At 33.3% G+C, this 69,416-nt stretch overlaps 2 protein-coding genes and 2 long non-coding RNA genes across 4 annotated transcripts in view; 2 read left to right on the top strand and 2 right to left on the bottom strand.

Moving 5' to 3' along the window:
- Positions 1-12,875: 12,875 nt before the first annotated feature.
- LOC120339635 (uncharacterized) lies at positions 12,876-34,144 on the bottom strand. The gene is made up of 7 exons (XR_013478807.1): positions 34,074-34,144; positions 33,321-33,382; positions 32,400-32,520; positions 25,198-25,318; positions 18,508-18,546; positions 17,610-17,715; positions 12,876-13,702 (listed from the first exon to the last, which is right to left on the bottom strand). It is a non-coding gene; the product is annotated as an uncharacterized LOC120339635 (long non-coding RNA).
- A 7,435-nt stretch (positions 34,145-41,579) lies between these two features.
- Positions 41,580-47,685, bottom strand: LOC144429577 (uncharacterized). The gene is made up of 5 exons (XR_013478874.1): positions 47,523-47,685; positions 46,322-46,451; positions 42,631-42,758; positions 41,829-41,950; positions 41,580-41,706 (listed from the first exon to the last, which is right to left on the bottom strand). It is a non-coding gene; the product is annotated as an uncharacterized LOC144429577 (long non-coding RNA).
- Positions 47,686-53,874: 6,189 nt separating this feature from the next.
- Positions 53,875-60,632, top strand: LOC144429693 (uncharacterized). Its single transcript, XM_078117862.1, has 9 exons — positions 53,875-54,027; positions 54,836-54,967; positions 55,445-55,571; positions 56,237-56,365; positions 56,904-57,031; positions 57,578-57,702; positions 58,223-58,330; positions 59,025-59,160; positions 59,243-60,632. Exons 1-9 carry the CDS (start codon positions 53,942-53,944, stop codon positions 59,352-59,354), a joined length of 1,083 nt encoding a protein of 360 aa, XP_077973988.1. The 5' UTR covers positions 53,875-53,941; the 3' UTR covers positions 59,355-60,632.
- A 4,764-nt stretch (positions 60,633-65,396) lies between these two features.
- LOC120334243 (uncharacterized) overlaps positions 65,397-69,416 on the top strand; it is a 19,966-nt gene continuing 15,946 nt past the window's right edge. The window contains exon 1 of the mRNA XM_078117806.1: positions 65,397-65,550. Within this exon, the coding sequence (XP_077973932.1) occupies positions 65,440-65,550 (111 nt within the window). The 5' untranslated portion in view covers positions 65,397-65,439. The remainder of the gene's footprint in view (positions 65,551-69,416) is intronic.

Below are 69,416 nucleotides of genomic sequence, written 5' to 3'. Positions count from 1 at the left end.
GCTTTATTAATAAATATTAAATGCCAGCAATAAACATAATACTTGGTGCATTATTGTATCAGTAATAATATAATTAGAAAAATATTATATCGAATTAAAATCAAAATGAACAATAAATGGAAAAAGTCAGCCTGCTTAATGGAACAAATGTAACATATTTACCGGTATTTGTCTCTGGTTTCGTCTTCTTTCAATTTCTTCAGTGCCTTCAAAATTCTGTGCCTAAGAAGCTAAGAAAATATTAACAACATCAAATCCTAATAAAATTTGTAAAAATATTTACATTCAATTTGTAGATTTTCCTTGTTTCAGTCTTTTCCTGATTTCTTCATTGTTTCCTTGTATAAGTCTTTTCTTTACTTCTTCATAATTCTGTGCCTGAGAAGCTAGATTACCATTAAAAAAATCTAAGCCTAATAAAATTCGAAAAATATTTACATGTAATTTGTAGATTTTTCTTCTATTCGTCTTTTCTTGATTTTTCCAGTGTCTTCATAGTTGTGTGCCTGAGAAGCTAGAATAACATTAAAAATATCTAAGCCTATTAAAAACCCTATTATTCCTAATGGAGGGATTGGGACTGATCTATCTATAACAAATGAAATATTAAAAACAAAAAAGCTATGGCGAGCCCTGTTAATACTTTTCTTCCTTTGTTGGTGTCACGATATCGTTTCCAGTTGAAAATATCTCAAAAATAGAAGAGAAAATATTGAATATAACAAATAAGATAGGTAAGTATGGATACAGCATATTACTAAAAAAAGCTTTATTGAATAAATATTGAATGCCAGCAATAAACGTAATACTTGGTGCATTATTGTATCAGTAATAATATAATCAGAAAAATATTATATCGAATTAAAATGGAAATAAACACTAAATGGAAATAGTAAGTCTGCCTAATGAAACAAATGTAACATATTTACGGTATTTGTCTCTGGCTCCGTCTTCTTCCAATTTCTTCAGTACCTTTAAAATTCTCTGCCTAAGAAGCTAAAATATTATTAACAATATCTAAGCCTAATAAAATTTGTAAAAATATTTACATTCAATTTGTAGATTTTCCTTGTTTCAGTTCTTTCCTAATTTCTTCAGTGTTTCCTTGTATCAGTCTTTTTTCTTACTTCTTCATAATTCTGTGCCTGAGAAGCTAGAATACCATTAAAAATATCTAAGCCTCATAATATTCGAAAAATATTCACATGTAATTTGTAGATTTTCCTTCTATTCGTCTTTTCTTGATTTTTCCAGTGTCTTCATAGTTGTGTGCCTGAGAAGCTAGAATAACATTAAAAATGTCTAAGCCTATTAAAAACCCTATTATTCCTAATGGAGGGATTGGGACTAATCTATCTATAACAAATAAAATACTAAAAACAAAAAATCCATGGCGAGCCCTGTTAATACTTTTCTTCTTTTGTTGGTGTCACGATATCGTTTCCAGTTGAAAATATCTCAAAAATAGAAGAGAAAATATTGATTATACCAAATAAGATAGGCAAGTATGGATACAGCATACTACTAAAAAGCTTTATTAATAAATATTAAATGCCAGCAATAAACATAATACTTGGTGCATTATTGTATCAGTAATAATATAATTAGAAAAATATTATATCGAATTAAAATCAAAATGAACAATAAATGGAAAAAGTCAGCCTGCCTAATGGAACAAATGTAACATATTTACCGGTATTTGTCTCTGGTTTCGTCTTCTTTCAATTTCTTCAGTGCCTTCAAAATTCTGTGCCTAAGAAGCTAAGAAAATATTAACAACATCAAATCCTAATAAAATTTGTAAAAATATTTACATTCAATTTGTAGATTTTCCTTGTTTCAGTCTTTTCCTGATTTCTTCATTGTTTCCTTGTATAAGTCTTTTCTTTACTTCTTCATAATTCTGTGCCTGAGAAGCTAGATTACCATTAAAAAGATCTAAGCCTAATAAAATTCGAAAAATATTTACATGTAATTTGTAGATTTTCCTTCTATTCGTCTTTTCTTGATTTTTCCAGTGTCTTCATAGTTGTGTGCCTGAGAAGCTAGAATAACATTAAAAATATCTAAGCCTATTAAAAACCCTATTATTCCTAATGGAGGGATTGGGACTGATCTATCTATAACAAATGGAATATTAAAAACAAAAAAGCTATGGCGAGCCCTGTTGATACTTTTTTTCCTTTGTTTGTGTCACGATATCGTTTCCAGTTGAAAATATCTCAAAAATAGAAGAGAAAATATTGAATATAACAAATAAGATAGGTAAGTATGGATACAGCATATTACTAAAAAAAGATTTATTAATAAATATTGAATGCCAGCAATAAACATAATACTTGGTGCATTATTGTATCAGTAATATTATAATCAGAAAAATATTATATCGAATTAAAATGGAAATGAACACTAAATGGAAATAGTAAGTCTGCCTAATGAAACAAATGTAACATATTTACCGGTATTTGTCTCTGGCTCCGTCTTCTTTCAATTTCTTCAGTACCTTTAAAATTCTGTGCCTGAGAAGCTAAAATATTATTAACAATATCTAAGCCTAATAAAATTTGTAAAAATATTTACATTCAATTTGTAGATTTTCCTTGTTTCAGTTCTTTCCTAATTTCTTCATTGTTTCCTTGTATCAGTCTCTTTTCTTACTTCTTCATAATTTTGTGCCTGAGAAGCTAGAATACCATTAAAAATATCTAAGCCTCATAATATTCGAAAAATATTTAAATGTAATTTGTAGATTTTCCTTCTATTCGTCTTTTCTTGATTTTTCCAGTGTCTTCATAGTTGTGTGCCTGAGAAGCTAGAATAACATTAAAAATATCTAAGCCTATTAAAAACCCTATTATTCCTAATGGAGGGATTGGGACTAATCTATCTATAACAAATAAAATATTAAAAACAAAAAATCCATGACGAGCCCTGTTAATACTTTTCTTCTTTTGTTGGTGTCACGATATCGTTTCCAGTTGAAAATATCTCAAAAATAGAAGAGAAAATAATGATTATAACAAATAAGATAGGCAAGTATGGATACAGCATACTACTAAAAAGCTTTATTAATAAATATTAAATGCCAGCAAGAAACATAATACTGGTGCATTATTGTATCAGTAATAATATAATTAGAAAAATATTCTATCGAATTAAAATCAAAATGAACAATAAATGGAAAAAGTCAGCCTGCTTAATGGAACAAATGTAACATATTTACCGGTATTTGTCTCTGGTTTCGTCTTCTTTCAATTTCTTCAGTGCCTTCAAAATTCTGTGCCTAAGAAGCTAAGAAAATATTAACAACATCAAATCCTAATAAAATTTGTAAAAATATTTACATTCAATTTGTAGATTTTCCTTGTTTCAGTCTTTTCCTGATTTCTTCATTGTTTCCTTGTATAAGTCTTTTCTTTACTTCTTCATAATTCTGTGCCTGAGAAGCTAGATTACCATTAAAAAAATCTAAGCCTAATAAAATTCGAAAAATATTTACATGTAATTTGTAGATTTTCCTTCTATTCGTCTTTTCTTGATTTTTCCAGTGTCTTCTTAGTTGTGTGCCTGAGAAGCTAGAATAACATTAAAAATATCTAAGCCTATTAAAAACCCTATTATTCCTAATGGAGGGATTGGGACTAATCTATCTATAACAAATAAAATATTAAAATCAAAAAAGCCATAGCGAGCCCTGTTAATACTTTTCTTCTTTTGTTGGTGTCACGATATCGTTTCCAGTTGAAAATATCTCAAAAATAGAAGAGAAAATATTGATTATAATAAATAAGATAGGTAAGTATGGATACAGCATATTACTAAAAATAGCTTTATTGAATAAATATTGAATGCCAGCAATAAACGTAATACTTGGTGCATTATTGTATCAGTAATAATATAATCAGAAAAATATTATATCGAATTAAAATGGAAATGAACACTAAATGGAAATAGTAAGTCTGCCTAATGAAACAAATGTAACATATTTACCGGTATTTGTCTCTGGCTCCGTCTTCTTTCAATTTCTTCAGTACCTTTAAAATTCTGTGCCTGAGAAGCTAAAATATTATTAACAATATCTAAGCCTAATAAAATTTGTAAAAATATTTACATTCAATTTGTAGATTTTCCTTGTTTCAGTTCTTTCCTAATTTCTTCATTGTTTCCTTGTATCAGTCTCTTTTCTTACTTCTTCATAATTTTGTGCCTGAGAAGCTAGAATACCATTAAAAATATCTAAGCCTCATAATATTCGAAAAATATTTAAATGTAATTTGTAGATTTTCCTTCTATTCGTCTTTTCTTGATTTTTCCAGTGTCTTCATAGTTGTGTGCCTGAGAAGCTAGAATAACATTAAAAATATCTAAGCCTATTAAAAACCCTATTATTCCTAATGGAGGGATTGGGACTAATCTATCTATAACAAATAAAATATTAAAAACAAAAAATCCATGACGAGCCCTGTTAATACTTTTCTTCTTTTGTTGGTGTCACGATATCGTTTCCAGTTGAAAATATCTCAAAAATAGAAGAGAAAATAATGATTATAACAAATAAGATAGGCAAGTATGGATACAGCATACTACTAAAAAGCTTTATTAATAAATATTAAATGCCAGCAAGAAACATAATACTGGTGCATTATTGTATCAGTAATAATATAATTAGAAAAATATTCTATCGAATTAAAATCAAAATGAACAATAAATGGAAAAAGTCAGCCTGCTTAATGGAACAAATGTAACATATTTACCGGTATTTGTCTCTGGTTTCGTCTTCTTTCAATTTCTTCAGTGCCTTCAAAATTCTGTGCCTAAGAAGCTAAGAAAATATTAACAACATCAAATCCTAATAAAATTTGTAAAAATATTTACATTCAATTTGTAGATTTTCCTTGTTTCAGTCTTTTCCTGATTTCTTCATTGTTTCCTTGTATAAGTCTTTTCTTTACTTCTTCATAATTCTGTGCCTGAGAAGCTAGATTACCATTAAAAAAATCTAAGCCTAATAAAATTCGAAAAATATTTACATGTAATTTGTAGATTTTCCTTCTATTCGTCTTTTCTTGATTTTTCCAGTGTCTTCATAGTTGTGTGCCTGAGAAGCTAGAATAACATTAAAAATATCTAAGCCTATTAAAAACCCTATTATTCCTAATGGAGGGATTGGGACTAATCTATCTATAACAAATAAAATATTAAAATCAAAAAAGCCATAGCGAGCCCTGTTAATACTTTTCTTCTTTTGTTGGTGTCACGATATCGTTTCCAGTTGAAAATATCTCAAAAATAGAAGAGAAAATATTGATTATAATAAATAAGATAGGTAAGTATGGATACAGCATATTACTAAAAAAAGCTTTATTGAATAAATATTGAATGCCAGCAATAAACGTAATACTTGGTGCATTATTGTATCAGTAATAATATAATCAGAAAAATATTATATCGAATTAAAATGGAAATAAACACTAAATGGAAATAGTAAGTCTGCCTAATGAAACAAATGTAACATATTTACCGGTATTTGTCTCTGGCTCCGTCTTCTTCCAATTTTTTCAGTACCTTTAAAATTCTCTGCCTAAGAAGCTAAAATATTATTAACAATATCTAAGCCTAATAAAATTTGTTTTTTTTTGTAATGTATGTATATTATATAATATAAATGTAAAAAATATTTACATTCAATTTGTAGATTTTCCTTGTTTCAGTTCTTTCCTAATTTCTTCAGTGTTTCCTTGTATCAGTCTTTTTTCTTACTTCTTCATAATTCTGTGCCTGAGAAGCTAGAATACCATTAAAAATATCTAAGCCTCATAATATTCGAAAAATATTTACATGTAATTTGTAGATTTTCCTTCTATTCGTCTTTTCTTGATTTTTCCAGTGTCTTCATAGTTGTGTGCCTGAGAAGCGAGAATAACATTAAAAATGTCTAAGCCTATTAAAAACCCTATTATTCCTAATGGAGGGATTGGGACTAATCTATCTATAACAAATAAAATACTAAAAACAAAAAATCCATGGCGAGCCCTGTTAATACTTTTCTTCTTTTGTTGGTGTCACGATATCGTTTCCAGTTGAAAATATCTCAAAAATAGAAGAGAAAATATTGATTATACCAAATAAGATAGGCAAGTATGGATACAGCATACTACTAAAAAGCTTTATTAATAAATATAAAATGCCAGCAATAAACATAATACTTGGTGCATTATTGTATCAGTAATAATATAATTAGAAAAATATTATATCGAATTAAAATCAAAATGAACAATAAATGGAAAAAGTCAGCCTGCCTAATGGAACAAATGTAACATATTTACCGGTATTTGTCTCTGGTTTCGTCTTCTTTCAATTTCTTCAGTGCCTTCAAAATTCTGTGCCTAAGAAGCTAAGAAAATATTAACAACATCAAATCCTAATAAAATTTGTAAAAATATTTACATTCAATTTGTAGATTTTCCTTGTTTCAGTCTTTTCCTGATTTCTTCATTGTTTCCTTGTATAAGTCTTTTCTTTACTTCTTCATAATTCTGTGCCTGAGAAGCTAGATTACCATTAAAAAGATCTAAGCCTAATAAAATTCGAAAAATATTTACATGTAATTTGTAGATTTTCCTTCTATTCGTCTTTTCTTGATTTTTCCAGTGTCTTCATAGTTGTGTGCCTGAGAAGCTAGAATAACATTAAAAATATCTAAGCCTATTAAAAACCCTATTATTCCTAATGGAGGGATTGGGACTGATCTATCTATAACAAATGGAATATTAAAAACAAAAAAGCTATGGCGAGCCCTGTTGATACTTTTTTTCCTTTGTTTGTGTCACGATATCGTTTCCAGTTGAAAATATCTCAAAAATAGAAGAGAAAATATTGAATATAACAAATAAGATAGGTAAGTATGGATACAGCATATTACTAAAAAAAGCTTTATTAATAAATATTGAATGCCAGCAATAAACATAATACTTGGTGCATTATTGTATCAGTAATATTATAATCAGAAAAATATTATATCGAATTAAAATGGAAATGAACACTCAATGGAAATAATAAGTCTGCCTAATGAAACAAATGTAACATATTTACCGGTATTTGTCTCTGGCTCCGTCTTCTTTCAATTTCTTCAGTACCTTTAAAATTCTGTGCCTGAGAAGCTAAAATATTATTAACAATATCTAAGCCTAATAAAATTTGTAAAAATATTTACATTCAATTTGTAGATTTTCCTTGTTTCAGTTCTTTCCTAATTTCTTCATTGTTTCCTTGTATCAGTCTCTTTTCTTACTTCTTCATAATTTTGTGCCTGAGAAGCTAGAATACCATTAAAAATATCTAAGCCTCATAATATTCGAAAAATATTTAAATGTAATTTGTAGATTTTCCTTCTATTCGTCTTTTCTTGATTTTTCCAGTGTCTTCATAGTTGTGTGCCTGAGAAGCTAGAATAACATTAAAAATATCTAAGCCTATTAAAAACCCTATTATTCCTAATGGAGGGATTGGGACTAATCTATCTATAACAAATAAAATATTAAAAACAAAAAATCCATGACAAGCCCTGTTAATACTTTTCTTCTTTTGTTGGTGTCACGATATCGTTTCCAGTTGAAAATATCTCAAAAATAGAAGAGAAAATAATGATTATAACAAATAAGATAGGCAAGTATGGATACAGCATACTACTAAAAAGCTTTATTAATAAATATTAAATGCCAGCAAGAAACATAATACTGGTGCATTATTGTATCAGTAATAATATAATTAGAAAAATATTCTATCGAATTAAAATCAAAATGAGCACTAAATGGAAAAAGTCAGCCTGCCTAATGGAACAAATGTAACATATTTACCGGTTTTTTAGATTTGTCTCTGGTTTCGTCTTCTTTCAATTTCTCCAGTGCCTTCGAAATTCTGTGCCTAAGAAGCTAAAAAAATATTAACAACATCAAAGCCTAATAAAATTTGTAAAATATTTACATTCAATTTGTAGATTTTCCTTGTTTCAGTCTTTTCCTAATTTCTTCATTGTTTCCTTGTATCAATCTTTTCTTTACATCTTCATAATTCTGTGCCTGAGAAGCTAGATTACCATTAAAAAGATCTAAGCCTCATAAAATTCGAAAAAATTTACATGTAATTTGTAGATTTTCCTTCTATTCGTCTTTTCTTGATTTTTCCAGTGTCTTCATAGTTGTGTGCCTGAGAAGCCAGAATAACATTAAAAATATCTAAGCCTATTAAAAACCCTACTATTCCTAATGGAGGGATTGGGACTATTCTATCTATAACAAATAAAATATTAAAAACAAAAAAGCCATGGCGAGCCCTGTTAATAATTTTCTTCTTTTGTTGGTGTCACGATATCGTTTCCAGTTGAAAATATCTCAAAAATAGAAGAGAAAATATTGATCATAACAAAGAAGATAGGTAAGTATGGATACAGCATATTACTAAAAAAAGCTTTATTAATAAATATTGAATGCCAGCAATAAACATAATACTTGGTACATTATTGTATCCGTAATAATATAATCAGAAAAATATTATATTGAATTAAAATGGAAATGAACACTAAATGGAAATAGTAAGTCTGCCTAATGAAACAAATGTAACATATTTACCGGTATTTGTCTCTGGTTCCGTCTTTTCAATTTCTTCAGTACCTTTGAAATTCTGTGCCTGAGAAGCTAAAATATTATTAACAATATCTAAGCCTAATAAAATTTGTAGAAATATTTACATTCAATTTGTAGATTTTCCTTGTTTCAGTTCTTTCCTGATTTCTTCATTGTTTCCTTGTATCAGTCTTTTTTCTTACTTCTTCATAATTCTGTGCCTGAGAAGCTAGATTACCATTAAAAAGATCTAAGCCTAATAAAATTCGAAAAATATTTACATGTAATTTGTAGATTTTCCTTTTATTCGTCTTTTCTTGATTTTTCCAGTGTCTTCATAGTTGTGTGCCTGAGAAACTAGAATAAGATTAAAAATATCTAAGCCTATTAAAAACCCTATTATTCCTAATGGAGGAATTGGGACTAATCTATCTATAACAAATGAAATATTAAAAACAAAAAATCCATGGCGAGCCCTGTTAATACTTTTCGTCTTTTGTTGGTGTCACGATATCGTTTCCAGTTGAAAATATCTCAAAATTAGAAGAGAAAATAATGATTATAACAAATAAGATAGGCAAGTATGGATACAGCATACTACTAAGAAGCTTTTTTAATAAATATCAAATGCCAGCAATAAACATAATACTTGGTGCATTATTGTATCAGTAATAATATAATTAGAAAAATATTATATCGAATTAAAATCAAAATGAACACTAAATGGAAAAGGTCAGCCTGCCTAATGAAACAAATTATTTACCGGTATTTGTCTCTGGTTCCGTCTTCTTTCAATTTCTTCAGTACCTTTAAAATTCTGTGCCTGAGAAGCTAAAATATTATTAACAATATCTAAGCCTAATAAAATTTGTAAAAATATTTACATTCAATTTGTAGATTTTCCTTGTTTCAGTTCTTTCCTAATTTCTTCTTTGTTTCCTTGTATTAGTCTTTTTTCTTACTTCTTCATAATTCTGTGCCTGAGAAGCTAGACACCATTAAAAATATCTAAGCCTCATAAAATTCGAAAAATTCGAAAAAATTGTAGATGTTCCTTCTATTCGTCTTTTCTTGATTTTTCCAGTGTCTTCATAGTTGTGTGCCTGAGGAGCTAGAATAACATTAAAAATATCTAAGCCTATTAAAAACCCTATTATTCCTAATGGAGGGATTGGGACTAATCTATCTATAACAAATAAAATATTAAAATCAAAAAAGCCATAGCGAGCCCTGTTAATACTTTTCTTCTTTTGTTGGTGTCACGATATCGTTTCCAGTTGAAAATATCTCAAAAATAGAAGAGAAAATATTGATTATAATAAATAAGATAGGTAAGTATGGATACAGCATATTACTAAAAAAAGCTTTATTGAATAAATATTGAATGCCAGCAATAAACGTAATACTTGGTGCATTATTGTATCAGTAATAATATATTCAGAAAAATATTATATCGAATTAAAATGGAAATAAACACTAAATGGAAATAGTAAGTCTGCCTAATGAAACAAATGTAACATATTTACCGGTATTTGTCTCTGGCTCCGTCTTCTTCCAATTTCTTCAGTACCTTTAAAATTCTCTGCCTGAGAAGCTAAAATATTATTAACAATATCTAAGCCTAATAAAATTTGTAAAAATATTTACATTCAATTTGTAGATTTTCCTTGTTTCAGTTCTTTCCTAATTTCTTCAGTGTTTCCTTGTATCAGTTTTTTTTCTTACTTCTTCATAATTCTGTGTCTGAGAAGCTAGAATACCATTAAAAATATCTAAGCCTCATCAAATTCGAAAAATATTAATATGTAATTTGTAGATTTTCCTTCTATTCGTCTTTTCTTGATTTTTCAGTGTCTTCATAGTTGTGTGCCTGAGAAGCTAGAATAACATTAAAAAGATTTAAGCCTATTAAAAACCCTATTATTCCTAATGGAGGGATTGGGACTAATCTATCTATAACAAATAAAATATTAAAAACAAAAAATCCATGGCGAGCCCTGTTAATACTTTTCTTCTTTTGTTGGTGTCACGATATCGTTTCCAGTTGAAAATATCTCAAAAATAGAAGAGAAAATATTGATTATAACAAATGAGATAGGCAAGTATGGATACAGCATACTACTAAAAAGCTTTATTAATAAATATTAAATGCCAGCAATAAACATAATACTGGTGCATTATTGTATCAGTAATAATATAATTAGAAAAATATTCTATCGAACTAAAATCAAAATGAACACTAAATGGAAAAAGTCAGCCTGCCTAATGGAACAAATGTAACATATTTACCGGTTTTTTAGATTTGTCTCTGGTTTCGTCTTCTTCCAATTTCTTCAGTGCCTTCGAAATTCTGTGCCTAAGAAGCTAAAAAAATATTAACAACATCAAAGCCTAATAAAATTTGTAAAATATTTACATTCAATTTGTAGATTTTCCTTGTTTCAGTCTTTTCCTAATTTCTTCATTGTTTCCTTGTATCAATCTTTTCTTTACATCTTCATAATTCTGTGCCTGAGAAGCTAGATTACCATTAAAAAGATCTAAGCCTCATAAAATTCGAAAAATATTTACATGTAATTTGTAGATTTTCCTTCTATTCGTCTTTTCTTGATTTTTCCAGTGTCTTCATAGTTGTGTGCCTGAGAAGCCAGAATAACATTAAAAATATCTAAGCCTATTAAAAACCCTACTATTCCTAATGGAGGGATTGGGACTATTCTATCTATAACAAATAAAATATTGAAAACAAAAAAGCCATGGCGAGCCCTGTTAATAATTTTCTACTTTTGTCGGTTTCACGATATCTTTTTCAGTTGAAAATATCTCAAAAATAGAAGAGAAAATATTGATCATAACAAAGAAGATAGGTAAGTATGGATACAGCATATTACTAAAAAAAGCTTTATTAATAAATATTGAATGCCAGCAATAAACATAATACTTGGTACATTATTGTATCCGTAATAATATAATCAGAAAAATATTATATCGAATTTAAATGGAAATGAACACTAAATGAAAATAGTAAGTCTGCCTAATGAAACAAATGTAACATATTTACCGGTATTTGTCTCTGGTTCCGTCTTTTCAATTTCTTCAGTACCTTTGAAATTCTGTGCCTGAGAAGCTAAAATATTATTAACAATATCTAAGCCTAATAAAATTTGTAAAAATATTTACATTCAATTTGTAGATTTTCCTTGTTTCAGTTCTTCCCTGATTTCTTCATTGTTTCCTTGTATCAGTCTTTTTTTCTTACTTCTTCATAATTCTGTGCCTGAGAAGCTAGATTACCATTAAAAAGATCTAAGCCTAATAAAATTCGAAAAATATTTACATGTAATTTGTAGATTTTCCTTCTATTCGTCTTTTCTTGATTTTTCCAGTGTCTTCATAGTTGTGTGCCTGAAAAACTAGAATAAGATTAAAAATATCTAAGCCTATTAAAAACCCTATTATTCCTAATGGAGGGATTGGGACTAATCTATCTATAACAAATGAAATATTAAAAGCAAAAAATCCATGGCGAGCCCTGTTAATACTTTTCGTCTTTTGTTGGTGTCACGATATCGTTTCCAGTAGAAAATATCTCAAAAATAGAAAAGAAAATAATGATTATAACAAATAAGATAGGCAAGTATGGATACAGCATACTACTAAAAAGCTTTATTAATAAATATTAAATGCCAGCAATAAACATAATACTTGGTGCATCATTGTATCAGTAATAATATAATTAGAAAAATATTATATCGAAATAAAATCAAAATGAACACTAAATGGAAAAAGTCAGCCTGCCTAATGAAAAAAATGTAACATATTTACCGGTATTTTAGATTTGTCTCTGGTTTTGTCTTCTTTCAATTTCTTAAGTGCCTTCAAAATTCTGTGCCTAAGAAGCTAAGAAAATATTAACAACATCAAAGCCTAATAAAATTTGTAAAAATATTTACATTCAATTTGTAGATTTTCCTTCTTTCATTTTTTTCCTAATTTCTTCATTGTTTCCTTGTATCAGTCGTTTTCTTACTTCTTCATAATTCTGGGCCTGAGAAGCTAGAATACCATTAAAAATACCTAAGCCTCATAAAATTTAAAAAATATTTACATGTAATTTGTAGATTTTCCTTCTATTCGTATTTTCTTGATTTTTCCAGTGTCTTCAAAGTTCTGTGCCTGAGAAGCTAGAATAACATTAAAAATATCTAAGCCTAATAAAATCCCTATTATTCCTAATGGCGGGGATGGGTCTAAATCTATCTACAATGAAAAAAATATTTAAAAAAAGCCATGGCAAGCCCTGTTAATACTTTTCTTCCTTTGTCGTTGTCACGATATCTTGTTTTCCTGTTGAAAATATCTCAAAAAATACAATAGAAAATAATGACTACGGCAAATAAGATAGTCAAATATGGAAACTGCATATTACAAAAAAGCTCATTAAAAATATACAATATCAGTAATAAACAATAATATAAATCACAAATCAGTAACATATAATAACAGCAATAAAAATATAAGAATAACGTAAATCGAAAGAATTATTTTAAATTTTTCATACCAGGACATCAAATACAGGATTACATTGCAGGGTGTCAAAATACAAATAACAATTGTATTTATTTTTCTGAGCTATGATTCAATTCATTAATAAATATACAATCAAGAATCCGTTTGCAATTGTTCAAATTACACAAATAGTTAATTCCTCACGGGTTGACCCATGTTAAACTTCCGCATATAATCCTTCTACATTGTGTATGGCATTTTGGTATAGCTTTAAACAACAGTCCTATTTGATATGAAGGCATTTGTGTGTGCTGCCCAATGCATTTGTTTGCTACCACATATTGGTAATCAGTGCACATGTATACGAGCTTAAAGTACGTATGGCAATGGGATACAGTCTCAAACAAAGGGTGACTTTTTCTATATCAAAGTCTTTTGTGTGGACTCAATGCATTTGTTGGCTAGCACATCTTGATTATCTTTAATAAAACTCTTCTTCATATTTGAATAATTGAGTTCTATTTTTTTTTTGAAAAACAGAAAGAGTCGTCAAGTTCCATAATTGAGGAATCCTGTAAAAATATATATACATTAAGTTATCATGTCTTTTTATAATAGAGGAAGTAAATTAAGAGCAACTTATTACGTATGATGAGACTCTACAAGACGCCTATAACGTGTTGGGCGGTGACGTTGCGCGTCATCAACTACCTTAGACCTATAATCTGCCAGTTTTCTCGATATTAACAACTCCACAACTTTGAATATGATTGAAGTCTATCACTGGCAATGAAATATCCAGTCTACATGATCAAAGTACGAAAAAACAAATAATATGTGCGAAACGCAATAATGTAGAAGCCAAAACTATAAATGTATAGGGTTGCTAAAGTTTACGACCAACCTAAGTAGGTCGACAACATACTTAATTCCGAAAGATGCAAACAATAGCAACATTAATTTATGCAATATAATTTAACCCATTTAACCAAAATATAATACAAGCCAACAATCAGTTTATTACGGCAATTGAATTAACACTACTTAAACGACAAACTTCTAATGCGAATTAACTCTTAAATAGCCGACTCGCAATGATCCGAAATACCAAAATAATAATAAACAAACAAGAATATTAGAAGACGAGACCGATATAAGATTTTGTTTACGTCAACATGACTATTTTCTTCCCACGAACTGAAGATGAAATTGCCTCAAAGAGAGTAGTTTATGAGCGGTCATTCACCAAAAGTACAATTCCCCATAACTTTCGAAATAACCCCGGGTCAAATATATATACGGAATAAAACAAAAAACTTTGTCTGTAGATGAGGAAATGAATCTTAGTAGTAGTATGTGTATCCAATTACACGCTTAAGATGGCCTAATAAGAGATGCTATTTGATATCATACGAGTTTTAATGTTTGCAGTGCAAGAGTACATTGTTTTACAACATATCATTTGATACAAAACGCATGCGGTGGATATCAATTTTAAACATTACATTAACGTCCATTACATTATACTAGAGATTCCAACATGAGAGATGTACCAATACTACTTGTCGCCGATACCGATTCGACAACAACGATAAAACGCCGATATTAATATTTTGAAGCAGAAATTGCCGACGTTTACATGCTATGTAAATATTATCTCAAGAGTGCAGTCCAAACTATAGGTAAAGTAACAGTTTGCAAGCATTATTCATGCCTCACAATTTTTCAGATTGAAAAAACATATTTCAGATAATAAGAAATTAATGTTTTGGGTTCAGATACGTTTTTTAGTTTAAATACATTGCACACTGACGCTAATAATATCGGCGTTCGGTTAGAAAATGCGTTAATGAGCCTTGTTGGCTGTAATTGTGACAAAATTATACTACTTTAAAATTTTGAAAAAATAAAAATATGGATTCTACTTGCTTTCATGTAGGTACATCCTAAAAATCTTATTTGTGGTGCGATGGTTTTGAATTCATATTTTTAAAATATGTTAACGTAACTATAAATATTAAAGAAAACGTATTTTTTTATTTTTTATTAATGTGACACGAAATGAATAAAAGCAAAGCATTCCAGTAATCTGTCGGCAAAATTTAAATTTAACCAACGCCAAAACTTTGTCTTTCCAAACACAGTTTAACACATAAAAACGTTCTGTCTCATTCTCTGTTTCCTTTCGTGTATATTTTTCAATGCACGCACAAGTTTAACCAGTGCACCGCATTTGTAGCAGAGAAATTATCTAGCCTATTGGGTGAATTTAAGCGCCTTTAGTTGACAGTTAGTTGGACGTGTTTTAATCTAAAATTATTCCAACACTCTCCAACATTAAAATTAGAAACAAGTTAAAGTAATAAAAACGCGGCTATTTGACGAACTACGTATGGTACAACGATATTACAGTGTCATGCCCTTGGGATACCAAAACAAGTTTATAAATGTCCACTTATCAGCAGTCGATCAGCTAATATAGAAGAACAAACGATTAAGCGAGGGCTTTATTAATATGACTCGGCATGTGGGCAGTGTAAATTGGATATTTTCTGGCTTGCCAGCCTGTTTAGAACTGTTTTCTATGGAACATGGAGGAACAATACTTTTGTAGTTAGTTCATTTTTCTCTCATCACCACATAGCTTAAGATTTTCGCAAAATATCATTATGTAATACAGCATTGCTCTGCAAAAGTACTCGCAAGTCCTAATGACGAACAAACTGATCAGTATCGTTACGACAAAACCAGAAAATTTTAAAAAAATTATAAAAAGTCCTCGTGTTACGTGATTTCAAATCTATCAATTTATTACGCTTTATCAGAGAATTATAAGTGACCATTTCATTTCTTTCATAAATTCGTGGAAACGTTCAGCGCTTTTTTGTTGATACGTTTGCTTTAATTTCCCCAATATTTAGCTTAACATACTTACTTTCCATCTTTACCGTTTTACTCAAGTAAAAACAATAAACATCATTTAGCATTTCCCAATGTATTTTTGTACGGATAAGACATTCATGCGACAATGACTAAGAAATAAATTATTGTTTATCAGACTTTTTTGTATTTTAATAAAAATTAAAATTTGCCAAACACAAATCTGGGTCGGGCATTTAAGTTAATGACAAATTTAAGTTCAATTCAATTGAAGCATTTTTTTCAAAAAAACAAAAAAAAACAAATGCAGATTTCAAATATTTAAATCTTTCTCAACCCGAACCCGGGGGTGTTTTCCCAAATCTCTCATTTTTCTTAAGAAACATTCTTAATTGTGGTAATATACTTTCGAACTATGTCATTATGTGAACTATATGAACTATGTAAAGTTTTGGGTTTATGAATGACAGAAAATATAATTCTATATGAATTGGATATATATTTCATCAAATCTATTTGTACCTGTCTGTCTATACTTTATGGCAACATCGAAAAAAATAATACTACGTAACGATGTGTGATTTTTCAAATTCTAGTTAACCTTAACCTTCCCGATCCTGTCGAACCCCTGCGCTATCATGAAAGCTCTCGCCAAACCCAATCGTACCGAACAGTTGAAATTAGGAGCCCAATCCTAACTTTATAAACTGGAAACCTAATTTCGTGCAAGGTTATAGAAAATGAAAAGATTCATCTCGAAAATCCTAGATTTTCCATAACAACCCAAGATGTTTCAAAGTCGTAAGAGCACTATCATATAAGCACAAACACCCAAGCGCGCGACATCCGTGGAGATGACAGGTTAACTAAAACGTACAACTGCGCACACTATACAAACAGCAACGCTAATTTATTAGTTGTTGAACGTGTAAGTTTAAATATCTGAGATGAACTCTAGTTAAATTTGCATAATTTGAGTGCGATGTGATGGGAAGATGCCATAATATAAAACTGTTTTAGTTTAAAGAACCCTCGTCGAAACCCTGGAACAGCTCCAACGAACACCAAAAACTCGATTGAACCCTGGTTAAAACTACTGTTCTAGACTATTGAAAAACTAACAAAACGCTATGGCGAAGAAACAAACCCATAACATATGAACATAATAAACACTATAAAATGAGGCCCGACCAATTGTATGAATGCAACCGCAAATGCCCCATTGCCAGTATTATAACCCCGTTGCTGGCGACTTGCACATACATACTTCGATACTTGCCATCGATGGCAGAACGCCCCCCAAAAAACATAAAAAACATAACCCGCGTCTTTTCGGAAATTAGATATACGAAATTAACAAATCAGCAAAATTTATAGCATACCGGCTAAAAACTGAACACCTGCCCGTGAACTAGCGTGTGGAAACCATTGCATCACATAACTTTACGAAATTATATCAATAAAATTGGGCGAAATATTTTGGACATTTTGTGAGGATAATTCAAATATTTGCAGCTCTTCCTGACTAGCGGGATTTAACATGATATATCAGTTTATACCTGACAAAATATAAATTGAAAGATTTATAAGATTACATACTTGCTCTTTACTATATAGGCTTCCATCTTACTCCGTGATGCACCAGACTATTAACAATGTCGATTCCGTTTGATGCAATGACTCTTTCAAGCAGTGTTTTAGAAAACTGAAAATAAATATATAGTTTCATTATCAAGTATTGGATTAATAAATCAAAAAAATACTGAGGTGAAGCAAAGGTAAGCTTATATTAAAAATACATAAAAATCAATCTAATGTCATGATTATGTGTATACCGAGTCTATCTAACTTTAGGTGAAACTAAATTTCGTTGCCCTAAGACACTATCAAGTTATTCAAATCACAAAAAATGCTATTTGACAGAAATACAGAGAAGAGATATAGTTGTTCGAACTATGTCATTATCAATCTTTGAAATTGTAATTAACAGGGATACAGAGAAGCTAAGGTTATACTAGAAATTTATTAAATTATTAAATTATTATTAATTTTTCGTTTATTCTAAAATTATTTTTTCCAATTTTCCAAAATTTCCACGAAAATTACAATTTGTACTTAATTTGAATGATCTGTCAGTGCAATATATTGTATCTCATCATATAAATATTGACCAGTCAATTTTTTACTAGTTCAGTGGTTTCAAACGGTGGGGCGCGCCTCACAAGGAAACGTAAACATTTTAAGGGGACGTGAAGCTGATTGATGAAACTTAAAAAAAGCCTAAAATCTTGTCCGCCTTATTTTCTTAATTTATTTCATTATTTACGTTCCATCCACGTATTTGCAACGTGCTTCTTCCGCCTTAACTATCTGTGTTTTTGTAGCACATTGTTAACTAGTTATTTTGGGGTGGGGCGCGAGACTTGAGAAATTCCAAACCTGGGCGGCTCAAAATGTTTGTGTACCACAGCCCACAGGCATTGTGCGTTATATTTACCTTAATATTCAGGTCCTGTCTTCTTTTTCTTCCCAACAACTAAAAATATATATTTCATCAATTAATTTTCAATTAAGTTACATTAGCCACAGAGATTGTAGATATTATACATTCATTATAAGAACATAAAATATTAATACTCGAAATAAACTAGGGACTAGAGAATATATTTCTAGAAAACTTATGGACATGAGGGTATAGGAACACTACCAATGAAGGTCTATACTGGTTATAAGATACTTACGGCTATAGTAAATTATGGGAAATTTAATTTTAGGACACGAACCATATTGTTAAACCAGTACCAATGGGTGTGAGATTTAAGATTATATTAATACATTTGTATGTTGTCGTTATTCGAAACACAATTCACCTTCCAACGCTCAACAGAATATCAATAACGGTATCAACATACAAGGGGTTGTACAACTACATTAACACATTGTCAGATCCACTTACATAGTATGGTACTTCGCGTGAACTACCATTTGTGGTGAAAACGGGTTTCAAGTTTAATAAAAATGGGTATATGGTATACAGAATGATAAGGACTATGCCTGTAACGAAGTTAGACATGTTAGCCTAGATACCTCATGATAAACAATTTTAGAGTCGTAATATTCGCATTAATACAGCGTCATACATGCACACATGAATATAAGATATGAATACTCACACATTAGGAATATTGCCAGCTTCGAACACTTATCAACACGAAACATATGATTACAGTGACTACCAAGGATTACTTGCTTCTAACACTTATCAATATGAACTGTATGGTTACTTGGACTACCAGGGATTGCCAGCTTCGAACACTTATCAATATGAATCGTATGGTTACTTGGACTACCATGAATTGCCAGCTTTGAACAATTATCAATATGAATTGTATGGTTACTTGGATTACCAAAGATTGCCAGCTTCGAACACTTATCAATATGAACTGTATGGTTACTTGGACTACCAAGGATTGCCAGCTTCGAACACTTATCAATATGAATCGTATGGTTACTTGAACTACCAAGGATTGCCAGCTTCGAACACTTTTCAATATGAATTGTATGGTTACTTGGATTACCAAATATTGCCAGCTTCGAACACTTATCAATATGAAACGCGTGGTTTCTAGGACTACCAAGAATTGCCAGCTTTGAACACTTATGAATATGAATTGTATGGTTACTTGGACTACCAAAGATTGCGGGTTCGAACACGTATAAACATGAAACGTATGGTTATTGATTACTGGGACTACCAACGGAAGTATAAGTCGAATGTAGGGGATTTACGTCTACATTGGAGCAATTGGTCTAATTTAAATATTATCCCTATTGAAAATTTCAGTTTGGGACACGAAGTACATGGTTAACCAGCACCGAAGGTAGTAAGATCCACGGTTATATTAATGTACTAGATTAGACTCACTCCAATATTACCAGTATTGAAAATTTATTGCAATTCTGGATTGGAACATGAATGGCATGGTTATTAACTGTTTACTACCAGGTGGTATAAACCAGTTAATCGTTTAACGAGCCTATAATTTAAATATATTTAGACAAATAATAACACGCAAAAAAGTTGATGCTGAGTCCACTGTGCAGGGGTTCAATACCGCAGAAAATATTTAAATGCAATGCAAAATCTTGAAATGCAATGAAATGAGGAAATAAAATTCATATCTCATATTCGAGAGATGCATCAATGCGTGATTTTTATAAAGATGCATTTTTTAATGAAAATTTCTCGTAATTTGAAAAACCTTGCAAAAAAGGCAGAAGGCAGAAACCTGTATTCCTTCACTCACGACCTTTTTATGGTGGAGAAGGGGTTTGTAAAAAAACAAGTGCTGTCAAAACAAAGAAATCGAATTCGATCAGTAAACGGGGTGATTTGAGATTGTGGCTTACGAAAATGTCACCAAAAATTAAAAAAAAAAACTCGTTTGAAGACTACTAAGCTAATATATCTCATTAAAAACACTATAAACTATGATTTATCCTGTTTATTTGTTCTGTATTATATTCGTTTCTGACCTCAAATGTTTTTGTAAACGGGGAGGCGATGAAGTTGTATATTTTACCCTATATATTACTGCGACTATAAAGTTTGGGAACCACTGGTATAGACCATGATAATTTACAATTACATTTCTGAGCTTAGTCGGATTCTTTTTTTTATAGTATGATACTATTTTGTGGTAAAAACAAGTTTTGCTCATAAGATTAAAAAAGTAAATTCTACACAGAATATTAATGATCATTTTATCAATAACGTAATACCTGTATAAATAAAACATAAGAAATATAGACATGCTTGTATCCGTAAAACCCGTGTATTTATTCTATTTTATCATTTATTTAGATGTATACACATAATAACCTAACATATTAGTACCAACAATTAACGATATAGCAATAGGAAAAGCATTTCTAAATGCAGACAATTATGAACATGAACGGACTATTACCAATATAATTTATGGCTATATTGATACGTTACAGCAGTGGTTGTCAAAGTGGGCGTCGTTTCAATTTTGCTCGGGCGTCGCGAAATTTTCCTTCTTTTTTGCGGAATCTATTTTGGGCGCATAGAAAAAGTGATATTACAAGCGTAAAAAACGATATTATACAAGAAGTCTAAAAACGCAAGTATGACGTAGGCTACATTGAGTTTGGATCGTTCAAGTAGAAAAGCTCCGTGGTTTTTGTTGCAACTGGGGATGCGATGTTACTAAATGCCGTTTGGGCTTATTAGATAACATGTTTTCTTGGCCTAAATCTTGCTTCATTAATACATTGCTGCTTTTCTTCACCGTTTTTGAACAGAATCGTTCTAAAAAGAAATTTTAATTCTGAAAATGTAATGAGTTATTGGATTTGCTTCAACAAGGATTATCCTTCCTTGGTAAAAAAATGCGTTGTGCACTCTGATCCCTTTTGGGACTTCGTATTCATGTAAAGCAGGTTTTTCGCCCATGGCCGTAATACACACAAAATATCGATCTCAAGAAATGCGTGCGGCTCTCACAATTCTTACCAAAGTTCAGTGACAAATGTAAAAAGACGCAAGTATTCCCATCCCATTAAATGCAATTTCACTGACTTTGAAAACTCATTGCAAAAAGGTCCTTTATTGAAAGGCATTGGGGCGGTTTTCACGGGGAGTCGCAACTTGAGCATATTTTTTTGGAGGCCGCCACAATACGAAGAAGTTTAAGAACCACTGCGTTACAGTATCGCCACTGGAAGTGGAAACGATATTTTAGTTTGGGGCTTGCATGGCGTGGTTAACTAGTGCCAAATGGTATAGAATTCTAATTGATACACTCGGTTGGACGTACTTATATAACATCGTTATTGGGAAGCTAATGTAATTCTGGTTCGGAACACGAATGACACGGTTAACTGGTTAGTACCATGGTCATAGACCATGATAATTTCAAATTACATATATGAGATTAGCCAGATTGGCTCATAAAATTAAATCAATAAATCCTATGCAGGATAAATAATGACTATGCTACCAATGAAGAAGGAAATATACGTATAGAAATGACACAGGATATATAGACATCCTTGTATCCGCAAAACTCAATGTGTACTCAATTTATTTCATTATACATAGAAATGAGTCGCCATGTTTTAAAATTAATGATTTCTCCTATATATTATTATTGATACAATGCTGTTCTAGCAGTTAGCTAGACGTTAGCTAGAGGGTTCAATGGAGAAATTAATGAAGTACTGGTACTCATATCTTAAGAAGAAAAAAAACATTCCATAAGTATAATATAGCTATGAAAATATTTTTTACGAATTGTGGTGATTACAATGTATCTCTTGTTATGAGAATGCTCGCCACACTTCGAAAATAACTAGCTAGCAATAAGCTACAAATAACAAATGGTATGTTTCATTCAAAAATACCTTGAAAATACGTGGGTGGAATGTAAATATCCAAAAAAATTCATGATTAAGTCCGACAAACAAAAAATAGATTTAATTAGCTACATGCCCCCTCAAAAATTGTCTACGCCCATTTTGCAATGCTTAATTTGCTTTTTAATGCTAAATTACAGTTTTTCGGGTAAAATATTAAATTTCATGCGGACGAAGAAATGAACGCGGGTCCGGTTCCAAAAGCTTTGTCATATAAAATTATGAGCGCGCATTGGTGCCTAAACTAACAGCATTACTGCAAACACAAGGGAAAAAGTTTCTTCTCAGGAATGACAAAAATCTAACAAAATTTGGAACAAAGTAATGCAATTTTCAACCCGATTATTGGGCGGTAATATGACAAAAACACGATTTTTTATTGCTAAAATTTATTCTTGTCTTTTTCGCTCATTAGCCAGAAAAAAAACGGTAGTGGTGCGCATCATGATATTATAAAGTAATTAGGGGATTTTCCATAGATAATTCCTTTTGACAGACAAACCAAAGCTGAGTTTATACTCAATATGATAAATATATTACTCTGCCTGCAGGTTTCCCGAAAAAATTACAAATAATATTTGTTGATAGATATACAACTTACAAGTATAGTTCACACGATTGGAAAAAATAAATTAGTTTCAAATTGCATTTAACAAAATAAATAACATTATATGATTATGCGACACATGCTAATAAATATAGACATAAGCACCCTGTCCATAGATTATATTTTTCTGTCCCATTCTCCTCCCATCCCATAGCAATTATCCTTGTCCCATCCCATCCCATGGAATTCCCATTGTAATAAAATTCAATAAAAATTGTTAAATTTAGGTTTAGCGCCCAATAAATAGGACTACATGTAAGAAGACCCACGCGAAACAACAACATTTACGGACTTTGTTAACTTTATATTCATAACTATTATACATGTGTCCATCAGCCCTTTCACGAGGTATATTGTTAATGCTGAATATGTTTTGCTGTTTATAACTAACAAGAGGGCTATGCTCAAATATATGGACACGGAATCCATAATGAAATTTTTTACCATCATTTTCCCGAAAATCATACAGATTTCGTGTCCCACGTGTCCCATGGGAAATACAAATGTGTGTTGTCCCATCCCATCCCATGGGACGTTCCCATGGACAAGCATGGACATAAGGTAACTATCGCGATAATGCGTATCCATATTAAGTTTTTAGCCATTTGGAAGCGTTGCCACAAAATCTTAATATGGCAAGCTTGAGTGAATATTTAAATATTAGATGCAAAGAGCTAATTTTCAAAGAGATGCTAAAATTGTACAATATTCTGCCTAAAACTCAGCTATTAAACATGTACAACGATACTTCAAACACTCTGACAAAAATTTCTCCCTTGGTCTATTTGTGCATAGGTTCTCAAAGTGCTCGGTGAGTAAAACCTATGGGCTTCGTGAGCCATTCGATTACTTATTAAAATATTGATTTGGCTAATTTTGTGACTGTCAAAAGAAGTAATAACATCAATAATAATATTTGACATCAGTAGCGTCGAAATATGACAACGAGCGTAAATTCAAATGTGACATTATCTATAAGTAGGATCGCAGTGGATAAAAATTTTTTTCTCGAGTAAAATATTCAATTCATAGCCGGTGCAAGCATTTAAAATGTCTTGTCATAGTAATTTCATAGAAATGTAATGGTGTTCTTCGTTACTCGAATTTTAGTCGAGAAAACTTTTACGAATATTAAAATGAAAAATCACTATTTAAAAACTGCATAAAATACGTCCCAAACTACCAACTATAAGTAGACCGGAATCGTATTTTGAGGTTAGTCAAATTTGATTTGTTTTTTCGGCACTCAGAGTTATTTTAAAGATATGGACAAAATACAAACGATTGTAATTTAAAATATTGCAAAAAAAATATTGATCGATATATTTTGCAATAATTATCTTATATATCGTCACATACCGAGAAAAAGACGTATTGGGCTCCATCGTTAGTTTTAAAATAGACAAAAGGTACATCGTGCGAACAATTTACTGTGTTTCGATTTTAGTTACTATATTGTATAGTTGTACACATTTTGAAGAAATCCCAACATAACACAAAATTACAATGTCTTAAAACGAGACTGCTAAAACAAAACTTATGGTTAAATCTTCCGCTTTAGATTTTAGTTTTAATATTTTATAATGCCGCTTTTTAACAATAAATTGGGTTGCGGATTCACCTCTTCCTCATTGATTCTTAGCTTCTCTTCACCGATTTTTGTAACATAGTATTCTAACTTTTTTCGCACCCTGAAATCTTAATTCTGCACAAGAAAAAAAAATTATCGTTGGCTTCGTAGAACAATACAGGCAAATGCCAAGGAAAATTTGTGATTCAGAGAGAATAAGCACATAAGTTGTTTAATAAAAACACGTCACGCTGACGAAAACTATCGGCGATTCTACCAAAATGTCATCGCGTACGTTATCAGGACTTTTTCAGTATTCCAAAAACACCAAAAGGGTTTTCATGTTTTCTGAGTTTACAGCCTTAATATATTTAATTTATCTATGAAATTTAGATTTATTTATGCCTGGTATTAAGCATATTGAAAATATTTAGCATTCAAATTAGGTAAAATAATTTTAACTTACTTAAAAATAGTAATAGATAACAATTTCAAAATCTATTGTGGGGATCCGTGAATAATGGTGATGAGTGTAAATTAGGAAGATTTAAAAGATTTTAATAACATACTTGCTCTTTAGATTCGAAGCAGCCATTTCTCTCAGTGATTCATAATCGGACAAATAACTTCGCATGTCTTTAGATATAATGATAAATTGTCTTTCCCGCTTTCAAAAAGTGTTTCAGAAAGCTGAAATTTATATGAGATAATGAAATGTAGGTAAATTCTGTATAATATTGATTTGAATTGAATATAGCTGTTTGAACTATGTCATTATTAAGTTTTAAGTTACAGAAAATGTAACTTGACAGGAGCACAGAGAAGATATGCTTATACTTTAGATCAGTGTTTCCCAACCCGAGTCCGCGGAGCGTTTGAATGAGTCCGCAACGAGCCAGAAATTCACTGCGGGCTGCAAACGTTTTTGCGAAACTTAACTGTCAGCCAAGATACGATTTACGTTAGAATTTACATGAAACATAAAAGACAGGTTTATTCACATAACATTATTCGAGTCAATAATTACTGGTTAATGAGTAGAACTTGGCATATATTCGAATACTCAACTATTAGAATAGCAATTTACTATTCGGAAATTTGGTAACAAGTGACGCGTCGCTTAATCAAACGATTGGATTTCCCAACTCACTTGCGGATTTCCGACGAAAACACACGCTTCGAGAGAGTTCACGAGTTCGAACAACGAGGAATAATTTTTTTTTCTGGTAGGTGTCAATAGTGGCAACTCAAATTTTCTAAATTGAAAAGCGGCAATACAAAATAAAACGGATAACAACATAAGTTTTGTTTTATGATTGTCCGCGACCGATTAAAAACGCTTTTTTAGACATTACAAATTGCAAAATTTCGGATGCTACCGTAGTATACGTACGTACCGTGGCATTTTTTCTTAGGATTCTTTGCCTTACTGTCTCCACATTGGGACGTACAGTACTGGAGCGCCGTAGGTGTTGTGCGAACAGCTCAGATTTAACGAATTCACAAAAACACAAATCAAAACAAAATATAATCGGGCACTTAACCACTTTGATATTTTCTGAGTAGTATTGCTTTTATTTCGTCAGCACAATTGGAGATTAAAATTATCACAATTAACTTAATAGTAAAGCAAGGCGATGAATATGTCTTTTTGAATTTACTCATAAACTTTAAATATATTTTTAATAAGTGCTAAATCAAGTTGTACTTTCTGGAACTTTATAGCAGAAATTAGGATTTTCCTAACGGCGATAACAAATTTGCAAGATCGCAAAAAATATGTATCAAAACTAAATATAATCGGGCAATATATTCTCACATTATCATGTTCGCAGATTGTCGTGGCATTTTAAAGAAGTAATGCTTTCAGCTTGTCGTAAGTCGACGCAACAGCGAGTTACCATGAACACAATTAAATTAAAATAGAAAGACATTTAATTTTTTGTCGTTGTCATGAACTGCATATTGTGCGACAGAAACGGCCATTATACACTAAAAACGTCGGCTCTTTTAACGAACGTGTAATTGCGGTGAATTTCCGATTTTGAAATTTTAATGTTGTGTTTGGTTTCATTGCTTCTTCACAGAGAGTACGGTTGCAGTAAACGCTCCTTGAGGTTTTCGCCGGTGAGAAAATAGTTCGCGACCAAAAAAGGTTGGGAAAGGCTGCTTTAGATACATGAAAATGAAAATGTTAATTTTCAGTTCATTGACAAATTATTCACAGATTTCCCCCTAAATTACAAATATTACTTTGAAATGATCTGTCAGTGTATAATATTGCAATAAATCATATAAATTATATTTATATTCATTGAAAAGCACGTTGAAAATACGGCTATATATTCAAGAAATATAAATATCAAAAATAAGCGGGAAAGATAAAGACCAACAAATATTTCTATTCTTAATCACCTTTACGCCACTTAAAAAATTGTCCACGCCCTTGTGATAAGCTATGCTTATTCTAAAGATACAAAGACGACAACTTGTAGCCTATTGATATCCATTTACATCCATTCTTAAATTATTTGCAGATTTTCAATATTATAAATATTACTTATTTGGAATGATCTGTCAGTGTGCTATGTTTATATCTCATTATCTAAATCGTAACTAGTTAATTACTTATCGATCTTAAGATCGGTAAGTATGTTGATAGGTATTTGTTTGTTTGTTTGTTTGTCTGTTAGATGCACGCGATATCTCACGAAAGAGAGGTTCAATCTGCTCTAAATTTTGCATGTGCATTCATCATAGCTCGGATCGGCCTATTTTGGATGGATTATGTCGTATAATTAGCGAGGTATTAATTAATTAGTGATGGGACACACGGTGTCACTATGGAGTAAGACCACTGTTTTGGGGGATCTCCTAACCTTCGATCGATAAGTCTTCGGTTTCGAACCGAATTCTAGTTATTTATTAGTGTGTTATATTTTGCCTTCAAGTTCTCTATAGTCTTTCCTTCCCAGCACTTCCTGAAAATATACGTCTATAAATAACTTCAGCTACAGACATTGTAGACATTATATACATATATATATATAAATAAGAGCATGACAGATCATTACTACGAAATAAACGATAGGGAAATATGGAATATATTTCCAGATTCAAACGTTTATGAACATGGGACGGTATGATTACTGAGGCTACTAGCATATAGGCTGACTATAGTAGATTTACAATTTGGTGGGATCTCATGTATATAGTAACCTTCAAACTGGTTATAGAGCAGCGACACCCAAGTTTCTAATGTCTAATTAACAAGAGAGCTATGCTCAAATATATGGACACGTAGCGCCACCCTGTGGCAATAATTTTGATGACGTCATGGCGAAAAAAAAAGTAATAGCCTTCTGGAGAAAAAATTTATCTAAAACCACTGAAAATATCAAAGCAATTAGTCCAGTATTCGAAGAGAAAAGCGATTTTTTAAAAATGGAGACGGAAACAAATAACAATAATAACAACAAGAGAGCTATGCTCAAATATATGGACACGTAGCGCCACCCAATGGCAATAATTTTGATGACGTCATAGCGAAAAAAAAAGTAATAGCCTTCTGGAGAAAAATTCAGGTCCAGTATTCGAAGAGAAAAGCGACTTTTTAAAAACGTGTCAAAGAACAAGAACAACAACAAGGACAACAAGAACAACAACAACATAATATTGAAACGATCGTTATGTCCACTACGTGTCCAACAAGAGAGCTATGCTCAAATATATGGACACGTAGAGTCACATAATTTCGATGACGTCATAGCGAAAAAAAAAGTAATAGTCTTCTGGAGAAAATTTTTATCTTTAACCACTGTAAATTTCAAAGCAATTGGTCCAGTATTCGAAGAGAAAAGCGACTTTTTAAAAACGTGTCAAAGAACAAGAACAACAACAACAACATAATATTGAAACGATCGTTATGTCCACTACGTGTCCAATAATCTATAGGTCATAGGGCAGGGGTGGGCAACCTAGGGTTGCCAACTTTGTGTTAAAACCATTCCGGGACACTTTTATGTCTTGAATTCGATGCAATAGAAGCTTGCGAAACACGAAAGTTATCAAAAGAAGCAGTGCGTGCTGCGCGTCAAAGATTGATGATCGTACAGCGTTATTTTCATAAACTTCAAGCCTTTAAATAATTTTATCATATTCAAAGAAACTTGTGAAGTGTTGACTCTGAGACATAAATGCAAAAACACCAGGGAAAATGTACAATTTTTGCAAAATAGATTTAATTATTTAACAAAAAATCAGTCTTTCTGGTATTTAAATTTTCTTGTAATTTTGCCTCTTTAAGAAGATCTTTGTTACTACCTTTGTTAATTTCTACAAATAAAATTTTATTTTAATTTCCTGCCAAAAGTTTATGTTAAAATTTGTAATCATTAAGGAAATACAAGAGAGCAATGCTCAAATATATGGACACGCAGAACAATTCCCCAAAAATCATATGCGGTGACCAACGACTAACATACCGGCGGTGACTTACCAGTACCTGTATCGGGGTACCGTGACGGTACAGGGACTGTCATAGATATTTTAGGTCCTGTGACAATTGAAACATCAGTTGAAATATCTCGTGATATGAGTCAATTATGTACCGTATTATCGGATCAGGTACCGAACCACAGTCAAACATTTCACATAAAAACGTTACTATATAACATGCGTCAACTTAACACCAGCCGAATCGGGGTACAATTTTTGGTACAGTGACTGTCATAGCCGTTTAGGGCTGGTGGACAATTCGACTACACGGACAACTCACCAGGCCTAGGGTGGTGTAGCCAGTCTGCGGACAATTTCATTCAAACCGCTATAAAACAAAAACCAATATATCTAACCCGTTAATTTTTTCACCGTGGGTGCATTGGCGGCATTTATTCTACACGCTAAACCTCGTATTAACTTTCTACGACAAAGGGTTGAAGCTATACAAATCCCCAAAGTACGGCACTCGAAAGACGTATTTGCGACCGACCAGTGTGCGACCACGGATTTCAAGCCTTGATCACCGTTTATGCTGCGTCGAGACTATCGCATACGCAGCCATACAGCAATCAAACAGACAAAACACGGTGGTCGCAAATTGGTTGACAATTGTTGGTCTTGTGACAGCGTGAAAACATTGGGCTTCTAATTGCATTTCTGACCGTCATATATTTCAAGAACACGGTTATTTCGAACAAAACTCGTTAAATTATAAACAAAGCACCACATCACAGCAATCAAACAGACGAAAACACGGTGGCCGCAAATTGGTTGATAAAGATATTATCGACGTATCGGAAATGCACACCCCCTATTCCCCCTCCTTCAATTGTAGAAACGCGAAACTCTCAAATATGGTTAAAAGAAACACAACTCTACCCACCTGCCAAGTTTCATCTTTTTATTTCTCATATTTGTATGGATTTTCAAGCTTTTGACAGCTACGAGTTAGTTCAGTGTCACCGCGCTGTGTTACGGTACCAGAACTTCTCTATCTTTAGAAGGTCCTGTCTTGTGACAGCGTGAATTGAAATTGCAAGATGGTCCGTTGGACACAAAATGGCGTCCGATATCCGCAGAACGTTTAGTGACGTCATAGCAAACAAAAACAAATCTTACAGAGCTAACAGAAATATTTGAAATAAATAAAAGTAATAGCCTTCTGGAGAAAAATTTCATCTTCAACCACTGAAAATTTCAAAGCAATTAGTCCAGTAATCAAAGAGAAAAGCGACTTTTTAAAAACGTGTCAAAGAACAAGAACAACAACAACAACAACATAATATTGAAACGATCGTTATGTCCACTACGTGTCCAACAAGAGAGCTACGCACAAATATATGGACACGTTAGACCAGAGCGAATCAGTCTTTACCGGTACCTTTGACGCTACCGGTACCCTCAAAAAAGTTCTGAATTTTGCAGAATCAAAACGTACAGCCAGTCATGACACTGACTAAAATCCGTGTTCCCATGGATAAAAAATAATACAGCAAAATTTTAGACGAAATATCAAATTTCATAGAATTCACGCAAAATTTTGAAATAAATAAAAGTAATAGCCTTCTAGCGAAGAAATTAATCTTTAACCACTGAAAATTTCAAAGCAATTGGTCCAGTATTCGAAGAGAAAAGCGATTTTTTAAAAACGTGTCAAAGAACAAGAACAACAACAACAACAACATAATATTGAAACGATCGTTATGGCCACTAAACGTGTCCAACAAGAGAGCTATGCTCAAATATATGGACACGTAGAGTCACATAATTTTGATGACGTCATAGCGAAAAAAAAAGTAGCCTTCTGGAGAAAATTTTTATCTTTAACCACTGAAAATTTCAAAGCAATCGGTCCAGTATTCGAAGAGAAAAGCGACTTTTTAAAAACGTGTCAAAGAACAAGAACAAGAACAACAACAACAACAACATAATATTGAAACGATCGTTATGTCCACTACGTGTCCAAAAAGCAAGAATTCTAGAGTTTTGAAACTACTATATCTTATATTGACGGTGAGTGCCGTCAGTGACACAAGTTCTTCAAGATGTAAGATTAACGGTTTTCATAAACTTAGTATGACTCACTATTATAATATCATTACTGGAAATTTGGGGCGTTTCCAGTTTGAACTAGTTGGTAACATTAAAGGCATGGTTATCAACTGTTCATTGCCAGAGCGAGCAGGTCACGATGAGCTACAGTTACACTTGAGGAATTAGCCTGATTAAATTAAAATATGTATGGTAGTTAGTGTGAACTACCATTTGTGGTAAATACGCTCATCAGATTAATAAAAAAGGCCAGAACAACGATTTCAACAAATTAGGCATATTAGTGTATATATAGGCACTCTATAATAACCAAAAGTTAAACAATAAGTTTTAATATTCGCATGGTTATTAAGTTGGGGTTGTGTTTTAATCGAATTGCACTTAACGAGGCATAGTTCAAATCCTTTCAGTATCTCTGCAGATATACACTGCTGGATTAACTTAAGTATCACTATGAAAAAAATTCACTGTTTGTCGTAATCACAACGTGACGCCCTATTGCGATGAAACGCCTTTTATTTATGCTGGCCCAATGACCTTCAAATAAACTGAAATTACAAGATAGTAGATAATAAATGAAGCACAACCGGTGTTAGCAAAACGCAAATTACATCGTTTTGCTAACACCGGTTGTGCTTCATTTATTATCAACATGAGTTTACCAGGTGGCAATCATGCATTACAAGATAGTAATTGGCCTTTCGGTTTGGACGATTGAACGAAACAACAGCAGATGAGACAACACAGCAGTTAGCCCATGAAGGTGCAGCGCTGTACTAACTATGCCATTATTCACCGGATATTGCTACAGTTAATTTGTAGTACAGAATAGTTAATTCCGCGTTTCTACGAAATAAACATGGTATGGTTTTAACAGATTTTGCCATACACAATTATGAGCGCGCATTGGTGCCCAAACTGACAAAATGAAGATCAATGTAATGCATTCTTGTGTCTCGAATATTGGGCGGGAACGAAAAAGCCTAATTTTTATTTCTAAAAAATGACCTTTTATCACTGGGATGACTCAATAGCCAGAATAAAACGGTAGTTGTGCGAATCATAATATTATGAAATTTTGAGGTTGTAATTTATAGAAAATTTCATTTGACAGACGAAACAAAACTAAGCTTATACTCAATATATATATATTGAAAGTAATAATTTGTAATTTGTAAGACATGTAAATGGAAAGATTTCAAATGATTTGGTTACGTACTTGCTCTTCAGACTTGATAGGCCTCCATCTCACTCTCAGTGATAAAAACCTAGCACTTGACGAATTTCTTTTAGTCCAACGATAAATTGTCCTGCCGACTTTCAAGCAGGGCTTTAAAAAGCTGAAAATCAATATATATGTCAGGATTTTGTGTAAGCCAATTCTAAATTTGAATTAAACTAAATTTTGTTGAGCCAACTATGCAATTATTCATCATTTTCAACTATGTCGCTGATTTCACCAAAATTACATCCTTTTGTTAAAATGATATGATAGTGTATTATATTGTACCTCATTTTGTATTCTTAATAAAAGTAAAACTCTTTTCTGAATATTTTCTTCTAAAAATATACGTGGGTTTCAATAAAATACGTAAATACGTAAAATTTATTCAACTATTGCCATTAAATTTCAAATATATACTTTATAACATATCAGGTGTAGTTTTCAAACTGCACAAATTGCAAATATTACAATAACAATAAAATACCCAATGAAGTTTTATACTTGTTTCATGGAGTATATGACTAATTACCTCTGATCAGTAACTTGTATCATTATCACATTGTTCACGGTTGGGATCGCAAATTGGGGATCGATATCCAGCAGAGGAGCGTGCAACGAATTTTAGGGGTCGCAAAGAGTACACCAATTTGATACAAGGTACTATATTTATAGTACTTTTTTGGACTCTGCTTCGAAACACAATTATTAAAACTTGTGCAAATCTTACAATTTCGATAGAATGCACAGGATCAAATGAGCGGGAATCAAATAAGTGGCATAACAATGCTGACTCTGATCGCAAGACCCGAGACGCGGTGCGCTCGCATCGAATTGTTTAGCATTTTAAACAAAAACAGTGGTGTACAGGAATCATTAGGCGTCGAAAGTCAAATAAAATGTTCAAATAATATTTACTTGCAATATTCCCCGTTCGTTACTTTGTGTCTTTGATTCTTTAACCTTTAATATTTTTGCACCTGAAAAAAAGTTAAGATATTGATAAATAAACTGTCGCAGAACTGTAGCTAGCATATTCAATGGACAATGGGACTGAATCGATCGGATCTTTCGCACAAAGCTCCCGCCACGTTTTAAAATGACATATTAGTAATTATCCATTTGGGGTTAGGAATGATTTAAAAATTTGAAATTCCAGCGCAATCTGCATTCCTAACTTAAACTGGATAATTACTAATTCTCTTATTTACAACGTTGGTAGGTCTTTGTACAAAGATTCAATCTATACACAATAATATATTAAAGTAAAAAGGTTACGGCGAATCCCTATTAAACCATGGATTTTGCGCTACATTTGCGAAAGTTTTGAAAGTTATGTATTACATTTATGTAATGAAAAGCGTACCATGTTGAATGCAGCTTACGTAGTTACGTAGATCAGTGGTGTACTACGTTTAAGTTTCTTATTATGATAAGTTTATGTATTGCCATATAGCATTTAAGTTTGGCATATTTGTGAAGAAACGATGGAACCCGCTGTTAGTGAGTTCGATACAAAATAAAATCATCCATCAATCTAGACTTCTGTATTAGGTTAATAATTCCAATTCGTATAGGCCCGAAAACCTCTAATTTACCACTTATACAATAATAAAATGAAAGCAATATAATAGCAATGAAAACAATAGGTATAAAGAACATTTAGCTCACCTGAATATTGTTTCGAACTCACTGTCATAACCCACAGTCAGCCTATCTATACATCCTACACAAAATCAAACTTCATCTTACCACGAACATTTGTGACTGACTAGAAGCGATGTCGCTTGTGGCTTCCCGCGCAAAAATATTTGACGAAAAAAGCTAACTAATTGTTTCTGATTACTTTAATTACTCCAGGTTGTTGTTACGAGACGATCACGCTTCTGACGCATGATCTCAAAGATGCAGAATTCAAATGACGGTTAAGATTTGCTTCATACATCGTATAATACCTAGTTCACAGTAATATTCTCAGGATCTTTTGTACCAAGCCCAACCCCAAAACAACACCCCGCCAACGCTCGAATTAAATAGAAATAGTAATTATTCAGTTAAGGTGAGGGATGCAGATTCAGCCGGAAATTCAAATTTTCAAATCGTTCCTAACCCAAAACCCTAACTGCATATTTACTTATTTTTTATTTTAAAACGTGTCAGGGGTGTTTATCTCAGATCACACATTTTTGCATCAGTGACGGGAGCTTAGTACAAAGAATCAAGCAATTCCATTATATTTGTCTGTTTATATTTGTAGAGTAAACGCGCACGTGAATACCATCAAAAATGTAACCCTCCCACAACTCAATGAAAGAATAACGGCGTATACAAGTTTAGCGTTATATCAATGCATTCTCTGCATTGGCGTACAAATCTTAGCTCATAAGGTCTAAAGCTTAGGTCATAATGTGACGTTGTTCCGATGCCTACTGTATAGTAATTTCTTCGCCCAAACCAAACGGCGAAGACATAACATCAGCAACAGCACTAATCACGGTTCTATGTGAAGTAATTAATTGACTGCTTAATACAAGAGCATACCGACGACAACAACTGATAACGTATAGATCATCTATTCGAGACCATTCAAATATTTGGTGTTATGGAGCTCGTGACGAGGTAGACGTAACCCCATAATAAGGACGTAACAAAAACAAATTGTTACTTACCGATCAATATTAATGAGTGAATTGAAATTACTATATTTAATAACTCGAATGTATTTGCTGCTTCATAAATGTTAATAATGCCATTTTGAGTAAACGAATAGATCGCGGAGACCCTATGTTCGTATGAAACACTTTATTAATCATGGAATATCCCAAGAAACGTAAAGTTGACAGAGGGTGTCGAGCATTTGACAAAGATTGGATACCGAAGTATTTTTTGTAATAATCAGTCCCACCGAGGACTTCATTTTCTCACATCTGGCCCGTCGACTAGATAAGTTGTCCACCCCTGATCCAGGCTAAGGATATACACGTATTTTAATGTATTCAGTATCTGTGACAGTCAGTGCACTGCAGCTGACTACGTTCGCGTTGAGTGGCGCATCGTGCTAAGCCTTAGGAATACGCTCGATTTCTTACTCCGCTTGGATTCGCAGGTTCAAATATCGTAGGGGACAATTTAGTACCAGAGGATTACTGGCGGCTTCCTCCCGCCACCCATACCCTAAGCCAGCGTTTCCCAAACTTTTTTCGCCACAGAACACTTGCACTTTTTATGTCGCCTCGCGGAACACCAAAAATGAAATTGATAAAGAGAAATGATGTAATGCAGCGAGTTGCCAAATGCGCCGCGAAAACTAACATAATTGTGTTAAACATACCTAAAATATGATTGGATAATATTATTATTTTTTTAAATTTAAATGCTGGGTATATGAATCAATGAATTCATTTTACCTCTCTATGTCGATTACTTTTCATTGCGTAGTGTTTGCCTTTAATGTTACGTAACAATGAAGTACTTTATTTTTATTTATCTGCACTATCTATTATTATTTATCTGCTGAATCGAGTTTAGCGAAGAGGAGTAATTTTTTTCCCATTTTAAAGTAATACCAGGCAGAGGTGGAGGAAGAAAAGTTGACCTTTTGCCATTATCTTTCAGGCCTGATTGACATGGCGACCAATTTGGCCCTAAGCGAACGCCATATGAAAGAGATGTCTTTCTTGTAGGCTTTCCCACTCCCGCCGGAAAAAATCTCGTGGTATATCATTTTTGCAGCCATAGATTAAACATTTACATAAGCTTCATCAGCTTCATCAGCTTCACAAAACTAGTGAGGAAGTTAGAGTTCAGGTAGTGTGGTGGACAAGAGACAGGGTCAGTGGCAGAACGCAGACATAGTGGTCGAAACACACGAAGGAGGTTGTAAACCATGTAGAGCAGACCAGGGTCGGACATAGTGGCTAAAACACAGGAAGGTAGTCAGGAACAAGGCACAGTGGGTGCAGGGGCGGAATATGCCCCTTTGGTGCCCTAAGCACTGAAGACTTCGGTGCCCCCTTATGTGTAATTTAATTATAAAAAACAATAAACCAAATAAGTTATTATCCATTGAAAATAATCACAAACAACAGTAAATAAAACGACTTTCACGAACATTTTTAGGTTTTTTAACTGTTATATATAGCCGATATAAATATCGGCCGTTTACTGCCGATACGATATATCGGCAAACATCCAATAACGGGTCGATATATCGGTTGAGCTCTAATCCTGATGGAGTGTGACAATAAAAATTCCGGCCTCCAATCTCAACGTGAATTGGAATACCAAATGATCACAACTGTAGTTTGAAATTTTACCGGTACCATGTAATCTACCTCAGTGTGGTTCAAGGTTGCTAGGTTGAAGGGCCGCAACAACTTTTGAGAAGGTCTCGCGGGCGCAAGTCGGAGAAAACCCAAAAGTGATCGAAAGATCGCGAGTTTACTCACTTTAAATTTAATTTAACTTTAAATTTAACGAGAGTTCTAATCATACTAATATTATGTTGCATTGGTGGCGTTCTTTTAAAAAAGATATATAAAGCCTTCAGGTATTTCAAAATTAATTCCCGGGAATTACCGTTGTATTTTCCGCATCTCGCGTTTAATGTCGCTTCAAATTATATTCTTTCGTGACAGATATTACCTGAAATCAAACCAGACACTGTGTGAGGGGCAAGGACATAGTTTCCGCCGTGTTTTCCTTGTGTCACTCATTTTATTACGAATTGTTATATTTGAGTAATTTAAAAACTTGCAGCGTGAGCAAGCTTAGTGCCATCGTCAAATAACAACCAAGTCCGTCTAAGTTGGTATTTCGGGACCTAGCTAAAATGAAACTGGATTGCGCGGCGTTAAGTCGGCTCTGCGTTTCGTCACTACTGGCACATGGCCCACGCTTGAAAACAGAGGAGTAATTTTACTAAAATAAAGGCACAAAGCGTTAGAAAAAGGGGTTTGAATCTCGGAATCCCAACCCCAGTTGCAATAGCTAAAAAAACTCAAAAGCGTTCTGCTATTAGATACAAATATACGCTAAAATTGTTCTGTGGGCAGCACGGAATGTGTCAGCATGACATGGTTTGGACCACCCTGGTCTACCTTAACAAAAAAGTCCCGACTTCGCTGACCAAAATGTGAGATTTGATAGAAACAATCCTGCCATGTTTTAAATAAAAAATTAACAATTATCCAGTTGGTTCGGAAATGAATAAAAATTGTCGTGTTCGGCGCAATATGCATTCTTAACTGGATAATTACTAATTTTCTCATTTAAAGCGTTGGTGGAAGATTTGTACAAAACATCCCTTTTATAGCCTATCTGTTGTTTATGCCTAGTTTCTACAATAAATAAATGTGTGAACTTTTTCTACTTTTTATCCCCAAATTTGAAATCCCAATCTTATATTTCCAAGTATCGATAAGAATTGATGTTTCCGTAATATTCGACTTCTTTATTTACATCGGTAAAGGCGTAGCCAGCCCAAAATTTGGTAATCCAATTTTTTTTTTTTTGATATGACGTATTACGGATTCTTATTCGCCCGATTTCGCCACGAACAAGGCAGGATTTAAGCAACCACTGATATCTAATGTTACGTTAAAATCCCCTTTATAGACTTACTTCACGCCGAGTTCTCCAGGCTATACAATCGCGCATTTTTGCCAAATCGGATTATTAATTTGAAGTATGAATTGATAGTAAGCCCCAAAACGGCCAATTATCAGTGAATAGCTCTTGAATAGAGCAAAATAGTGTTGAAAACGACGTCCTTACAACTTTGTGTCTTAATTTAAATGCCATGAAATCGTTCGTTTCAAAATTTCGGATTTTTCCTGAAGCAATGGCAAAAAATAAACACTCTCTCTACCGCTCAAAATAAAAAAGGAGATTGAAAAGAAAGAAGAAATTTTAATTTTCAAATCATTCCTAACATTAACTATAGATAAATACTAATTTTAAAACGATGCGAACCGTTAGCGTATAATGCGAACGTGATGACCACTACATTGCAGAAACGTATACGCCGGTGGGTCATATTATAATGAACAATACTCTTGGGAGACTTAACAAGAATCTTTCGCGTGTTAGGCGAACGTGATGACTTCTACATATGTGAAACGCATACATCCGTGGTTCGTCGAATCGGCTTGAAACCGACCCTGATGTCATTCCGTAGTGTAGTGGTTATCGCGTTTGCAAACGGTCCCCATAAAGTTGTTCGGGCCCAGGCAGAAACTGGGTTTCCTGTTAACATTTCGCTCTAGCCTAAAATCTTCGACGGATCTCGTTCATCGCCGTGGAAAATAGTGCATATTATGGACTGAGGTATCCTTTCTGACGTATGAATTAACCCTTCGTGGTTGATTTTTACTTTCTCCTAATATCTTAGAATACTTTTGAAATGAAATGAATTTTTGCTCAAACAATCGATAATAACCTAATGCGTTTCTATCATAATTATCAGACATTTGAGAAAAATGGGTTAAAATGCTGAAATGAATTAGTTGTTAACACATCTACAAATACAATGAGTAATTAAAGTGTAACTTAAGTAGAAAGTATTGTCTGCGGTAAACTTAAAAATCAAAATTGTTGTCCAATCACCGACTTTTTTTCGCTTGATTCACGTTGAACATTATTCCCGTTGATGCTTGGGCCATCAGTCAAATGTACACCGTTACTTTAGAACTTGCGTACAGTAGCCTATTAGATTTCATGGTGATATTGCAGTATGGCAGTTCTAGTTTTTTTTACAATCTGTGCTTAAAACTCAACGTTTATTGAAGTTTTAAATCAACATTGTTATTTGAAAGTTCTTGCAAATTTGTAAAATGTATACCACGGTAAAAAAAGGTTGAAGAACACTGATCTAGAGCTAGACCGTTAGGGCTTGATATCAAACTTGTGGGTGTCAATTGTCTTATGACACGACTACTCGGCTATGAAAAAGATTTTGCATGTGACTAGAGCAGCGGTTCCCAAAATATGGGTCGCGACCCACTGGTGGGTCGCAAAAAGAATCTTAGTGGGTCGTGAAAAGATGTAGAAAGCTTTGGATAATTATACTGGTTATTAGGATCGGTAGGACTGGAATACGTAAATCTTCAAAATAACAAAAGAAATTAAATTTAACTTAAATTATAATCTGTGAAAGTTTCCTTTTTACGATCTTTTCAAAGGAACAAATGTTTGCTACACAAAAAATGACCATGTGGCTTTTTTACGCATAGCAGTTTTGTACACTGTACAGCACTTCTTACCGTGTTTTCCCGAAATTTATTTTCTTATGAAGAATATTACTATGGTTGTTTTTGGAAGAGGTTCTTTTGTGTTCATTTATCAAAAATAAAATCACATTGTAGAAAATCACAAGATTTTTTAAAAAACATTATATAAAAACCGACATCCATTGTTTCTATTTGTATTTCTTATACAAAAATCAAGAAACAAATATCATAATTGTGATATCACACGATCTTGAATAGTGGTGTGATCTTCACCTTACCTCAGGCCAATGAACCTTTCCTCTCCCGCACATTTTAAATTTATTTTAAGGGTAGGGTTTAATTAAAATCATTTTGAAAATTCAAATTATTATCTTTTTTTCAGGCCAGGTGCTATTTTCGAGGAAACACGGTAGTTTTGCAATGATTAGCCATTGCTGTGTTCTGTGTTATGTCATAAAAAAAACAAGAAAAAATTAAATTAAAGTTAAGTGGGTCGCCATAAGCTGTGGTAATAAATAGTGGGTCCCAACTCTGAAAAGTTTGCGAACCACTGGACTAGAGGGTTAGGTTAAAAAGATTAATATTTTTATTTATCCGAAGAATTAAATAAATTTATACCGATTCGTTGATTAGTACTAGGGATTTGTTCAAAGAGAATTGTTTTAAAGATCTCGTTTGTATCTTTCCAGCAAAACACTTGAATCAGTGATAAGAGGATGTTTACATTAAATAAAACACAATGAATTTTAACAAAATAAAAAAAATTCACAATTACTCAACCGTGTGATTATATGAGTAATTTTAATTGCAAAAAAATTCACACTTTTTATATTTTACACCACGTATTATAATTATTCAACATTTACAAGACTAGTATTCAAAACTGGTTCAAAAAACCATATACCTTCTTTTGTATTACTAATGAGAAATTACAAACCGAAAAAAACAATGTAGTTCAGGCATTTACACAAAATAAATCATAATCTTAATTACAGCTTGTAAACTTCATAATTCAACCAATCACAATTAGTCTTTTTTTTTCAAATATTCGTTTCCTTTTACGTTGCGGATTTCCTGGCCCTGGAGACTGCCCCTGATATGTTGTATGAAGATTGTAGTTTCTTGTTTCTACCCCCGACTGGGGCAAGTTTCTTTTTAGAGAAGAGCTGTTTTGTGGCCTTCATCAATGTACTAATGAATCAAGAATGAACTAGTTTCAATGGTGATAAGGATATATAACCATCTCATTTCGTTATACCTAACTCATTTTTCGTACATTGATTTACCTTTCATTATTGACAAATGTAGGACTCTTTATTTTGTGTGATTGAAACGGTCAATTATCTAATCGCTTAAAAACAATCTTTGCTTAACAGTTAACAGTTAGTTTATTTCGCACTTCAAGTCCGTAAAAATTTACTTACTCAGAACCAAGGCTGTAGAAAACCGGATTCAGACATTCACTCAATCTCAGTAGCAGGTAACAAGTAAATGTAAACCAACTACTTGAGACCAGAGGAATCGTGTAATATATGGGCAACGATACAAGTACTCTGTTCACTAAAAATTAAATGCGATAGTCAAATTAGCTATCTGCTCGTAACTTGAATGAGATATTGAATCAAGCGTTAATGTAAGCAGATTATGCTCAACAATCACATACACTTGAAACATGAAATATATATATATTTAGTGAATTTTTGAACATTCAATAAAATTATTCCAAAGAATTCATCTATATAAAATATGTACATAAACATCGACGCGTGAGATAAGTAAACAGTAAACAAAATTGCAATGCGGCTCTAAATCTACGTTAATGAAATCTGTGTGTCTGTATTACTTTTTACTCAATGTTTATGGGTTGTAGTAAGCGGATAAAGATACTGAATTAACTTTCTACATTTCATAATTCCTCCCAATCAATCACTCTTAACACATTCGTGTTGAAGCGGTAGGTTAATACCAACCAGCGTTTCCTAGGTATCCCAGTATAAATGAGAGAACAATGAGCGACACCTGAAGGATAGCTTTGTTTTCATTCCGTATTCTGTCGGGACTTGGTGTTCTTGGAACTGAAATTAGTTGTAGTGTATTAAATCGAGAAAGACCATTTTATATTTAGAAAATGCCACAGGAAAATGTTCTATATACATAGAAGACTATTTCGATCAACGTTTTACATGAATAGACTCACTATCACAATGGCGCATTCTGTAAATTGTTACAGCAAGATACACTGCACAACCTATTATTCCGGACATCGGTAGGAAAAACATGAACGGCACCGTAAATTTGTGCAGTTTCAAAGCTTCTTTCCTGTGAATAGATATTAGAGGATTACAGACAAGTGGATAACCATGTTTTCAAAACGTATTTCTCCATTAAAGACAGGATGAAATTGAGATATCGAGGAAAGTATGCTGTGTTTTGTAAACAATACTGAAGTGTTTACAAACTGAAATTGTATCCAGCCTCGACTCATTATTGATATTTATTCCACATTTATCAATTTTACCCTGTAAAACTAACATACACAGTTTTGCGTCTGATTTTCAAACTGGAAAGATCAGACATGGTATTACGTTTCATTTTTTCGAAAATTGCAAACGTATTTCATTAATACAAAAGCGGAGTTATAAGACAGCACCTACCAGTACTCTATTGAAACAAAATGAATTGATGATTCATTTAATTTTAAATTGTAAATAATTTTGTGCTTTCAGAAAACCAATATTTTGACTGGAAAATCAGATTATCGAGCATAATTGGAAATTAAAATATATACATACATGTCCAAAGTTCTTGGAATTAAACTGGTGCGGCAATAATATCAAACGATATATATAAATTTATTTTACGAAATCAGATTTATAAAATAGTTTCTTGCCACAAGGGATCTCATCAGAATTTAGGTATTTGTGAAATTGTTTAAATCCCCAAACCCAAAATAATATGTAGAAAATATAATTGTACAGAAAATTACATTGCATTATTACCATTCCAGTGGCACTGCAATGCAGCCCGAGTATTCTGCATCTGGTTGTACTGGATAAACAGTCGGAAATATATAGCGAAATATTGCTGCTGTTAAGAACACTTCCAACCAAATAACAGCAGCCGTAATCTGAAAATATAAAGATAGTAATATTCCTATGAAAATAGGTTTACGATTTAAACAAATTGACTAATTTATCTGTCTCAAATTGTGATAAAATCAAATCCATATAAAATAAATAGATATACCTTTGCCATGCTTGGTGTAAACACACGTTTGACACGCATTGGACACTTCATCGCATACAGACGAACAATGCTGAATATTAGAATATGTTGTACTGTAACGTATTCTGTCCAAACACGAATACTATGAGACAACTGAAACAAATATAAAACAAATATAAAAATCGTTAGGCTGATGCAGATGTGCCTACAGACTCGGTACTGTTCCCGTAGTAGCTGATGATACAGCAGTACCGCTTGTATCTACCTTGTCAAACTCCAATCATTGGAATAAAAGATATGTAGTTCTCCGTGTGACATGGGATATTATGCCAGAATACATGCTTGCGTTGAGATATCAAGGTGTAAAGAATTCCACGATTCACAAACCAAATTTTGACCAGCGCCTATTGCACTTACAGTTGTTTCACCAGTGTGCCTGATTTAGGAAAGAAATTTATCTCCACCAAAATCTAATAAAATACCATTCTGAAATTCTATCATTGGGAGAAATTAGTCAAAACCTCACGCCCATCCTACACAGTTCGACGACATCGTGTTACGGCTCATGTGGTTCGTCGTTAACGCGGGAGTTTCCATTACAGTAATTTTCGCACAGTTACCATAATATAGATATTCCGACGCGACTTCACGAACTCACTCAGAAACTAAAGAGAATGATCCATAAGCAATGCTACGAGCGACCTCTAAAATGCCAGGAGGTACTAACACTATAAAGAATTATAGTGTGAGGTTGCGCATTAGTGTATACCAATTTGTCGCGAGACTTGAAGCAGTTCGCGTCAATACGATCAGGAAAACAGCTATAGTGTACTAAATTTATCTGGTAGGTACACTGATCGTAAACGAACGTCAGTTCACATACAACCGAGTTTGGCGGCTGAAATCATTTTTCGGAAGAACAAGTTCCGGAAGTTCAGACGAACACAATTGATGTGTTCCAACCAGACGGAATTTGAGTGATTCTGGTAGTCTTTTCTTCAATATTTCGAAATCAAACGGGTTTAAAATTGAAAAAAAAAATGATAATTTTTTATTCAGATTAAGACCTTTACTAATCATAGTGACATACCTACCCCCACTCGAAAGTAAAAAAGGTTTTTATTACATCGGGATTTTCTGGTGCCATGAAGTTTAATTTCAGCTCCGGGTTTGTTGAAGTGTTATCAAATTCAACTTAATATCCAGACAGAAGTTTGAGAAACGATGATATCATATGACCAGATTTCGCATTGATCAAGACCCTGATAACCTAATATATTCTCAAAAAATGACTTACTAGTTACTACAGTATAACATGGCTCTTCGAGTAGCATTTCTGTAGGTTTCCAATCGCAGTACCATTGTGATGGATAAAATAATATTGGAATCTTCACTGGTTTATTCGGCAATTGCAAAACTCGATTAATTGACTGATTCTGTCTAAATTATTTTTGTTAATGTCTTTCCTTAATTTTGTTCAAACATTTCTGAATCTACTTTTATTGACTGCATGGAATGTGCCATCATTCCGTCAGAAAAACTCTTGTTCCAAACATTCAGACCCGAAAGAATATTAATTAATGTATACAAGTTATTTGACGTATATTACAAATTATTTGAATCACATGTATACCAAAACAGCCTAATAATCTTATCTAATTATCATCATCATCCATTAATTGATTGTGTTTCCTCAGTGATATTATACAGTACCGAATTGTTCACCTAAACCATAGGTTCTCAAAGTGCTCCGTACGGAGCCCCAGGGCTCCGCGAGAGAAACCCAGGGGCTCGGGGAGCTATTCGATTACTTTTCAAAATATTGACTTGGCTAATTTTGTAACTGTTCAAAGAAGCAATAACAGCTTCGATAAAATCTGACAACAATATAGCCTCGAAATATGGCAAAGAGGCGGAATTAAAAAATGACATTATTTATAAGCAGGAGCGCAGCCACGATTCTTAGGAGGGAGGGGATTCAAAATTGGATTACATTAATCGCGATTAAAAAGGATAACGAGATTTTTGTTGGGTAAAATATTCAATCCATGACCGATGCGAGCATTAAAAGTGTATTGTCGTTATAATTTATTTGTGCTCATCGTTACTCACGTTTGATTCGAGATTACTATTAGGATTACTAAAATGAAAGAATACTATTCTAAAGTAACATAAAATACGTGATAAACTGCCAGCTATAAACAAAACTGGAGTCTTATTTTTGCGATCTCGGGATTTGTCAAACTTGATTTGTTCTCTCGCACTCGAGAATATTTTTAAGCAAGATATCGCGTTCAAAAAATCACAAGGTCTGGGCAAAATACGAACGATTGAAATTTATTTTATCGCATGCGGCTCCGTCGGTAGTTTCAGAATGAAAAAAAGGTAGCCTACATCGCGCGCACAATTGACTGTGTTTCGATTTCCCATGTTACTACGATGAATAACCAAAGAAAACCTAACATAACACCAAATTTTGTGATTAACAATGTTTATGAAAGCGTTTTAAGGTCTGCTGAAACCAAACTTATAGTGTGATCTTCCATTTTAGGTTTTAGTTTTAATATTTTAGAATGCCGCTTCTCAATCAAAAAATTTGAGTTGCGGATTTACCTCTTTATTAATTATGCTTTTTAGCATTTCGTCGCCGATGACCATAATATGTTTTTCACATTGAACACATAATTTCCCACGAGAACAAATAAGCAATTATTGTCGTCATTGTGGAACAATACATGTATATGCCAAAGAAAATTTTCGATTTAGGGAGAATAAACACCGGCGTAAAGATGTTTAAGGTTTAAAAACACGCCATGCTGACGGAAATAATCGGCAATTATAACAAAATGCAATCGCGCACGTTATTAGCGGCTCTTTAAGTCTTCCAAAAATGTCGAAAGGGAAAAGATTCGACCCCTAATTATTAATATGTTTGCCAAGTGTCAAATTTACAGTTTAAATTAAGTAAAGTACTTTTAACTTACTCAGGAATAATAATCGGAAAGTAACAATTTTAACATTTATTTTGGGGATTCGTGAATAATAGTCAACCTTTTCAAGGGCTCCGCAACACAAAAAGTTTGAGAACCCCTGACCTAAACAAAATCGAAAATTATATGTGCCCCGGATTGTCTTTATACAGTGAATCAAAATTAACTTTCCCAAAAACATCTTTAAAACGTATGGCGTATTTCATTTGCCTGGACGATAACCAATAAAGTCACAGCTATAACCAATACAACCTGGTCTTATCTAAGTGATCGGGATATCGATGCTTAACAATACATATATTTTGTATGATGATAATTATATACCATTACCATTACCATTATTTGGACGAGTTAATGCTGACCAGATCGAACACAAAATTTTAGAATCGTCAGTGACCTAATTAATATTGTTCCATCAAAATAGAGCTAAATGTTAAATGAAGAAATCAAAAGATGCATCTGCAAATTTTCTTACCTTGCAAAAGAATTCTGGTCCAGTGTATGCCCTCAAAGACCATAACAAACTATAGGACTGAATAGAACTATTAGAAGCAGAAAGGAAATCTGAGATGCAAAGACTCACAAGAAGAATGTTGAACGGAGATCTGATAAACATTGAAAAAATCGAAAATCAGCTTTTTTTATTATAAATACAATAGAAAATAAACATAAAGCATATAAGTAGGCTAATCTACTTTTGCCACATAAAAAACAACTTTGAATGAAGTTTGTGTTATCTTACTTGGACAAGAGATAACATTTCGTTGAAAATGGAAATTATCTTTTTCGGAAGTAACTGAAAGGGCATGTTACGTGCCCCGAAATGAATCGTTGCTATGTATTAAAAACCGTAATGTTTTCTGTAATCTTCTGTTCCTGTCGAGGTTATCTATTGCACTCATCCGTGACGGCATGAGCGACCCAAAATATCTTAATCTGAATCCATAAATTTTTAATTACTTCTTCGAAAATGAAGAAAAAAACACTTGAACTTCTGTTTGCTCATGATTGCGTCAAAAAGTTTCTGTCATCTATGACGCTTAGCACAAAAGTTATGTATGTTCTCTCTAGAATATATATGTCCCATTTGACCTGGGTTCTGTTTATTTTTGTTGGGGGGAGGGGGGGAGGCTGTATTATCGTCGATTGTATTGTACCATACTCGAGAAAGCGGGAAATCATTGTCGCGATAGCTTCTAAAAGAAATAAGCCAGTAGTAAACTTATGGCATTTTCGTATACTACTGATAGAAAAAAACTTAAATTCTCGCCATAACTTACTTTTTAAGCTCTTTATTCTTTATGATCACAAAAATTGTCAACCCGTTTGCAAATACTCCGAACAGCCCCAAAATGAGAAATACAGAAAAGAATATAACACGTTGTGTGGGAGTAAATATCTGCGTTGAATACCTGAAAATTTCAACTTTATAAAAGTGGAGTTTATTATACCTTAGTCAACAGATATAAGATTCGACTTGTTCTAAGAAGTTGCTTGTCTAGAAAAACTAGAAGTTGGATGTTAAAATGTATCCAACCCCACATTCACAAGGGAAAGGGATCTCTAAAAAATTATATTCATGGAAAATATATACCTAATAAAATTAAACCTATATACAATTTCGTTCCATGAAATAATATATTTCATTTCTCAATAAAAAGAATTGTGACACATACCAAATGAACGTATCTGAATCTTTTGTATTGGATTCTAGACTGCTTTCGAAAGTGTTCACACTTTTGTATGCACCGGTGGTATTCATGTTTCGGATGTTTTCTTTAATCTTTGTTCACCAACAGCTTATTTTATTTTTATTATATCGTCGTGGGTTACGCTATATATATCACTTATTTAAAATAAAATATATATCATACATTTCAATTCCAACTGTCTCATAATAAAAAACTGTATTGAAATATTATAGAATGTGCGTTTGGAATTAGTAGCACTTTTGTAAAGTACAAGTCAAACATTTTCATTTCATTTATCTTTTTGATTTTAAGCCAAATATGGAGAAACATTAACGTATTTGAATGGTGTTTAAGCGTTCGATTCATATATTTTCAGTTATGATGATTTGTCAGAACCGCAATATATTACAAACAAATTTAAATGCACACTCAAAGAGAACTTTCTATATTACCATTGGGATTTTCAACTTACCTTCACCTTAGTTTCAGGCGATTAAATAAGTATCACCCACTCTCCACATAGCCACGTTGCTCAAAAGCTACCTACCATGCTACTTATACAACATTATATCGCGAATTCCGACGCCAGAAATATATATGCCAATTTTAGTAGAACCTGTAAAAATTTCTTCCTATCTTAATATTACGTAGCGAGAACAGCCCCTCGACCTCTAATCGTGGGTACCAATATTTAGAACCAGAATATTCTGGACGTATTCCAACAATTCGCAAGCTTGATTCGTTGAAGAAAAAAACAGAACGTGAACTTTTATGATGGAGATTTGCCATCTTGTTCTAAAAGTAAAAACAGAAATTTTGGAGTTGAGCGGTGTAGAAATATGCGAAAAATCTTGACGCAGTGAGTGACGCAGATTTCTTCACAAAGCTATATTTGGAAACACCAGTTTCGGATCTATCTAAAAAAGATTACCAAGGGTAATTTTCGGATAAAGATTGTCCTTTTTTCCTATTTTGTTGAAAGGCGTTGTTATGTTAATAAAAATTTATCAATTAATCTAAATTATCATATTTTGTTTTTAGGATAGAAGGAGTAGCTTTTTCAAATTTAGACAAATTCGCTTATTCCATCGTATTCATTTTTTTTTTTCAATATTAAACAGTTCAATATTTGGGACAATATCAACATGAAATAAAAATTAGACAAATATTTATTTTAAATTTTTTTAAAGCGGTTTTGTTTCTGAAACAAGCCTCTTCAGTTCAAAAACGACCTAATAACGAATAATAGCTACAAATTGTATGTGATGCCCTCAGGGTCCAGCCTGCATTGCCTAATGGCAAATCCAGCACTAGTCCAGCCATTGCGACAAACTAAATTTTATTGTGATCCGGATAATTCAACCCTAATTGTTGCTACGCTCGCTAACGAGATTGGATATTCTTCTTTCGCTTACAGTACGTTTTTCCAAACGACAGTGAATTATAATATGACAAGTTACTTATCACAACTGTAAGATAAATGTAAAAAAATGCTATGAACGTAGCATCTAATTGATATGTTAAGGTAAACGATACATACAGAATAATGCGTTCTAACATGGATTGTTCCAATATCGTTTATGTCTTGGCCATTAGTATATTTCTTATGAATTCAGCGATCAGCTATTGTTGGGTATATGACATATCACTCACTAACGGCTGAATCTGTATGCATCATTGAGATTTAAGCGATTGATTCCACACGTTAAGTTTGGGTAATAATACATACAAATTTAGCAGTTCGCAGCGCTTAGAAATATATGTACAGTTTAATACAATATTAGTTTATTCAAGAAAGAGTTCCAATATCCTTTTCGTTACTAACACCCTACTAGCGTAATTTGTTGTGGGGAATTATGGAATAAGTTAATTATTGCGGCTGTATGAATTAACTCATCAATTTCGATTAACCTGGTGCTCAGCTACGGCTTTACCGGTACTAACGTGAATGAATGTTTCCCCGAGCATCGACTTCCTTGGTTATATTCGTAACAATTGCCGCATCGAACCTACGAAATATCGTAAGTGTAATATGTTATTATTCGTATCGATACTATTTAATACAAACACATTAATTTCAATGTTATTGTTTATGGTGTAACCAGAAAAAATCGATGAAATCTGAATCACCAATGATTGGTGTCAAGGTGCAATTTATTTTTAGTATTTTTTATTTTTTGAAACAAAGTGTACATATGGATCGTTTTGTTGTTGTTCTTGTTGTTGGTATTTTACTTCTTATTGTTATGAAAAAAATCAATTTTCTCCTCAACTACTGGACCTATTGATTTGAAATGTTTAGTGGCTGAAGATTTTCTTTTGTGCTTCAAGGTATTACTTTAATTGCTATCAAAAATTTCTGTGGTTTTTATAGATTTCGTTTTTTCTATGCGACGACGTCATCAAAATTGCGCACTTTGCCGTGGTTCCGTGATCACACCTCAGGGATCCTGTGACATGATGCCGGTACTGTGAATCAGCGGTTCCCAAACTTTTTTCTGCTAACCCAATTTTCTTGAAATCGAAGGCTACAGATACTCGCGACCCCAAAATAAGAATAATACACCAATTTCGAAAATCAGTATTTTCTATTTAATTATTTTAATGAAAACAATGCGTCTGTATATCACTTGTAGGTTAGAGCAGGGCTCCGCAACTACTTTGACCCCCAAAAAAATTCCTATCGAAATTCTCAATTCTCTCTTCATCAATTCTCTAATTTCTCGCGACCCAAGCATTTGGTAAGCAAGTAATAGTTATCGATTTCAAGACTATTATTGACAGTAGCAATTTTCTTGCACAAAATTATATTAAACATGGCACATAAAATCTCGGTATCTATCCTATCATCAATTCTTTACTGCAATTGAAATAAAACACCTACGAAGACAAAATGAACATTTAGTTGTTTGATTTAAACTTATATTTACCAAAACACAACTCAAAACTAACAAAAAGCACGCAAAAAACGATAATATTCACAACCATGAAAATATGTCTAAGTGACACAAAAGTGCCCTAACGGCTCCTAAAACGTTTATTGTTACGTCACATTTTGCACTTATGCTGATTGGCCAATGTTTGGAAGTCGATGCTCGGAGAAACAACCATGATTCTAATTAGAGGTTTATAAAGTTGTAGTGCATAAATACGCTACACAGTCGCGATGCTTATATTTATGGCAAATTTGAATTGTTTTGCGACCCAGTGAGGAGGGTTTCCTGACCCAAATGTGGGTCGCGACCCCGTATTTGCGGAACCCTGGGTTAGGGGAACGTTGGTGTGACGTTGCTGTACGTAACCTCTCAGCACAGTCACAAACAAAATGCAAAAAACACCAAAAACAGTTCAAAAAACAAATGGTCTATTGGACTCAAATGTTAACCTTTATATTCACGTGAACGGTGAACATTTTCCCAATATTTAAAAATATAGAACACGTCCGGCGATACGCCAGAAACATGGAGAAACACTCAGAAGATTTGTTAACACATCGCATTCTATGAAAATCACGATGTCAAAATCTCTGAGATTTGAAACAGTAACGAACGCCGAGTTCTTTGGCAAAACGTAGACCTTGACTATTTTAGTCCAGCGTCAAGAAATTACAGATTGCTCCATCACTTGAAGGTAAAACAGAGTATGAAAGTAAAGTGAGAAAAAAGAGTAGCCTGCAGGGTCTCATCTTTTTCAGATGCCTTTTTATTTACTTGAATTTCATGTCGTTTTATTTTTGGATCTGCTATGATATCATGTGTAACGTAGCAGGGTTTTAAGGCGATGGCGTTCGACTGTAATATACTGTGTAGAAAAGACCGTATTCTTCCTCGCTAAATGACAATTTAATTGACTTTTGAAAACTGGCCAATACTCAGACGTGCAGACCTCTGCAGTACAGAGGTTCACAAGATAAGCAGTCAAGAAATATTAACACCGCTCCAACGGTGCACTTGCAACGAACACGGACTTAAAAAGGAACAAGCTATTGAAAACACGAACCACACGGTGGAATGAACCTAAGATATACGTATATCACGTTACACACGTATAAAATATAACATGCTTCTTTTTTTGGTTTGCAATATTGCAATACGAAAATACAACATTGTTCACTTTTATTCGAAGGTGATGTGGACAAAAACACGTAGGCCTGTGTGTACAGTATAGATTTTAGACACGCGCGAGAAAAACCAAAGCGCTTTCGCAACGGATAGAAACCTGTAAAATATGTTTACTCGGCAAAGACACTACCAGCAATCAATAAAATACATCGAATTTTGGACCAATCGCTTAATAAAGCAACGTTACCTTGTATATTCGGTTATCAAGCGGTTACACTGGTATCAAAACAACATAATTTCTGCACAGACCGGTAAAAACAGGTTCGCGGACCAGTGGCCACTGGTTTAGCCTGCAGGTACTCATGAGGATTATTACTATAAGGTCAACTGCTTATTCGAATGTAACATTATCAAAAAAGGTATAAACGGGGACTATTATTGACGCTCACTCAGGTTATCACTCAGTCGCATTTACTAATACCCGTGACCAGCACAAATTTCACTTTTCAACTTTTAACTTCTTGTGACTTGTGTGCGTTTTCAACAGAAGTCGGGCGTGTCCCTATATTTGTGCAATGCTCTCTTGATCTTGTTGGACACGAAGTGAACCTATAGATTGTTTCAATATTATCATGTTGTTAGAATTCTTTGTTACGTTCTTGTTCTCATTGTTATAACGCATTTCCCTTTAAATCTGATTTGAAATAATTGTGTAATGATTTTTATGGCCGAACAAACTTAAAAAGCCAATATAATGTAAGTTAAAATGAATTAAAATTAAAACACATCTTTTATCGAATAATTTTCAACAAAATAAAAAAAATCGCTTTTCTTTTTATCTACTGGACTAATCTACTACTAACTAACTACTTTTATTTATTTCAAAACTGTCTGTGGGCTCTACGGGATTCGTTTTTTGTGTGCAATGACGTCATCAAATTTAATTAATTGCGCACCAAACGGCGGTTCCGGCATCGAGTTGGTTGCTTTCCGGTGATCAGTCGAAGTCATATGACCTGCGGCACTGGTAGTCTACCGTGGAAGATTGCATACTCATAATACTTCGTTTTGACCACCGTATTCGTATATTTGAGCATTGCTTCTTTTTTAATTTATAATCAAAACACAGAAGAGGAAACTCATTTATGTATCATGGTCATCTTCGATCAAAAACTAGTACAGCTAACTGGTACAAAAACGTAATTTCCCAAAATATGATTATTAATCCACGATTCAACCTGGTCACAGAGTGACATGCCACGGGGCGAGAGCAAGCTTAATAAAGTCCAAATTTAAAGTTTATGGCTCGTACCACGGGGCTGTGGAGTGCCATTCCATTGAGCTGAACAACTACAAGTGATGTGATGAAGATTCTTTTGGTGAATTCATCGGCGGAATATTGTAAAAATATTTTCTCTGCCTGTTGGGTCCAGCTTCTCGGAGACCAATGGTTTTGAATTGGTATTGGTTGTTAATTCTTCCTTACCAGCGCCAGTTGAATCCATATTTTTGGAAATGTTTTCTCAAATTGTTTTCTTCAATGTTATTTTGAATATTGATAAATTTCTTGATTCTCTCAACATTATTCCAAAGTGAGGATTTAATAACACATCGCTTTCGATTTCTGTAAAATTTGGGTATAATCATACACAAACAGAAGTTCACGCGCAAACAAAACTAAATAATTTTCGTTTTTTATTTCGCTTTTTCTTGGGAGGGGGGGTGGGGTGGTTCACCCTGTATAGGCATACAAATTAACAGCATAAAATATTGATTATGAAGGGCAATGAAAATATAAATACATCCGTCGGCATAAATTTGAGATTATTGAAATAACGTATTTACAAAGCATAATAAATATTTGATACGGTTAAATGTTTATTTATTTCGTCGATTTTAATTTCAATTTCTGCCAAATGTGACCGATCGCGCATACTTCTTTAGTTAAATGCACATTACTACATGAAATAATCTATTGATACATTCAACAAAATATGTATTTGGTATGTTATTAACAAAATTATGCACGTATCGATTCTAAATACATATTTAATGAGTATGCAAAATCGACTCAATTCACCTGTTGAAGGGAATAAACATGACCTACGTCAATGCACTTGATAGCTTCCGTAATTTATAACCTAATCATAACAGGATTGTTGATAGTTTAATTGAAACCCCACATAGTATTTTTATATCGATACCATGTAGTCGAATTACACGGTTGAGCTGACATCACCCATATTTAATAGCACGACATGAGAACAACTGATTAGTCAAAAAAGCCACTCGTGAAGTATTCGTGGTAGGTTTTTAATTAACCGAACTAGTCAACAAACAGATATGAATTCGAGCTCATATTTTGGTAATTTTGGTAACAATGTTACCGAAATTGGAACGGTGAATATTACCCGCCCACAGCACGGAATGTAAGTATTTTTGTACCAGTATTATGAGTACTGCATGTATTTAATATAATATAATTTTTTGTTCAGTCAATTTGTGGAAAAGGAAACCCAAGCCATGACTAGAAATTAAAAACTAAAAATAAAAAGAAAGAAATATTATCAGTTTCAATTTATCCAATATATCAAATCAGAAACATTTTAGGAAAAGTTTTCTGCGTTATATATTTGTCAATCGATTGAAAATTTTTTGATAAATTATTGTAAAAGTGGTAATGAAAGAATGAAAATTATCTGAACTAAACCTTAAAATTAAAAAGTCGATTTACGAACGGATTCACTAAGACAGCAGTCTCTAAACATTTTTGTGCGCACAGCGCTAAATACCCGGGAGAAAACTCACCGCGCTTTTACTCGAAGAAACATTGCTGCCTATAAACAAAACTCAATTTTGCGATCGTTAATGTATTCTCTTTTAAAGTTTGTGAACATATATATATATATATCCCTGATGAATGAAAAAAAAGGTCAATGTTCTTCAACATCCCTGCCCGATGTTCCTTTAGAATGCTAAATGAATCATCAACGTTCGCTAAACTCGGTTCAGAAGAGAAATAAACTGCAACTAGCGTAATTGCAGCATGTGGTGTCTACCATATTGTTACCTATCAATGGAGGCAGACATTACGTAACAGTTAATTAATTTCTGTCAATTTCTGCCGCGCACCTTTTGAAAACCGCAAAATCCCTCCTTCTCGCTAACTTGAATATATAACACATTCAACATAGCCATCTTGGATGTAAAATAATTCATGTAAATTCTTATTTTTAGATTTGATCCAAGTATATTCAGTAATGTGGAAAGAGTTATATTCTCTGCGATAATTGTCATCCTAGGAATTTTTGGAGTAGTTGCGAATGTGGTTACATTTATTGTGATTTTCACATCTCCTAAACTAAGCAAGTATGTACAACTTTATAACATCAATGTACAACAATGCTATTTTTATGAGCATTTATGTTCTTCACTGTTCATTGATTTCATTCATGTCTTCCATTTGTTTTATCCTTCTTTTTGCTTCTTTTTCACTTAGTATTTTCAAAGAGTGGTATTGTAGAATGAGCCAATGTAACGTGTATAACAAGATCTAACATAACAAAAAGTATAGAAGGTAGCGTGAATACAAAAGCTAAACTGACCCCCAAAATAACATACACATCATATATCATATTCGACTTGATATTGTTATTGAAAGAGTATACCGGTTTTGTAACCACGGCTGTGGTGGTTATCTTTAGTGTAATGACCTAAAATTGAAAAGCGAGTTTTTCAAACTCAAGACCGTATGGAACGGTATTGGTGATAGCTAACCTCTAGCCACCTTCATTTACTGTCAAGTCCAACCAGAACAGTAAACATATTCAAAAAATACAATTTTAGGTCCCCGTTCAATGTTCTCCTCATGAGTTTATGCGTCTCTGATTTTCTGTCCGCTTGTAATAGTGGAATGCAACTATATCATTACATGTGGGGATTGCAAGAATTCACAAATGAGTTCTTTTGCAAGGTAAGTATTTTCGGTGCTTCCGAAGCATGCAAACCAAGATGGCGGACATCGGAACGTAACATGGGAAACAGGTTAGGGTTAGGAGATGATTTTTTTCCAATTTTCCTTATTTTAGTCCTATTATCAGTTCGAAGACTAGCCAAGAGCCTCCCGTAGTATTTATACCTAAAATTATGGCCTAACCCTAACCTAGTACACATGTTACATTCCGATGTCCGCCATCTTGGTTCGCATACTTCGGGAGCCCCGTATTTTCAGTGGTATTCTAATCAGTGTACCATTCTGCAATCTTCTTTCTTTTCATAGAAATGTCTAAAACTCCACCCTGGTTTAGTGTTAAAAATTTGTAATTCAATTCAATGTCTTATTCAATGTATTGCACACTGGTTTTAGAATATTATTAGTATACCAGCTAGCTACATCGTAGTGTGATCGTTAGCCAATTAGGATGTCCAGCGCCAATTACCATGTATAGAACATTTTGTTACTTCGATTATTTCCAATTTCAACCATATCTGGAGATATTTGTCAACCAAAAGATGTTACTCGCTCTGTTCTTGTATTGCGATATTTAACATAAAACTGTTGTGCATACATAGTGATTCTTGCTCATTATAAACAATTTTTAGTCACAAATGTAACAAAAATTATATATTTTTACCTAGGCAACTTCCGGTATCCGCGTTTTGACAGAGTATGTGACAATACAGCATATTCTCGTATTTAGCATCGTTCGACTGTTTGTCATCCAGTTCCCGTTGCAAGCCAGCTCTTTCAAAAAGAACCATGCAAGGGTATTAAGTTTATCTCTTTACTTTCAACATATAAAGTATGAATAATATTTTGGGTGGTAGAATGACAAAATTGAATAAAAATGCATCCAGTACCTAATAGATATATGAACATTTTTTTTTTTTTTACCTATATATATATCTAATGTAAACTAGTCAATCTTTTAAAGCCAACTGTTGCTAAAAAATATAAATTGACGAAGATAAATTTATGTGATGAAGATAAAAGTAGGAAGAATTTTATTTTGAAGTCAAGTTTTTCTTTCCACATTCAATATTTGTAACGAACACCAAATCTTACATATATATATATATTTTTTTTTATCTATATATACCTAATGTAAACTAGTCAATCTTTTAAAGCCAACTGTTGCTTCTTGAATATAAATTGGCACATATAAATTTATGTGGTAAGGATAAAAGTAGGAAGCATTTTACTTTGATAGTAAATTTTGCTTTCCTCGTTTAATATTTGTAACAAACACAAAATCTTATATCTGGTACGTTTTATAAATTTCGTCAATTTTTTATTTATTTACAGATTATTGCTGTAATTATTTGGATCGAAGTCTTCTTTGCCGCTGCAATATTTCGCATCATATTTCCAACAGTTTATCCCGTCAGACCTGGTGAAAAATATTCAGGATGTACATCTGTTGGAGAACATTGGTAATGGCAAATAAGTACTGTGAATAAATTGTGATAAGATAGGAGCAGATGCTAATATGACTATAGCTTGTATCGGTGTAGACTCTGTCAAAAATACTGTTGGGTTTTAAATTATAGAAATCCTGTAAAATATTTGTTTTGCAAGAATGACTGGTTATGGTATGATATTGCATGATCAAATTTGCTCATTCTTTGGTGATTCCGCGAAAACATTATATCTTCCTTTCTTTAATTAACAAATTAATATTTTCATGATCTTCCAAATTAAGTATCAAAACTTGCGGATGAGAAAATTGGGGAAATCTGTTTTGTGAAATATTACTCGATCTGAGTGATTTAGTCACATGTTCACAAATAAGTGGTATGTTAATACCCAATTAATTTTTAAATTATTCTGAATTTTGAGGGCATGTTACAAGTTAAATTATACGACATAAGTTTTGCTTACCTGTATAATATACCTTTATCGCTAGAGAATAGTAATACTATATGCGTTATTCAAGTTATGCTCGCGAATCTTCCAAAAAAAAAATAATACATTTTTAGGCGCGACACAGCAATATTGTTCCAGAGCTTTGCTGTACCAATTATGCTCTTTCTTCCGATGGGCGGCATCGTCATTTGTACAATTTGTATAATCACGAAACTCATATCAGTACAAAAGCAACGAGGTAAGTACTAGTTTTATAATTCAGCTAAAACAGACCCGAGCATACAATACATACAACATGCGTATCATTTTTAGGCGGTCGCCACCTGCATGTATTTTGCTTGCGTCGAAATTTCAATTCTCGTCACAAAAAAAAAAAGTAGGATACTTTAATCGAAGAGAAGGATTGTAATATTTATCAGTATCATAACAGGTCATTATCGGGAGGGTAAAAAATGTGAAGTCATCCATGGCGCACTTTATACAATGTATAATATATGCATATATAATATACTTTTGTAAATCCTATTTAAGATCAGAAAAAGTTGTCGATGAGATTCGAATTCGTGACTGATTTAGAAAATTTCAGTTTGGATTTCTTGTAGAGAGCCCCGCCACTAGTGTAAAATATGTGAGATTTGAGAAAACATTTTTAAGCTGTGGCAGAGTCTTTTTTGTCGAGAGCTTTCAACAAAAAATTGCTCATCTTTCATGCTAAATGTTATTAATAAATATTTTTTATATTTTGTTGTATATTTCAGCCACACTCGGCCAAGCAGTTTCACGTCAAGATAATAAACAAAGAGCTGCATTGATTCAAACCATTCTTATAGTATTCTCCTTTCTGATTGGATACTCTGGAGGTGCAGGTAAAGTGTCCTATCGATTTCTACCAGTCCTATCTAAAACACAGTAAATCGTAAATTATGGACACAGAGAACCGTATCGAACCGGTCCATCTTCAAGGCTCATGAACGGACACGGTTCGTTGAGCACGAGCCCGCCGAAAACGACCAAAAAAATCCATATTGTGGCGTGTTTTGAAATAGCAATGTTTGAGGTGAAACGGAACCCCGGTAGAAGTTTGTACGTGGGTCGACGTTTCTTTTTGATAGCTGTTTCATCTCACACTTTACCGTTTTTACCTTTGTACGGTGCTTTGGTAGCTTGTATGATATTTAGACTCGGATTCCACATAGGAAATTTTTATCGAAAAATGAAATGAAACAAATTGAAAAGTTCAATATTACGCTTTATTAGCTGAGTAACTAATTCTCTATATTTTTGCCTAAACAACTTAAAGTGCTGATATATCGATCAAAAATGCTCTTCTTGAAATATTCATTAAACAATCTCCAATGCGATAATAAATCTCATGAAAAATGATCATACAATTATTTCCGATTCAATCGAATGACCTCAAATACTGTACAGTAATATTTTCTTGGATACCTTTTCTTTATTTCTCTCATATATTCACACCATGTCAATGAACCTCGACGTCGTTTCGACTTATTTTTCAATATTTATTGGGCAAATATGGTAATTTAATTATTTTTATAGCGTTCAGATTTACTATCACGACCAAAGTCTTATTCAAGTTTACAGCGAGAACTAAAAGGATGTTTGCCTTGACTGCATACACTGTGTTACGAACGAGCGAATGTCTCAACCCCGTTTTCTATAACCTTTCATCCAGGTATTTTTATCAAAGTTTTTCAATTCCACGTTAAAATAAATCACTTAAAAATTAACAGTTTGTTTTATGAAAATGTTTTTAGTCAACTTCGTGATGCTACGAAGGCACTTCTTGGAAAAAATTCCAGCAAGGCTTCTCTTCCGAACGCTAGACACAAAGCAACAATAAGCTCAAAGATTCAACCTCCTACCTAAAACTTGATACATCAATGCGTCGATTCAGTCTGAATTATCAAAATGAACATTATTTATTATGTGTTATATAGTATTCTAGGAAAGTTTCATACATATGAAGTACTTTTAGATTGACTCTTGTTCTGTACATCTATTTATGAGTAATGTTTAAGGTAAGCTGTTTTTGAGTGTTTCCACAGGCGAAAAAATAGGCATATTGTGCACTGACCAACAGACGCTTTTTCACTATTCTATAACGCGTAAACTCACAAAATTGTAGATATGACAGTTTTACAGAAATGCGAATATATTCATGTATATATATATTTTCTGGTTTTCAATTACGCCTCAGACGTCGGTGTCCGTTTCTTTGAACATTATTCATTTTGTAAAGTTATATTGTTATCTTGCCATTTACATCTGATGATGTTACTTAACATTTTTGAAATTTAGTTTTCCAATTTCTGTTGTCGTGATTAGTGTTTTGTTAGAAGAATGGAATGATGATTTGTTGGTATGTCGATAAATAAACAAAATAAAAGGATCAAAGCACAATGTCATTGCGCGTTTTGCTATCAATACATCAACTGCTATGGCAAGAATGAGAAAAAGTTCATGAAAAAAACAGGCCAACCAATATCCCCGTTGTCGACGTTCACGTGGATTGTGTCTGGGAGAGTATATGTAAATAATCATTGTAGTGTAGCAAATGTGGATTGTAACTATGGATTATAATGTTATTTAACCCCTTCATATTAATATTATCTTACGTCTTCTGAAAATAGTCGACTTTGTGATTCGCGTCAGCGATCAGCCTTCGTCTTATAGCCTTCTTTGTAAGCGACCAATTTGATGACGTATCGTTTCCGGCCACGCCGAGAGTACTGAAATATATTGTGCTTGTGATTTATTTTGTTTTTGACTTTGTTAAGATTTAAGTGTTTTCAATATATCTGTATTCGGATTGGATTGTGTAACTTTCAATATAACAATTGACATGCAATACATTGTGTGCTTTATTGACCTCTGAAGGAGTACAGATTGTACTTGCACATTCGGAGTACAGGCCAAACAATTCCCTATAGTAGAGTTTATTTTAATTGCCCATTCGACTTCGTATACATTGACAGTTAGAAAATGTCTAAATTCAACCACCTACCTATTTTGTTGCAAGCCACCAATGATTCCAAAACCGACATTTTCAAGCATAATAATTTATATAAGCTTTTCATTATTCACTGTTTAATTAATTATCGTTTGGTATCGTATGGTACGTTGGAGTTGAGAATAAAGACATTGTCTCGTGGAAGTGTCTGACAAAGACTTGGGGGATTGGTCAGTCGAGGCGCTACCGTTGCTATTCGTCGTCGTCTGACGACAGAGGAAGCGAAGCCTCTTTCTCAATATCTTTATTTAGGAAGTGGTGTATATTTTTCCATTAGCGATACAACTATTTCCAAATTATAGACATGGGTTTATAGGTATATAAATATATATATAGATATATACAGTAGTGTAGATAGACGCTCATTTTATATTCAATTCACGAAACAATATATTCAGAGAGTCACTGCACAAGTGGAACAAAAACAGTTTAATAGCCTTGACCTGAACAAGCACATGATAATTTTCAATCTAAATGTCCATCTCGAAATATAGCGCATTTTTGCTGAGCAGTGACCGTCGTTTCTCACAGTAAACTAAAACTAGAATAACGATAGAATTTAACATATATGACCTGTAAACTTGTTGTCTAGGATGCTCACTATTTCCCAGCAGAAAGCACACTAGCTCACGCAACTTTGAACTATTTTTTATTAGAAACAACAAAATCAAGGTTTCGTCATATCTTTGCTGCATCTTGGTAATAATGAGAACAAAAATAATTACTTGAAATAAGCAATTTGAGTGGGTTAAAATCATGGCTATATTACACTCGCATAGCCACGTCGAAGTAGTAAACAACATCAACATGGATTGTATTCATAAAGACAATCATCAAGTCACCATAGGTGAAAGAAGCTCCAGATGTCGAAGACAGATTTCGAGTTTGATTCTTCATGATCTATCTGACCTGTCGCACCTGATTTTTTTTTTTGATTCTTTCAAATAAACAAGAGATCAATGTTAAAATACAAGCGAGCTATGCTCAAATATACACGTCACGCTGAAATTCACTGTGGTACGATACGGTAGCTTACCAGTAGGCTTGACCACAGAACCTGTTCGCTGATCACGTGATCAATATGTGTTTGCGGAATCGCCACGTGATGGAAATTCTGATGACGTCATAGCTCAAAATAAAAACGAATCCCATAAAGCTCACAGGAATATTTGAAAATAATAAAAGTAATAGCCTTCTAGGAAAAAAATCAATTTTTAATTACTGAAAATGTCAAAGCAATTGGTCCTGTAATCAAAGGGAAGAACAACTTTTTAAAAACGTGTCAAAGAACAAGAACAACAATAATATGATATTGAAACGATCGTTATGTCCACCGACGTGTCCAATAATATGAACACGAAGATCGAAGGACTACGTCAAAGTGACAGATTTCACGAGGCTGATCTTCATGACATGCCGTATGCACATTTCACATCGGTTCATATTGGTTATGAAAAGCAATGAATTATAAATACATCCGTCGGTATAAATTGGATAATGTTGAAATGACGTAGGCTATTTACAAAGCAGAACGCATATATATATGATACGGTTGAATATTCGAGATTTTCATCGATTTTTAATTCAAAATTGTATCAAAATGTGTGTGACATAATGCCTAAATATGTGGTTGAGCAACCGAGTTAATTGATGAATTATTTCATGATCAATCAATAAAATCAATTTTGGTTTTATACTAACTGATAGAGGATTTCAGCATAGGAAAGCGTAAGTAGCAGATACATTGATGCTTTTGAAACCTAGAATTCAACACTATGTGACCGTTCGCGCACAATACTTCAGTTATAAACACTATTATTACAAGAATCAATTAATGATAACATTTAACAAAATATGGATTTGGTATGTTATTAATGATTATGCCCTTATCAATTCTAAATACATATTTAATGAATATGCAAAATTCACTCAATTCACCTGTTAAATGGATTTGCCAGTCTTGCTTCTCTTTCACTCAGTATTTTCAAAGAGTGTCATTGCAGAATGAGAGTAACATGTATATATATATATATATAATGACGAGAACAATGTTACCCAAATTGAAAAGGTCAATAACGCCCGCCCACAGCACGGAAAGTATTTTTGTACCGGTATTATGGGTACTTCAAGTATTTATTGTATTATTATTTTTCAATCAATCTGTGAAAAAGAAAGTGACTAGAAGTTAAAAACTATAAACAGTAAGATGGAAATAATTTCAATTGACCCAATATATATACCAAATTAGAGACATTTTATAAAAGGTCTACTGCGTTAGATATTTGCCAATCGGTTAAAATTGCAGTGGCGGCGCGTGGTCATTTTGACAACCGGGGCAAGCTACTGCGGGACCAAGTCACCCCCATCTACGGGGACAGGATGAGCGCTGTAAGTTCTCCCATCATTTTATGAGTATAAAAACCATTCCATCGGTAACAACCAATCGGCAAAAGCGACAATTTTTAACGATAAGAAAGTGTCTTTAAAACCGGTCCAAGTCAAGGGATTATTAAATATAGACATAGTTTATTTTGAAACCTCTTTCAAAAAGAAAGGCAATATTTACCCAGACAAATACAATGACATACCATTCGTCAATCGCATGGAATTTCTACCAAGAAATATCCCATACTTTGGCAACAAACGTAAGGCGGATAAGTTAAAGGAACAAAGTGAAGATGGTAATTACTATTCAAATTGAATGAAATTATTAGCCTAATGCACATTAAAAAGATAACTTTATTGCTATGTATTCTATATCATATATATTATATTTCAAATATCTTCCACTATGAATAGCTATATTTCTGGATGAGTATTGAATTTCGTTCAGTACTTCAGTTTTGTTGGATGAACTCAAAAACCATTCTAATACTATTTAAAAAAAACTTTTCTGTCAAGTGTTAATGTTTTTATATTTTCATGCAGGCGGATACAAATACAAACCACCGTGGAACTTTTCGACAGACGTGAACACAAACTAAATTTTTTCTTGTATTTTATGTATTTAAAATAAAATATTTTCATAATTTTGAAGATTGCTTTTATATATGAACTAAGTACTCTTTTAGAGTTGTTTGGGATAGGTGTGCAACAGGGTTGTCCGAAACAAATCGAATATTCGAATATCAAAGTATTCGAATACCTTTTCGGCTGATTTTCGAATAATAGCGACTTTTCACCGTCAGCGAGGTGTTTCGTTTTAAAAAGAAAGCTTCGAACGATTTTCCTCACTCAATGACGTTGAAATAGTATCGGCACTTTGATTGTTCGTTATCTTCTGTGCGAGCGCGCTGTTAGCGAGAATCATAACGTGTTTCTATTTTGAAGACGTTTTACGTTGTTATCCTCGCTTGCTCACCGAATCCCTTTCCTATCTCGACCGCCTGTCTTGTCTGCTGGCCCATCCCTACAACTCAGTCTAGCTTGCGGAGCTCGAACCTACTGTCTTACTTCGCCTGATGTTTGACCATGTCCATACGTTTCCCCTGAGCCACTGCTACTGACGAGGGCGATTGTATCAAAATCTAACTTAATTAACAACGTCACGCCGGACAGCCCACGACGAGGCCAATAACCTCGAAAAAATTACATCAAACATACGGAGTTTATCCGAAGCAGGTATCATGCCTCTATAAAAGACGTTCGTCTGGGACTATTGTGTTGCGCTGCTTTAATTTAAGAATTGAATGTGTGAATATTCCATGATATCCCGTTTTACATTTGTGGTTCATTTGCCCGTGACATGCTACCGCAGGCACTAAATATGAAACGCAGTAACTTGCGTGTGCGATGTACCTTTCTATTCATTCTGATCATACACTGAGGCCCGATTCTGATTAAATACTGGTCTAATCAATTTAAAGACTATGGTCAAACAGTTTTCCATTCTATTATAAATGCATTCCTCAGAATTCTATTGCAGGTCGTGTATAGAGCATTCGATGGTGCCTAAAGTAGGTTCTTATTTTGGTTAATGGTTAATTAAGCACTGTATATATGACATCGATGTCTCAAGTGCTTACGACACCCGAAAGAATGATCCGGCCCTGCAATACCTGCTATGTATTGTTGAACCGCTTTCTTCCGAGGGATTTTTGAAATGTGTCACGAAGCCATCGAGCACTACAGTTGTCGTGAATACTCGAATAGAAATTCCTGCGCAGATGTTTGATTTTGTATATATATAACGTCATGGTGGTGATGTACATTACTTCACAAATTTGTTCATGGGAATCGTGTTGAATGGGTGTTTCTCCAAGCGTCGACTTACTTGTTTATTTCTGTCACGATTCACAATCAGCAAAAAGTCAACGATGAATTATAATTTTTCTGCCGTTCAGACACTTCGTTCGCCCAGACAGATATTCAAGCATGGCTGTAAACATTGCCTCGTTTCCGGCGTTCTCCATCTTATTTGTTCGTCAAAAATTCGTCCCGGAAAAGCTGCGATATATATACTAGACTAAAATCAGCTATCAGTATCTGTAAGCGGCACGTGGTTGTATATTTATTCAAAAGTAATGATTTTGATTATGTTAATCAATTTGTGAGTGTCAATTCTTCAAAACACTCCTAATTTTGCAATGGTATAGGGTGAATGGGTTAAGAGTCGGGGAAATATCACTACCAACAATCTTTTAAATGTTTCGATGAAAATTATATGTACATATGTACAATATATATGTACTCATTTGTACATAATTCTAGTAGATAATGAATTCAACATTAAAAATTGAAACCATAACTCTTGCTATATGAGCACCGGAAGTTTCAAGTTATTGTATTATTCGGCGTAAATATCTCGTGCTACAATGCATTGTGACGTAATAATGCTGATAATTTAATTGATTAAAATCACCCAAATTCACGCCAGTCTAAAATACATTATTGTATGAAAGGCGCTGGATTTGAAACTCCTATGATCATGGGGTAAAAATAATGAAATTCAAAAAGAAAGCAAAAGTCGGAAGCGACATTCCGCAAAGAGAAGAAACTTCGAGTGAAAAGGTTTCTCGCAAAAAGAAGCCGTCCAAGGATAAGCATAAAAAGGTATGATGGCGGAGCTAGATTTTTTCTTTTTTCATTGTTCCCTTTGCTTATGCTATCTTTGGGGTCGTGTGCATAGACAAGTTTTTGACTTATGCATTCTCAGTGTTGTAGATTTCATTATTGTTGGAAGATCTTAGCACTTCTGCCTACGTGACCTGTTTTTAGGATGCTTCTCTGTCTAACTCACAGAGCTTGGATTTGTGTACTTCATTGGTTTAACTTCTGTTATGGTCGGCGGTATTTTCGTCGCTCTCGATCTCATCTGTTAAATGGCTAATTTTTTTTTGCTATTGCCAGTTGCCACCAAGCAAACTTATTCTGTCAGTTTTAAGAACAAGGAGCACATATTTATTTGTTAAAATACATCGCTGTATTATGACATTTGTCCCGCAAAATTGAAAGCTTTTTCTATGTTTTAGTCCAATAACATCAAAAGTGATAATCGCATCGTGTCAACAAATTTTTACTATACATATAATTTCTGTATTTCCAAGATTTTCTGACGACATCAGTTTCGGGAAAATTATTGGAAGTTATAATATTCGTTCTTGAGTGCTTCTGACGCTTACTCCAAAATCACAAAAAAGCTAGGCCTCATTGTCATTGATAATATTCACCATGATCTTTTTTCTCCGATGCACATATATATAAGAATATATATATTGTTTTTTTTCATGTTCGTGAGAAACATGCAGATAATAAAACATCATTTTTACTGAATTTGCCATGGGCCTCTCGCTGATCGTTATTATTTATCAATTATCTTTTATTTCATCTTAATTTTTTCTCTGGGCCGCTCGCTGATTTTACTGATCGACTGACATGGGCGTCTTCGATTTTTTCCTATTCTCATCTTCCATCCTAATTTTCCTTGCCTCGCTACTGGATTTACAAATTCTTTGAACGTGGAACTTGGTAATACACGCTGAGTTGCTTTATTTTGCAACGTACGTTACCTATCAATGAGCCAGACTCGATTTTTATTTTTTCATCCCATTCACATTTTTCATCTTAATTTATTTTCCTCGTGTCTCGCTGATTTCCATTTCTCTTTTTTCCTGTCCCCCTAACTGACAAATCCATTCATATTACGATACATCTGGTTTTGATGGCTACGAAAACTAGCCCACGGCTAGCCAATCAAAGCGGGAACAATTTCCAGTCTGTCAAGAGGCATCATCGCGAAGCCAGCCATATAACAGCTAATAACTAACCTATGCCACAACGTTCCATTTCATGGATTCGGGATGTTTCCTGGCCTCTATTGTACACGACCATATAGATCGAGAGTTGACAACACAGCCTACAGAATGGTGTTATAATACGTTATAATTGTACTGTAGGTTATGAATTTTGTCAAAATTTTCTAAACCCTCTAAGAAATTTCCACCGGCGCCGACAATTGTCTTGCATTACATATTACTGTAACCAATACTATCATTTCAGGGTAATGAATATAAAAATATTTAGCAGAATCGCCCGTGAATTTCACTGGATATAACTGAAAACCCTTACGGATTTGGCCTATAAACTCACATTCAAAATTAGAAGATCCCGCCATAACTTTTCCATAATGGCTGAATAAATATAACGAATGATAATATTAAACAAGGTACATTTATAAAAATAAATTAAACGCTGGACGGGTATCAACATGAAATGAATGGGAAAAAGGTGAGAGTAATAAATTGTACAAAAAATAAGCAATCCGAAGAAAGAAAAAAAACTTCATACAGTTTTAAAGTTATTTAACATGCTGTTAGTCTTAAACAAGTCTTTTAAATACCGCCAAGCCCAGGTTGACGTTGCTCATGATGCTGGATTTATTACACTTGGGTGAGATTCTGGACACATGATTAGAATATGCAGTGCCAACATCATTGGATCAAGCCACCAAAAGAATCGAAGTTCAATATTACTCATGATAAATATTTAAAAGTTTTCTGGTGTCCTGATTTTAGAATGAATGTAATTTTCATCTTTTTGCTTGTTCGCACGCTGGGCTGGTTCAAATATCGAATGACAGCGCAATGTTTTTCTCCTAATTAAGTTCCCTGCAAAGCTTCATTGAAATGTTTAGAGACCACAGATTTTAAATTGTAAGAGGGATGTCCTACTAGAATAAAATGTTTTGACGATCCACAGTAGAAACTTTACTTGCAATTCGTGTTTGGTCAGCTGACCTCCTTCAACACACGTATTTTGATCTTGGAAATATTAAGGTGTTGTAAAATCGAACAAAGGAAGGTGTTGTAAACCTTCTGTCAGAAGTTAATCTAAATTTGCTGGAAAAAATCTTTTTTTTCTATATCGCAATCCCTTGTACTTCTTAAATTCCCGAACTCGTACTCAAATCTTCGGTTTAAATAAATGATATATACAGATTATTTATTTATTTTTTTAAAACTGACCAGTTGTGAATATTCTAACGAGTCTTATACAGCTAATTAAACTGTTTGATATTCATCCGCAATGGTAGAAATGCCAAATGTTACTAAGCCTTGAATTCGAACGAGGGTTTGTCCGTTTTGTACTGTCTCTATGTTTGTTTCGGATATATGCTAAGACTATTTATATCGGGCAATACTCCATGCTTTACACCAGTGTTTCCCAACCCGAGTCCGCGGTCTCAAATGAGTCCGCAACCAGCCAGAAATTCACTGCGGGCCGCAAACGTTGTTGCGAAACTTGACCATCAGCCACGAATTACGTTAGAATTTACATAAAACATAAAAAGAAAGTTTTTTCATATAACATTAATCGAGTCAATAATTTCTGGATACTGAATGAGTAGGGCTGGCATATATTCGAATATTCAACTATTAGAATAGCGAATTATTATTCGAAAATTTGGTAACAAGTGACGCGACAGGTCACATGCGCGTCGTTTAAATCAAACGATTGGATCTAGTCGTTGTTGGAAGAATAATATTTCTGGTAGGTGTCAATGGTGGCAACCTAAATTGTCTAAATTGAAAAGCGGCAATACAAAATACTGAAAATAAAACTGAAAACACCATAAGTTTTTAAAAACGCTTTTTTAGACATGTTGCAAATTGCAAAATTTCGGGTGCTAATGTAGTATTCGTATTAGGGCATTTTCCTCAAAATTCTTTGCTTTACTGCACGGTCCGCAACCTACGGCCAGCGGAGCAATATAATCAGGCCCGCGACGCTTCTCTGAATTATAGTGACAAAACAGCTGTTTTTACGATTATATTCTTTACGTGACAGAATTTATTTTGCGGCACGTTTAGACTAAATTATATCATAACCTAACAAGTATATACACGTTGAATGAGCCTAAAGATTTAATTATAATTAGGCATTCAATGGCAACAAAACGCAGAAAAGTTGCACGCTAAGTGCAATTGGTTCAATATTCAAATGGTCAGTCTTCGGGCGCTGCTTGAAATTTAACTTCTGATCTGTATGAAAAAATGTGATTCATTGGCCATACGCCCGGCTTTCAACTATCTAAAAATATGCGCGGCCCACCAATGACTTGCAACCTTTAATTTTGGCTTGCGAGCGACAAAATGTTGCCGACTCCTGGCTTTACTATTGTACGAAGAGCTCATATATATTTGTCGAATTCACAAAAATACGAATCGCAGAGTAAAATGATCACAATTAAATTAATATCAAAGCAAGGCGAAGTACTAAATCAAGTTGTACTTTCTAGAAATTTATAGCAGATAGTGGGATTTTTCTAACGGCGATAACAAATTCGCAAGATCGCAAATAATTTAAATCAAAACTAAATATAACCGGACAATATATTCTCACATTATTATGTTCGCAGATTGCCGTGGCATTTAAAAGAAGTAATGCTTTCATCTTGTCATAAGTCAACGCAACCGCGA

The sequence above is a fragment of the Styela clava genome, chromosome 11, assembly GCF_964204865.1.
Source record: "Styela clava chromosome 11, kaStyClav1.hap1.2, whole genome shotgun sequence".
NCBI lineage: Eukaryota > Metazoa > Chordata > Ascidiacea > Stolidobranchia > Styelidae > Styela > Styela clava.
This window is presented reverse-complemented; position numbering and strand designations above follow the sequence as displayed.

Coding starts and splice junctions, on each gene's coding strand:
- LOC144429693 (XM_078117862.1), top strand. CDS start 53,942: ATGAATTCGAGCTCATATTTTGGTAATTTTGGTAACAATGTTACCGAA. Junction 54,968..55,444: donor ACATCTCCTAAACTAAGCAA/GTATGTACAACT, acceptor ATACAATTTTAG/GTCCCCGTTCAATGTTCTCC. Junction 58,331..59,024: donor TGGATACTCTGGAGGTGCAG/GTAAAGTGTCCT, acceptor TTATTTTTATAG/CGTTCAGATTTACTATCACG.